This window comes from Triplophysa dalaica, chromosome 9 (genome assembly GCF_015846415.1).
Source record: "Triplophysa dalaica isolate WHDGS20190420 chromosome 9, ASM1584641v1, whole genome shotgun sequence".
Taxonomy (NCBI): Eukaryota; Metazoa; Chordata; class Actinopteri; order Cypriniformes; family Nemacheilidae; genus Triplophysa; species Triplophysa dalaica.
This window is the reverse complement of record NC_079550.1, coordinates 1,139,528-1,211,616: the sequence shown is the minus strand read 5'-3', so window position 1 is coordinate 1,211,616 and position 72,089 is coordinate 1,139,528. Positions and strand designations below refer to the sequence as shown.

General features: G+C 43.0%; 2 protein-coding genes across 4 annotated transcripts; both read left to right on the top strand.

The window, feature by feature from the left end:
* The first annotated feature begins 36,524 nt into the window (after positions 1 to 36,524).
* On the top strand, positions 36,525 to 44,009 carry igsf10 (immunoglobulin superfamily, member 10). The gene is made up of 3 exons (XM_056757368.1): positions 36,525 to 37,327; positions 37,431 to 38,331; positions 41,515 to 44,009. The coding sequence occupies exons 1-3, from the start codon at positions 36,742 to 36,744 to the stop codon at positions 43,424 to 43,426; spliced, it is 3,399 nt and encodes a 1,132-aa protein (XP_056613346.1). The 5' UTR covers positions 36,525 to 36,741; the 3' UTR covers positions 43,427 to 44,009.
* A 4,894-nt stretch (positions 44,010 to 48,903) lies between these two features.
* Positions 48,904 to 69,662, top strand: p2ry12 (purinergic receptor P2Y12). 3 transcript variants are annotated; one of them, XM_056756696.1, is made up of 4 exons: positions 48,904 to 49,002; positions 49,754 to 50,792; positions 68,158 to 68,198; positions 68,364 to 68,583. In XM_056756696.1, the coding sequence occupies exons 2-4, from the start codon at positions 49,767 to 49,769 to the stop codon at positions 68,446 to 68,448; spliced, it is 1,152 nt and encodes a 383-aa protein (XP_056612674.1). In that variant the 5' UTR covers positions 48,904 to 49,002; positions 49,754 to 49,766; the 3' UTR covers positions 68,449 to 68,583. The 3 variants fall into 3 exon arrangements, with proteins under 3 accessions (XP_056612674.1, XP_056612673.1, XP_056612676.1); XM_056756695.1 differs by lacking the exons at positions 68,158 to 68,198; positions 68,364 to 68,583 and adding an exon at positions 58,320 to 59,800; XM_056756698.1 differs by lacking the exons at positions 48,904 to 49,002; positions 49,754 to 50,792 and adding an exon at positions 67,729 to 67,869 and having other exon boundaries at positions 68,364 to 69,662.
* The last annotated feature ends 2,427 nt before the right edge of the window (positions 69,663 to 72,089 follow it).

Genomic DNA, 72,089 nt, shown 5'->3' with positions numbered 1-72,089 from the left:
TTTTTTCTCGATTGGAGTTTTGGGTTCCTCGCCACCGTTTGCATATTGTTTTGCACTATTTGCCTAGCCGGGGGGGCTGCTACCTGTGGTTCTCTCTCCTATGTGTGCTTTCACTGTGCGTGTGTGCGAGTGTGTTTGCGTGTCTGCGTCTATGTCAATGTGTGTAAGTATGTATGCATCGTTTGGCTCTCAGCAGAGGCGGTCGCATTTTTTCACTCTCCTTCCTTGCCCTTATTTTCCCTGCTTTTTCTCGTCTCGTCTCATCTATTGAGAGACTCTCTTTGCACTGCCATCCGTACTTGGAAAATTATGGATCTGATCAACTGGTCTCTCAGCGCAATTGACACCTTTTCTCGACGAGAAAACTGTGTTCGGGGGAACCTGTCTGACCTGACGGAATGTTCGCAGCTGGCTACACGATGGACGGGTGGGAGAGATGGAGGACATGAAGATATTTCTTCATGTCCTCCTTTCCGTGGAGGACATGAAGATATTTATCTATTGGAACCATAATAACAGGTCTTGTGCTGTTTGGATTAGGCTTTGCTCTGGGTTATTGAAAAATTCATAAAACGGGAACAGCTGTCCAAAGCCTCATAAGGCTGCCCGTATCGATTGAAGCTGTGGGAAGAGCGGTCAGCATTGAGACATTTAATCGAAATATGGTTGTTATCAGGGAGATCTTTACAGCTTTGGGAAGGAAAATTGACAGTATCGGAGATCAGAACTAACATTGACAATGAGGGTTGCCGTGACATATTGTAATACAGTTTCTCGAAAAAAACAAATAACAATCTTTTCTTTTCGGCTCCCCGGTTCCAGCAACAGCCTTGGACAAGAGCAGCTGGTAAATTAACCCTGTGAGAGCACTGCAGCGAGACGCTCTTGCGTCCCTCCCCCCCCTCTAAAGACTCAGAACTATCACACACACACACACACACACACACAGACTTTGGCCCTTATCCCTCCCACTCCTCCGTAGCTTTGAACCGCCAGCCTGACAAGCGGGTCTTTCAGCGGCGCCGTAATGGCACTGGACCGGATGGCTGCTTGACGGGCTGGATTATCTTACCCTGTTGCAAGTCTTGTCTATGGTGTATTATGTGAATCTGTTTTTCTCTCCACTTCCCTCGTGTTATGCTGTATTTTCTTCTTAAATCCATGTCGTTACACTGTACTTGTTATATGTGTAATGACAATAAATTGAATCCAAATCCAAATCTATCCAAATATTGTGTGTGTGGAGCATTTGTATGTCTGTCTTTTGTTGTTTTCAACTTGTTCTTGTTTTACAGGTATATGCCTTTAGTTGTTTTTCTTGTATTCAATGTGTCTCATGTACAGCTGCTTTGTAACAATGAAAATTGTAAAAAGCGCTATATAAATAAAGTTGAGATGAGATACTGTATTGGTTTTAAAATCCTTATGTAAAAAATGTTAGGCTTTGCATGACCTGGCTCCGCAGAACTTGCCTGACCTGTTATTGCCATACACACCATGTCGAAATGTGCGCTTTTTTCAGTATGGTCTTTAGTGGTTCCCAAGACATGGCTTTGCACCATGGGTGATAGAGCATTCTCATATGCTCCTAAGCTCTGGAACTCTCTACCGGCAGACATAAGGGAGGCAAATTCTCTTGCGATTTTTAAATCTCTTCTTAAAACATTTTATTTTTGGATTGCTATTACTTGATTTTATTATGTGTTTTAGTTGCTGTTGTGTTGATTTACCTGATGTGATGTCTACTGTGAAGCACTTTGACAAAGCAACTTTTAATTGCACTATACAAAATTAATGTATTATTATTATTAACAGCTCTCGAGGCGTCAAATCAAGTTTTACCACTGCCCCCATCCTTCATCATCCCAATCCAGAACTACCTTTCACCGTAGAAGTAGATGCTTCAAACACAGGCATTGGAGCCATTCTATCACAACAATATGGCTCTCTACCCAAACTCTACCCTTGTACCTACTACTCTTATAAACTCTATCCTGCCGGACAAAACTATGATATCGGAAATTGGGAGCTACCAGCCATGAAGTGGTGTAACTGGTTAGAAGGGGCTTAACATCCTTTTGTTATTCTAACGCACCACAAGAACCTTGAAGACCTACGATCTGCCAAAAGACTGAACACCAGAAGGACAGTCAGATAGCACTTTTTGATTTTACTGGTGTTCTTTTTGCCAGGACAATAGGTAAAAAACCAGATACATTAAGACGTCAACACAACTGCTATTCACTCAATAAATCCAAGGAAAATCTCCTTCCTGAATCTCTCGTTACGGCCCCCGTTCAATGGGACATCACGACAGAACTCAGACAAGCCAGTTCACTGGATCCCAACCGAATGCCCTCCTGACAGAAATTTCATCCCTCAGAATCTTTGCAAGATGGTTATACAACTAGGGCTGCAACGATTCCTTGAGTACCTCGGGTTACTCAATTACAAAAAATACTTGAGTAACATTGCTGTGCCTCGAAGCCACTTTAAAATTTCAAAGCCCACGTCATGTTTTTGCAATAATTTTTTTATTTTACGGATTGCGTTTATATTACGCACAAAGCGGAAGGATAGGCAGAGTTTTCATTTGAATTCACAAGCGCGGGCTGCAAAATGGAAGCGAGCGGTAACAATGGCGAAGAATCAAACAGGAAAAAAACGACCGAAATTGTCCCAGGTTTGGGATAATTTCAAGTTGAAAATTAAAGAGAACACAGTGGTGTGTCCATTGTAGGATCGAGCTAGCATTCCACAACAGCATGTCGTCCATGCTGCAACATCTCAAAAGAAAACATATGATTCCACACTGCTCAGAGACCAGAGCTCTACAACCTCTACGAGTCGTCTCAGGCCGAAGCTCTCTTGTTGAGGTCGGCTCGACCGGCCGCCAACGACGAGCCGAGCTCGGCCGCCGCAGCAGGCCTTTGGCGAGTCTAGGCAGCGCTCCGGGTCCGATGGAAACCATGGTTATCCCTGCCGAGCACCTCAAGCAGCCCGCGGAATCCCAGCCCGATGTGCAGTACAACATTTCGACTGCAGCCGGCCGCCCAGGCAAGGCAGGCCGACAACCTTCAAGAGCCTTAGCTCAAAAAAGAGCATGAGGCTGCCTCCGCTGGGAAAAGAAGCGCTGGGTTCCGGACCAAATTTCTTTGGCGCCCCGCTGCCGGCGCTAGCGCGAGCCTGACTAATCTAGACCCACATGCGGCCGCCATTAGATTCACTTTCCCTGCCACCGCTTACTCCTACATCTCATTCCTCAACACAGCAAAAAGCCTTCAGGCCAGCTCTATCAGAGGTTACTTGAGCGGAATCCAGTTCTTCCACAAATTAATCTTCAACTCTCCATCAACAGCCATAACCAGCTCCCAAACATCCTTGATCATCAAAAGCACACAGACAGCCCAACCCACCCGTCCAGACAGCAGGCGAGGCATAACCCTGGAAATTCTTACCAAATGTATCTCCACCCTCAGCAAAGGATATCACTCAACGCACGTCACCCGCACACTCGACGCCACGTTCACCTCTGCATTCTTCGGTTTTTTAAGATGCTCGGAAATCTCCACCATATCCAAATTCAACCCCGCAATTCACCCAACCGTGTCTGATCCACTAGTACTGGATTTGGAGACGATGTCATACTTGATCAAGCAAAGCAAGCCGGACCAAACCATGAGAGGCCATTTCAACTACATCTTCAACCTCCAGTCACCGATTCAACCGTACCAAACTCTCTTAGCCTACCTTCACTTCAGGAAATCTCGGACCACAGCTGTATATTCCCCAGCAGGACACCCAACCATCGCAGCAATCACCTCAGCAATCACCAGCGCTTCAACGTGAAGACATGTTGCTCCAGACCGCATCCGCAAGGGCTAACACTTGCATCTTGCGCTAGGCAGTGACAGACTCCATAGCTGAAGTCAGCATCGCCACAATAATAACTTTGAAGAGGCGATTCCACCTCGATGAAGAAATCACCATCACGAAGCCAGCATCGCCGCAGCGACCGCCCCCGCAGGGGCCCGTGCTTTCTCCCATGCTCTGCCGCAGCAGTCACAATCACTATCCAATCCCTTCCAATCACCTCCCTGAAGCCAATATCGCCGTTGCAACCACCCCCGCAGGGGCCCGTGCTTCCTACTGTGCTCTGCTGGAGTAGACACTTCTCAACATGAAGCCAGCATCAATATAGCAGCCGCCTCTACAGAGGCTCATGCTGCCAACTCAAACGTACAAGCCAACTTTGCAGCAGCAACTGCCTCTACAGAGGCAAGTACTTCCAGCAATCATGCCAGCAGAGGCCTGTACGTCCATCACGCACTCTACTACAGCGGAAGTCTCCTTCAGTCGCCTCCCTCCAGCCACAGTTTTACCATCGGGTAGAACTAAGAAGCCCAGCATGTTTCAGATGGTTCCGACATCCCCATCATCACAACCTCCAAACGCATTAGTCCACACCGCTTCTGAAAATTGACATCCCACCAACCTACCAGGCACCCTCATTTCACCTTCTAAGCCTCAACAGTCCCCGGAAGAGTCTCCAGCCCAGTTTCCATCTCATTAACCACATTCCTGAAGAGCCCTCATCCTCTCGTCTCCACCCACTTCAGGCATCCGCCATGAAGCCAGTATTGCAACAGCGACCGCCCCCGCAGGGGACCGAGCTTCCACCTCACGATCATCAGCGCAGCCATATCTCGTCATGAAGCCAGTATCGCAGCAGCGAACGCCCCCGCAGGGTCCCAAGCTTCCAACTTGTGATCTGCAGTGCAGTCCCCTCTTGTAAGGAAGCAAGTTTCGCAGCAGCGACCACCCCCGCCCGTACGTCCAACTCGTGCACTGCAGTATAGACTCTCGTCATGAAGCCAGTATCCAACCAGTGCTCTGCAGCACAGACACCACTCATCATGAAACCAGTATCGCAGCAGCGAACGCACCGCAGGGGCCCGAGCTTCCAACCAGCGCTCTGAATCAGCAGACACCATAAGCTATGAAACAAGTATCACAACAGCTATCACCCCCGCAGGGGCCAGAGCTTCCAACAGTGCTCTACAGCTGCTGACACCACTCATCACAGAGTTAGTATAGCAGCATTGACCGCTCCCCGTAGGGGCCCGTGCCTCCAACTCGTGCCCGGCAGCAGCAGAAACCACTCGCCCTGAAGCCAGCATCGCAGCGGCGACAGCCCAGAGGGGCCATCATCCTTTCGTATTAACCACTTGGGATGGCACCTCAGTACGCCTAGCAGGGCATTTTTGGGGGGGTTATGCGTACTCCGGCAGCTATTCAGCTTTATCTGCATTTGGGGGATGTGTTCTGGGCTCGAGACGGTTCCGAGCCCGGCGCATTTGCCCTAGCCAGGGTAGAGTGCTTCGGGTTCGGATAGACCCGGTGAGCTCAGAGCCCACTCCTAGCACAGCACGCCAAATACGCATAACCTTCATATCCATGCTTTACCAATTCATCCTACAACCTAGCTGCTTATCTGCGAGGGTGAACTCGTGAAATACCTTTTTGCAAACTTTTCTTCTGTAATTAGTTGTTTGGGAAATTGGAGATGTATGAAGAAATGTCTGGTAACAACTTCTTCTGTTTCTGTGGATACAGTCGAAACAAAATTAAATAACCTAAAGTAACTGCTATCTAATAGTTCAGGACTTATGATGTCTTCTTTTTGACATTTCTGAAGTACAGTAAGTTAGAGTTAACATTTTAAGTCTATGCACCTTTTGTTTAGGAAAAAGTGTATTTTTGTATACAAAAGTACAAAAAATATTAAATAATAAAATCCTCCTGTGACCCAGGAATAGACTTTTGACCACTGTAGTAGACATTATATTTGAGTGAATTTCTCTGACACCACACAAACAGTGTGGTGGACACAAACAGTTTTACAGAACAAGTGGAGGCCCTGTAAAGAGCACATTACTTTCGAAGAGACTAAATGTTTGAAGTTTTTTACCATGACCAAAAATTACCTTAGTCTTCAAAAATGACTCAATTAATTTAAAGATTAAATGAAGCACTTTCTCAGAAATATAACAAATATGATTTCCTGTTTCAAAACAGACACACTGTAGAGGACTTCCAGGTACCATTTGCATAAACAAAGACGTTATGTTAAGACAGTGTCTTAAGTGATAGTATGACCAATTAGCTGTTAATCAAGGGGCAATCAGTTTAACTTTATAGTATTAATTTAGACCAATCTCTGGTTATATCTAATTGACTAAAAAAAGGAATAAACATACTTTTGATAACTAACTAGTCTTGTCTTAGCCGTTTATGCAGGAAGTAAATCATGTTTATCAGGCAGTTTGGGAGGACATAATAAGTGGATAGGGAAAGAAATGATATATCAATATTCCTATGAAATATTACATATTACTATGAATACGTTGTAAATTATTACTCCCTTTATTACACTGCATTTTTCATTACTGTTGACCCAATAATATGCAAATTAAATACAGTTTATAGATGCATTGTATTGAATGTGTCTGCCCATCTATTGCCGTTTTGCCCACATATTGCATAAATTATAGTATATAAATTCCTTCCATTATTAGATTCGATTTAGATTAGATTCAACTTTATTGTCATTACACATATACAGGTACAGTGTAACGAAATGTAGTTTAGGTCTAACCAGAAGTGCAATTAGCAAGTGCAGATATACAGTGTGAATAAATACAGAATACAATATTAGGAAAATAATTTACGTTGGGCATGTACTATGAAAATATGACAATCGGTATGTACTATGAACAATATATACAGAAGGCTATATACTGTGAACATTAATGTACAGGAGGTTATGAACAGATAACAATATAGACTATACAATAGTGCAAGTGACTTGAGTGTGCATTAGTTACAGACATTAGCTATCAAAGTTACAGTGCAGTAGATGAGTTAATGTGGTTATTAAAGGTACGGTGCAATACATGAGTAGATGCAGATATACAGTTACAGTGCAGTAGATGAGTTAATGCAGTTATTAAAGTTACAGTGCAGTAGATGAGTTAATGTGGTTATTAAAGGTACGGTGCAATACATGAGTAGATGCAGATATACAGTCACAGTGCAGTAGATGAGTTAATGCAGTTATTGAAGTTATAGTGCAATAGATGAGTAGATGCAGTTAGTTATGCGATAGATGCAATAATGCAATAGATGAGTTACAGTGCAGTAGGTGAGTTAGTGCAGTTATTAAAGTTACAGTGCAGTAGATGAGTTAATGCAGTTATTAAGGTTACAGTGAAGTAGATGAGTTAATGCAGTTATGAAAGTTACAGTGCAGTAGATGAGTTAATGCAGTTATGAAAGTAGTCCATTAGTGCAAATGAGCATTCAGTGTAATGTTCCTGGTGTGCAAGTGAGCAGTATAGAGTGCAAATGATGCGTGTAAACAGTCCGGTAGAGCAGATACATGAAGTACTGGTGTGTACAGTTCCGTCATGCATGGCAGCCCTGTAGTGCAATGTAAACATTGTAATAGCAGCATTAAGTTAAAGTTATGAGGGTAGTGAAATCAGTGGGGAGCAGAGTTCAATAATGAAACAGCTCTGGGAAAAAAGCTGTTTCCTAGTCTGCTGGTTCTTGCCCGGAGGCACCTGAAGCGCCTACCGGAAGGCAGGAGAGTAAACAGTCTATGAGCGGGGTGAGAGGAGTCCTTGAGAATGCTGCGAGCTCGACGCAGACAGCGTTTCTTCTGGATGTCCTCAATGGAAGGGATTGTAGTTCCTGTGATGCGCTGGGCTGTTTTCACCACCCGCTGCAGTGCCTTGCGCTCAGCAACAGAACAGTTCCCGTACCAGACTGTGACACAGTTGGTCAGGATGCTCTCTATCGTGCAGCGATAGAAGTTCACCAGGATAGTTGAAGACAGTTGGTTCTTCTTCAGTGTCCTCAGAAAGAAGAGACGCTGGTGAGCCTTCTTGACCAGGCATGAGGTGTTGGTGGTCCAGGACAGGTCCTCCGAAATGTGGGTCCCCAGGAACTTAAAACTGGAAACACGTTCAACAGCCGTCCCGTTAATGTGGATGGGGTCGTGTGTGCCTCCTTTCGCCTTCCTGAAGTCCACGATGATCTCCTTTGTCTTTGAAGTGTTAAGGAGCAGGTTGTTGTTTGAGCACCATGTGTCCAGTGCCGTACCTCCTCCCTGTAAGCAGTCTCATCGTTGTTGCTGATGAGACCAATCACTGTTGTATCGTCTGCAAACTTGATGAGGGAGTTAGATCCATTCACAGGCCTGCAGTCGAGTGTGAAAAGGGAGTAGAGAAAGGGGCTCAGTACGCAGCCCTGTGGTACACCAGTGTTGAGGGTGGTTGTGGTGGAGCAGATGTTGCCTAGCCTAACAAGCTGAGGCCTGTTCGTCAGGAAATCCATAATCCAGTTGCAGGTTGTATTGTTAATGCCTAGGTTTCGCAGTTTGATGATTAGCTTGGAAGGGATTACGGTATTGAATGCAGAGCTGAAGTCTACAAACAGCATGCGTGCATAAGTGTCCTTATTGTCCAGGTGTGTGAGCACGGAGTGCAGCGCCATGGACACTGCATCATCTGTGCTCCTATTGCTACGGTAGGCAAATTGGTATGGGTCCAGTGTGGATGGTAAAGAGTCTTTAAGGTGTGACAGGACCAGCCGCTCAAAGCACTTCATAACAATGGGTGTGAGTGCTACAGGGCGGTAGTCGTTCAGGCATGTCGGGCTGGAATGTTTTGGAATGGGCACAATGGAGGTGGATTTGAAACATGCTGGAACAACTGCTTGGGCGAGGGACAGGTTGAAGATGTCCGTGAAGACCCCAGCGAGCTGCTCCGCACATGCCCGGAGTACGCGACCAGGGATGCCGTCAGGGCCAGCAGCCTTGCGCGCATTTATCCGGATTAGTGCAGTGAAAACATCTGTGGAATTTACTGTGATGATTGGGTGGTCGGAGGAAGGTGTGAGCCTGGTGGCGGGTTCCTTATTGTCTCTCTCAAAGCGTGCATAAAAGTCATTAAGCTCGTTCAGAAAGGCAGCATCTGTGGCTATGGGGATGGAGTGGTTGGGTTTAAAGTCACTAATGGCCTGGATGCCCTGCCACATGCGTCGAGGGTCAGAATTGGTAAAATGCTCCTCTAGCTTCAACTTGTAGCAGTGCTTGGCCTTTTTGATGCCCCTCTTCAGATTTGCCCTGGAAGTACTATAGGCCTGTGCATCACCTGATCTGAAGGCGGTGTTGCGTGCTTTCAACAGGAGGCGCACTTCCTTGTTCATCCATGGCTTCTGATTAGGGTATATGGTGATCTGCTTTTGAGTTGTGACACTATCAATGGTGGTATTGATGTAGTCCAATACAGAGGAGGTGTAGGTGTCAATGTCCGTGTGAGAGCCACTGGTGGCCTGAGAAGCAAACATAGTGTGTAGAAACCTTTCCTGGAGTGTGAAGTCTGCCCCCGCAGGCCACACCTTGATGGTCTTCATTGATGGCTTCACACGATTAATGAGAGGTGAATACTTGGGGGTGAGCAACAAAGAAAGGTGATCAGATTGACCAAGGTGGGGGAGGGGGGTTGCGGTGTAAGCTTCAGCCATGTTTGTATAGACATGGTCTAAAGTTTTGTTTCCTCTTGTGTGGCAGGAAACATGCTGATGAAATTTAGGGAGCACTGTCTTTAAGTTTGAGTGATTAAAATCTCCCGTAACAATAAATGCAGCCTCCGGGTGAGCAGTCTGTTGTTTACTGATGGCTGCATGAAGTTCTTTCATAGCAAGCTTGGCATCAGCATCCGGTGGAATATAAGCTGCCGTTATAATGGTGGAAGTTAATTCCCGTGGCAGATAAAACGGTCTACATTTTACCATGAGAAACTCAAGGTTAGCCGAACAGTGTCTCCCGACAATAACAGAGTTCGTGCACCAAGCTTTATTGACATAAATGCACAGTCCACCTCCTCTTGTCTTACCGGATTCCTCTGCCGTTCTATCCGCGCGGTGTGTGTTGTAGCCCGCTAACTCAATAGCGTTGTCCGGTATGCCGCTGTGTAGCCATGTTTCCGTGAAGATTATGACATTGCAGTTCAAAAGTCTTTTGTTGTTGATGATGCGGAGTCGAATCTCATCCATTTTGTTCACTAATGATCGTACATTAGCAAGGAAAATGCTGGGTAAAGAGAGCCGGTGTGGTGTTAGCGTTAGCTTAGCTCTTAGCCCTCCGCGTTTTCCCCGCCTCTGTTTACGATCTCGACGCCGCCGGCGAGCACTTCCGCCGGGCCGTGTGGGGTACGTAGCATCGGAGGTTTTGACGATCTCAGGGACGAGTTGAATGTTGCTGATATAACATCCGGGAATGCGCAAACCGATATCCAAAAGCTCATGCCGGGTGTACGTTGTGAATGCACAACTGTTCTTAACGAACAGGCCCGAGATGAGCAAGAAAAACACTATATAATTGCTAAAACTGGAGAGACGCTGAGCCTCGCGATGTTCACGCGCCGCCATCTTGGTCTTTTCCAAGATGGCCTTTCACAACATGGATCACGATTACTGTTATACAATATTGTGACAGGTGATCATAGCTTTCCTGTAGTTTAGTGGCTAGAGCATGGCGCTAGCAAAACCAAGGTCATTGGTTTGATTCTAGGCAATACACAAACATTATTTGTAATAAGTAGAAACAACTGACAATGGGTTATTGTAGGGGACATTCCACACTATGTGTCCACCATATATGGTATTATTTTTCTGTAGTATATTGGAGAAATACGCAGTTCCCTTTCTGTCGGTCTCTCAACGTTGTGTTGGACCGACAGATGGGGTTCGCCCTTGAGAACCTATCACTTTGACTTGTTTTGAAACAGGCCAATGAAATTGGCGAATGAAATTGCATATATCCGGGTAAGCCGGACGCTTACTTTTATGTCTCGATTCTGTCCCCAGCTGCGATGGTATATCAATTGCCTAGAGTTGTCAGCTGTGCTACTTCCACTAAAGAGGCAACAACCTCTCGTGCAGGACAAGCAGGTGCTGGTCCGGTCGGACAGCACAACTGCCGTAGTTTAGATAAATAATCCGGGTGGCATACGTTTACGGCAGCTAACACGACCCGTCCGACGCCTCCTACTGTGGAGTCAACAGGTGATCCGCTCCCTGAGAGCCACATACATCCCAGGCGACCTGAACCAGACAGCCGCCGCGCTCTCTCATCAGTCGACGCCTGGGGGAGAGTGGCGAGTCCACCCCCGTGCAGTCCAGCTAATTTGGGTGCAGTTCGAGCAGGCTCAGTTAGACCTGTTTGCCTCCCTTGACACCACCCATTGCCCGCCTTGGCACTCCATCAGAGGCCTCCTTCGGTACGGAGACCTTGGCGCACAGCTGGCCGCGCGACACGAGGAAGTACACCTTCCCCCAAGTGAACCTCATTGCACAGACCTTGTGCAAGGTCAGGGAAGAGAAGGATCAAGTGCTACTAGTTGCGCCACACTGGCCCAACCAGACTTGATTCTCAGAGCTAATGCTTCTGAAGACATCTCCCCCCTGGCCGATTCCCCTGACGAAGGACCTGCTTTCTCAGGGGAAGTGCACGCTGTGGCATCCCAGGCCAAACATCTGGATCCTCCATGTCTGGCCCCTGGACGGGACGAGGAGATCCTGAGTGGCCTACCCCCAGCGGTGGTTGAGACCCTTACTCAGGCTAGGGCCCCGGCCACTAGGCAGCTATACGCCTTTTAAGCTCTCTTCTCGTCCTGGTGCTCTTCTCGCAGAGTTGATCGATCAGGAATGTGTTGTCCTTTCTTGAGACTAACCTCCCCCCTCCCACACTGTAAGTGTATGTAGCCGCGATTGCTGCTCATCACGACTCTGATCATCAGGTTCCTAGGGGGCGCGAGAAGGCGTAATTCGCCTCGCCCACGCTCCATACCCTCTTGGGACCTTGATGTTGTCCTGGTGGGCCTTAAGAGGCCCCCCTTTGAGCCCCTCAGAGACGCCGCTCTTCCTCAGCTAACGATGAAGACCATTCTCCTGATAGCGCTCGCTTCCATCAAGAGGCTAGGGGACCTACAGGCATTCTCCGATTCTCAAGATTGCCTAGAATTTGGGCCCGGCGAATCTTACGTGATCCTGAGACCCAGGCCTGGCTACGTGCCCAAAGTTCCCACTACTCCCTTTCGGGACCGCAGGCACTCCCCACTGGGGAGGAAGACCCAACCCCATCCTTGTTGTGTCCAGCACGCGCACTGGGCCTCTACTTGAACCGCACGTAGAGCTTCAGGAATTCTGATCAGCTCTTTGTCTGTTTTGGAGGTCAGCAGAAGGGGAGTGCTGTCTCCAAACAGAGAGGAGCGCACTGTATTGTGTCCGCCGTCACGACGGTGTACCAATCTCAGAATCGTCTGTGCCCGCTATCAGTGAGAGCTCACTCCACCCGGGGTATAGCGTCTTCGTGGGCACTGGCACAGGGCACTTCTCTCAGGGCGCCTCTCTCTACGCCCAACACCTTCACAAGGCTTCTCTAACTGGACCTAGTGCTACCATACGTTTTAACTCCCCCACTCGGGCAGTTCCGTCTGAAGTATCCTTATGATTGGTTCCCACGATCTGGTGCGCCAGTCTCTGTTTGGAGACAGCGGTTTGGTGGCAGCGCGGAACTCCTGCATAAGCGCTAGGTCGGTCTTACACTGTTGGGACTCTCTCAACGCCGTAGCCTGGGCCACGGCGTGAAGAGAGGGGCAGCTCTACCAATAGCAGTCCAAGCTACCGGCATCATAGACACCAGAAAACCCTCATGCTTTGGACAGTAGTCTAGATCGAGCTCCCAGGTGGCAGCCAACTGAGGGTTGGACCACAGCGGCACATTCCCTCTTGGGGACATCGACATTTCCTCTAGCTGACCTACCATCAGGGGACGAACGGGTGACTGAACTAGTTTGAGTTGTAGGTGCCGAGAAGGGGGCGTTTCCAGGTCTTACAGAGTTCCTCATGCACTTCCGGTATACACGGCACTGATGGGCTTGGAGCCGCGTGCAAAACCCAGGGTACCGCGTATCAAGCCGCGAGCATTGGGGGAGGGGCAGTGCATCCACCGCAACTCCATGCTCACGGTGGCCCGGGAAAGCATGGCCAGCATTTTTCACGTCCGATTTTTCCTGATCTCGACCCCCCGAAGGACGGAGCTTCAAAGAATTATCAGGGTAAAAAAAGGACCGTCTTTTTGGGGAAAGATCAAACTATATTAGCACTGGCAATAACCCTCATATCACCCTCGGTGCTCGCCGGAGCGGATGGCAGGTCCGTAGCCACTGCTGTCATGAAACGGGGAGCGACTGACAGGAAGGGAACTGAGGTTACATCCATAACCAAGATGTTTTTTAATTGTAGCTATATACATTTCTTTTGGGAATGGCTGTTTTATGTGTTACCTGGTTTTAACAGTTTGTATTGTTTTTTACAGAACCATCTAGATGTTCGTTTTTTTTTCCCAATGTTTTTCCCAGTACTTGAATTTGACATATTCTGTTTTCCCCAAAATTACAGTTTGAGTTTGTTCTGTAGTATTTTCTGTATGTTCTTTTCATATATTTCTCTTTTGTTATTTGTTTGGGGCTGTAGCCACCATTAATGGGTAAATTGCTCCCTTGGCCGCTAGAGGGTGGTGTACTGCAGTGACAATAAACATTATGGCTTGATTGTGATGACTTAGGTGATAGGTGTGCTGTTATTTGAGGATTTGTGCTGTGATTTGAGGATTGGTTTGCACTGACACGTGCCAAGGGTGGTCGTTTCATCGAGTTACCAATCTCGTCTATCTGGCTCTGTTCGCTGGCTACAGTATATTCATTATTTTGTTTTTTTGTTGTTTATTTATTTCATGTATAGAATTTTATGTTATGTGTATTGCCACCTGAGACAGGTGTCGGTTTTGTTTAATATATTGAAGTTGTGTACCTACCCAAAGTCCTAGTGTTCATTCCAGTGACAACCTTGAGTGGGCGTATTGCCTGGATTGATATATAGGGTGAATGTGGACCTTAACACACACACACGCTCATAAAGCCAACAAAATAACAATTGACAAATCTGATTTAAAGCACTTAGGCCCGGTTTCATATATAAGGCTTTAGCTTCAGGCAGTATTTAAGTCGCTTTTATAAAAAATGCCTTTGAAAGAACATTTCTGGTGTGCATCTTGTGTCAAAACAGTGGCACTGATATATTTTAGGTTTAGTTTTTGTTTTCAGTAAATTTTAGTAAGCCTTGTCTGTGAAACCAGGCAATAAAGTTTCAAATAAAATCAGAGTGGTGCCAAAAATGTAACATGCAGCAATGATCCCTTTCTGTCGGTCTCTCGACGTTGTGTTGAGAACGACAGATGGGGTTCGCCCTTGAGAACCAATCAACTCTGACTACTATAGAAAAGGGAATTTGCATGCCGGTCTCCGCCCCCGGATGTCCGGTATAATAGGAAGCCGGCGTGCAGCATTCATTTACCTTTTGTTCTTCAGATCCTTCGCTCATGACTACGAACAAAATAATTCAATGAATTCTTCTACATTGCCGGATCTACGACGTAGAGCAGCGGATCGTCCCTACCTGCAGCGACCTTCCCCTGGGCGTCTGGGCGGATCCGGAGGTGTTAGAGATTTTTTCTAAAAAAGGTCCTTTTCAGGACTGCGCAATCTCCAGCACGGCATGTCCCGCTGTACTCTTGGGTCCAGCACCCTCATCGAGGAGGGGGATGGACACGATCACTGCATTAGGTGTCTGGGCGTCCAGCACGCTGAACCAGCGTTCGTTGACACATCTTGCCCACATTGCGGGCAGATTGTCGTTCAGAAGTTGCGGTCACGGGTCGCTGTCTCCCCAAGGGAAACCAGCCACCATTTCGCCTGCTACTCGGGCCGTGACATCGGTGGCTACGGGCCGTGGTCCGTCTGTATTAGCAGCGTTCATGATGTGGGGATCTCTGCGAGTGTAAACCTGCCAGCCAAGTGCTCATGGAGCTGATCGCACCCCGATTCGCTCTTCTGAACGTTCCCCAACCGGCGGTGGCATACTGATGCTCACGCAGAGGCGCATCCAGAAATCTATCAGATGTCAGGATTGGTTTTGTGGCAAACGACCTGTTCTCCCTTTCGGTCTATCCCTGACCCCACAGTCTTCAAGAAGATCGTGGAAGCCACCCTATCTCCCTGAGGGGAGGAAGGGGTGCGTGTACTAAAACTATCTCAACGACTGGCTTGTCTTGGGACATTCGTGAGATCTGTTGTGTACAGAAAGGCACCTGGTGCTCCGGCACCTAGATCGATTGGGATTACAGGTCAACCGAGAGAAGAGCAAGCTCTCTCCAGTGAAGAGCATCATCCTTCTCGGTACTGAAATAAACTCTGTCAATCATTTTATGTAAAGCACTTTGAATTGCCCTTGTGTATGAAATGTGCTATATAAATAAATTTGCCTTGCCTTGCCTTGTCACCCTGACGGTGCAGCTGTCCGCAGCACGCGCCCAGTCGTTGTAGAACTGCCTGGAAAACTTCAAGCAGCCAGCGGTCCCCCTGAAACAATTTCAGAGGTTCCTAGGACACATGGCGTCCTCGGTGGGGGTAATACCCCTCGGGTTGATGCATATGAGACCGCTTCAACACTGGCTACAGAGTCGAGTTCCGAGGACAGCGTGGAACACCGGCAGCAGGCGCATGGTGATGACGCCCTTCTGCCGACACACCCTAACCCCTTGGTCTTCCATGACTTTTCTCCGAGCGGGGGTTCCCCTCGGGCAGGTTACGAGGCACGTCGTGGTGCTGACGGATGCCTCACTGCAGGGGTGGGGTGCAGTGTGCGTAGCGGGATGCTGGACGGGCCCCCGTCTGCGCTGGCATATCAATTGCCTAGAGTTGTGTGCTGTGCTGCTTGCGCTGAGAAGGCTATGGCCTCTCTTGCAGGGCCAGCACGACAGCCGTAGCGTACATCCTTCTCCAGGATGGCGTACGCTCACAGCAGCTAACACGACTTGCCCGACGCCTCCTCCTGTGGAGTCAACAGGTGATCCGCTCCCTGCGGGCCACACACATCCCGGGCAAACTGAACCAGACAGCCAATACGCTTTCTCGTCAGTATATGCCTCGCGGAAAGTGGCGCAGTCCAGCTCATTTGGCTGCGGTTCGGACAGGCACATGTAGACCTGTTTGGCTCTCACGACATCACCCATTGCCCGCTTTGGTACTCCCTGTCCGAGGCCCCCCAGAATCCGCCTCATCTCCGCTCCATACCCTCTTGGGACCCTAACGTGGGTCCAAGAGCCCCTCGGAGGTTCCGATCTTCCTCACCTGACGAGTAAGACGGCCCTCCTGTCGGCGCTCGCTTCCTTCAAGAGAGTAGGGGACCTCCAAGCATTCTCTGTGTCTCCGGATTGCCTTAAATTTGGCCCTGGCAAACTCTCAAGTTATCATGAGACCCAGGCCCGGATACGTGCCCAAAGTTCCCACTTCTCCCTTCCGGGACCAAGTGGTGGACTTGCAGGCGCTCCCCATCGGGGAGGAAGACCCAACCCCATCCGTGTTGTGTCCTGGACTGCACGCAGAGCTTCAGTAGCTCTCATCAGCTCCTTGTCTGTGTTGGAGGACAGCAGAAGGGGAAGGCTGTCTCCAAGCAGAGGCTGGTGCACTGAGTCGTGGATGCCGTTACGATGGCATTCCGATCTCAGATTCTCCCATGCCCACTGGCAGTGAAGGCTTACTCCATACGGGGTTTAGCCACCTCCGTGGCACTGGCCAGATGCGCCTCTCTAGCAGACATCTGTAGAGCTGCGGGTTGGGCTACGCCCAAACACCTTCGCAAGGGTTTACAACCTGCACATAAACCCGGTGTCAGCCCACGTCCTGCGTGGCGACATGTAGGACTGGCATCAGGGGGGGCGTATGCCTGCGAACGCACCTTCCCACCCTCCAAGAGGTTGGGTCAGTGTTCTATCTACCTTTTTTCTTACCCAAACACATGGCTAAGAAACTGGTACCACACCAACCTTCCTTCTTACCCAAACACTGGTTAAGAGCAGGCATTCCATCCATCACTAAGCAAGCACCCCCTGGAGATTGGCTGGGCAGAGCAGCCTTCCCCCTTAGGCCGGGACACCATATGACCTATCACAGATAGCTCTAATCGGACCTTGTGCTACCGGAGGTGTCTGTAACAACCCCTCCATGGGCTGTTCCGTCTGATGTATCCTCATGAGATTGGTTCCCACTCCTGGTAACCCATGATCTTTCCCAGGTGGACCTCCACCTCGCGGTTATCTACTCAGTCCGCACGTTCCATGCGTTCTCCTCCAAGGACGAGACCATACCTATATCCACCATTTTCCTCCCCACGGGTAGGAGGTGGCCTCTGCTGCGCATCCCTAATTAAGGAAGATGCGCTTACCCGGTGTAAACCCAAGCCGGACGGCCTCTCGCCAGTAGAGAGCTAAGGCCTCCGACCGTGAAAGCCGGTCAGGGCTGTACTCATCTTTCCCCAAGAAAGCTCTGGAACCCCCCGACCACCACACTGGAAGTTGAGCTGACATGCCAAGGCCTGTTACCGTCGCTTCGCTAGAGATTGTGATGCGATACAGCGTTGTGGGTTTTCCATAGGCAACCCCATCTGTCGTTCTCGACACAACGTCGAGAGACCAACAGAAAGGGAACGTCTTGGTTACGTATGTAACCTCAGTTCCCTGATGGAGGGAACGAGACGTTGTGTCTCTTATGCCACAAACACGTATCGTATTCTGCTGCAGTCGTGAGAGGCTCTCAGGCTCTTCAGAACAAGAGGTAAATGAATGCTGCACGCCGGCTTCCTTTTATACCGGACATCCGGGGGCGGAGACCGGCCTGCAAATGTTATTCGCCAAATTTCATTGGCCTCTTCTATAGTAGTCAGAGTTGATTGGTTCTCAAACGCGAACCTCATCTGTCGTTCTCGACACAACGTCTCGTTCACTCCATCAGGGAACTGAGGTTACATACATAACCAAGACGTTTTCATTGGACTTCTTGGCAAATTGGTAATTCCATAACTGTGTGGAGAAACACAAGTTGAAATTACAAAATAAATAAAATGGATGGAAATAAGACGTTGCTTCAGTACAACATAATGATGAATTTTTTTACAGTGAAGCCTAAATCCCCCACCCCTAGAAAATCATGCAGAATGCCTGCCAGACTGGGAACACAGATTATGAAACAAGACACATGAAAGAACAGATGACAGTATTTATTTCATGGTTCACATATGACTTGATGTTTTCAAGGGCCATGAAATACTGAGAATAACATCATGATTAAATTCTATGTCATATGCATCACAATACATGTTTTAAGAGTTGACACAGGAAGTTGTGTTAGTATTAAACCTCTGTTAAGCACTCCGTTATAAACAAATCAAAATCATTTCAAAATCTAAAAGACATATGATGAATAAACACTGGAGGGCAACTTGAACAATACATGAATAAACATAATGAGAAACAGTCAACAAAAAATATAAGCAGAGTCTGATGATAATACTGACATCTGCTGGTGAATTTGTGGATGTGACAATGACCAAAAACTACACAAGAGCTTTCCAAATTTAATAGTGTTGCATTTTGCAGTAAATGTATAAAGCATATTGCTCTGGCAAAAGGCACATGATCCGGAAAAATGCAATGACTGTAAAAAAAAGTCCTTGGGGGGAGTTTTCACCCACTCTACCCTAATCTCTCTCTTATCATCGTCATCATGGCAAACATGTTCTCTATCATTCCAATGTACAGCATAATACATCAGCAAGAATTGTGGCAGAACGTTGCTTTTGTTGTCAGATTCACCATTACAAGACCACAAGACAACCACACTGCTGTGATGATGTGATAATTGTGAAACGTTTCGTGCAATGTACACTTAAATAACACCAATTAAATTAATTACAATGATTTATTCTAATTATCTTGGGTTTATTGTGCACTTCATAGAGGAAAAAAGTCCAGAAGACTGAGGATTAGAAAGGGTCTTTGTGCCTGTCTGTTGTATGAACAAACACTGGAGGAGGCGCACATCGGGAGCGCGGTGAGAGCGCAATTTCTCCGTTAACATCATGTGAAAAGCATCATCTAAAAAACGCTTTTAGATTAACCTAAAGTCAATCTCACTTCATAAAATCAACTTTCTTAAGTGTAAAGGGACAACTTTAAGGATAAGACTCCTATGGAATACCCAGGAAAACTTTACACATAGAGTTTGATCGTTGTTTTCAACCGTGTTTTGGGTAAGTGTGTTAATATTCATATTAAACCTATTAAAATAATTTCGAACTCTAGATACATAGACTGGACTGGATATGTTTCATGAATCTATTAATTTTATTATTTGGTATTATTGTTTTATCAATTCGTTGAAATACACGTAGAAGTTGGTTTTGATTTTCTTCTGTTTATGCTATTTGCTATAATAGACGTGTGTTTTTAGTCTGCGAAATGCTATTTTCTCCTTGTGGATTTGTTTGCCTTGTTGCTTGTCAATTTTTTTTCTCTAGACCATATCTTGTCTTTAAAAAGTTATACTATAACATGCCCCAATAGCGGTTCATATGGGATTCATTGAACAATTGGACATTTTCATAAACTAAACGCTTTTTAGGCTAAAACATTTGAATAAAAAGCTTTTTTTAAGCTTCTTGGTAACAAACAAGTCATTGCTTTGGCAAACTAAAGATAAACACTATTTAGGCTACAATTTTAACTTAACACGTGACTCGACTTCTGGAACACGTAAAATACATTTAATGGTTATAAACTGCCAATATGGTTTCTTGTTTACTCGTTTATTCAACATCCACAGAAACATATGATGACGTGTTATTTACTGTAAATTGAAACAACTGGACCAGATCTTGGAAACAAAACATTTGTGTAAATAGACTTTGAACTCAAATCCTTGGTGTAGGACAGTCAGCCTTGCTCTAGCCATGAAACTAAATGTGCCAGTTTAACATTCCTATCATGCCAATATATCTATATATTTTTTGCTGTAGAGAATGCCAAGTGGCCTCTAACAAGAATGATTTGAATTTTTTTTCTTTTTGCAGACAAATCGTGATCAATATCAAGTTGAGCTTTCCGAAAAAGAAAACGTCCTGCCAATGCAAAATGTGTGACTCAAAACCAAAGTCAAGTCTGTTGTGGAGATTCATTCCAATTCTGTGTGTTTGGGCCAGTATAACACAGAGAAGCATCGGCTGCCCCAACTCATGTGCATGTTACGCTCCAACAGAGGTGCACTGCACATTCAGATACCTGAGTGAAATACCCAGAGACATTCACCCAGCTGTTGAGAGAATTAACCTGGGGTAAATCTGACCATCCTCTCTAACCTTGTCACTTTAATAGGTTTGTTTAGGACAAAATCTTGTATTCCCTGTTCTTTGTTTCAGGTACAACAGTATAACAGCTCTTAAAGTAAATGACCTATTGGGGCTAAAACATCTGGATCTATTAATGCTGCACAGTAATGTCATCAAGATTATTGAAGACAACTCATTCTACAAACTCACATCCCTTCAGGTAATATACAGTACCATTGCAATGAGAGAAACATTATATTTATTTAATAATAAGTATTTTCACTGTGCAAAAAAAATGTAATGTAAAAAATATGAAGGGAAATTTCCCCCAAAATAAAGATTATGCAGTTATTTATTTACTCTCATGTGGTTAAAAACCTGTACATGACTCTTTCTTCTGAGTAACACAAGAGAAATGTCTGAGTGGGTCCTTTCAAGTGAACTCAACACTGAACTCAAGTGAAATGACACTTTTGGGGAGAACACCTCTATGTGACTGTCTGAAGAATGTATGCAACTAGTACAGCAACTACAGTTGAAGTAAAGACATATGTGACCCTGGACGACAAAACCAGTCTTAAGGGTCCATTTTTCGACATTGAAATTTTACATCATCTGAAAGGTTAAGAAATAAGCTTTGTAATGATATGTGGTTTGTTAGGATAGGACACTATATGGCGGAACAGCAACTGTTTACAAAGTTGGAATCTGAGGGTGCCATAAAAAGCAAAATATTGAGAGAATCTTCTTTGAAGTTGTTAATTTGAGGCACTGTAGCAGGCCATTCACTCACAAAAAGAAATTTTTTATACATTTACGGTAGGAAATGTTTAAAATATCTTCATGGAACATGATCTTCATTTCATATCCTAATGATTTTTAGCAAAAAAAAACTTTCATTTTTCCCCCGCAATGTATTTTTGGCGATTACTAAAAATGTTCCTGTGCTACTTAAGACTGGTTTTGTTGTTCAGGGTCACATATGAGCTCTGACAAGTACTTAAGTAAAAAGCCATAACTACTATCTGTTTAACTATGATGCTCCTAACTGGCCCTCACATCATATTAAAGCAATATTTATCATAAATGTGATCCTGGACCAAAAAAACTGTCACCAAACTTGCACGGGTATATTTGAAGTAATAGCAGAAAATTCATTGTATTGGTAAAAAAACAAGTTGAGTGAAGATCATGTTCCACGGATATATTTTGTAAATTTACTACCGTAAATATAGAAAAAAAAAAAATTGTGAGTGGATGCAGCAAAACTGCGAATAAAAGTGGCCAGAAACACTTGCAGATAAAATTTCATTCGCAGATGTCTGCTCTTTGGGAATTACCCTCTCAAAGTTTGCTGTCTATGTAAAAATTTCTGCTTTCGGATAAAACTACTCTCCACAACATCATTACGGCGCTAAGCCTGTCAGGGCTCGGTTTTGATCTCCTTTGCCCTCTGTGACGGGGTAAGAGAATATGACAGACATAACTGGTGAGGAAGAGCAACCCCAGTGAGGAAATTGATTATAAAACATGAAATAATGTGTCCAAAACTGTGATATCCGGGGTGCTTGTGATGTGCTGTCGTCCGATCCGTGCTCGTGCAATCAGGTCTCCTGTGTTTCCCTCGCTGGCCTCTCTCGCACTCTCTCGTGTGGGAGTAGAAATGACCCAGCGTTAGGCGTTGTATGATCCAGGACCCAGAGTGCTAGGAGCACGCAGCTTTTGTGCCCGTTCTGGGATCAGCGTCACCTGGAAAACGTTTTCCAGGTGACGCTGATCCCAGAACGGCACCTCGTCACACCTCTCTCACTTTTTCCCTTGTTTCTATTTCTATGTTTCTCGGCACGCTCAGTTGACGCAGTTTGGCAATCAGCTGATCGGCTCGATTCTACGCGCCTGTTCTTAGTTTCCTTCATCAAATTCAAGACTCTGCTCCTGGCCTACAAGACCACCACTTGTTTGGCACCCCCTTATCTTCATTCACCTATGCAGACGTATGTATCGCCAGATCCTTACCCTCTGCAAACGAACGACGTCTTGTGATGCCATCCCAAAAAGGTAAAAAATCGTTGTCATGAAACTTCTCTGGATCGGTTCCACATTTGTGGAATGATCTGCCTGCTGCTACAAGATCAGCAGATTCTGTCGCCATCTTTAAGAATCGGCTGAAACACATCTCTTCCATCAGCACCTGACCGATCATTTCTGATTTCTATATCTTTTCTACAATATCAAAAAAAAAGGGAAAAACGCATGCTTATGTAAACTAAACTTGGCTCTGGACACTGTAGTAGGCATGGTGAAAGATGTTTTTATGGCTCTTATGCTTTTTGTTGTCCTTATGTTTGACCCAATTGCTTCCATTGTTTACCCAACTACATTGTTTACCCAAAGCGTCTAAAATGATTAAATGGCATAATTTTCTCCACTTTATATTTCTCTCTTGTTCTTTCTTTCGTTCGTTGCTGTTACGTTCGTTGGATCAGTGTTGTCATCTTTTGATTACCTAAATTAATCTACCTTTCTTCTTGGATTACGAGTTTGATTTTCCCCTTGGACTATGTTTGCACCTCGATCGGCCCTCGCCTGTCACTATACGCACCTCGATCGGCTTAGCATCTCCCAGTGGATTCCCTGATCCTGGCTCTGCCATTTGTTGCGTTTTCCCTTGTTGGTAACTTTATTGGACTTATTAAAACCTTTTTGAAAATCGTCTGCATTTGGGTCCGAATCTTATGTGTGTGACAAAGCATCATCTTAAAACAAACCTCTTAGAAGCGGCCTGCTACAGCATCTCTGTAGTGGAGTGCCCACAGAAAACTGGTGATTAAGGTATTGATCACTACGGTACTCTGGTCAGGGAGTTTGAGACATCGGATTGAGTTTAGCCGTTTATTGCACTATTGACCATATATACATTCGAGATAGGTAGACAAGTATGTATATAGGTAGTTTCTGAAATAAATAAAATAACAGAAGTAAATATCTTAATAGGATAAATGAGATCCCAACTTAAATGACATATTCAATAAACAACATGTGCATTATTTAAAAAAACAATCTTAACCAAGTGTTGTCCATTCTACTCATAAGTTACATAGCGCAATGCAATATAACATTTGAAATCTGACTTGTATGTCAATATAGAACATTCACACAGACAGTAATAATGCTAATTACTGACAAGTATCAGACCACCAAGAACATTAAATAACTACACATGTGTTTAGCATGAGCCACGATGTTAGCGGGCTAATATGCTACAGGTGCGAGTGTTAACATAAACGGTATCTCGTAACAAACATCATTATTAAGACAGTTTCCAATCACTCTAAAAAAACTGTGCCATTGTTAGCAAACATAAATGTAAACTTACTGTATTATCAACTTTATTAGCGCATTAAAACGGAACGAGCGCTAGCCTGCTGACGGACATCTGCATCTGAGTCTGCTTAACTAAGAATATGCCGCTGCGCTAAATACGCTTGCATTAGAAACACTGTGTGACGTAAAGTACGTACCTCGTAACCGCAAGCGTCACACTGATAAAGAACACAATATACTTAAAGGGGTAGACGGGAATTCACAATAATCTCCGATGGTCAATTTTACACCCTCAGATTCAATATTTTCAAATCGTTATATCGATGACAAATATTGTCCTATCCTAACGTGTATATATATGGAAAGCGTATTAATTCAGCTTTCAGATGATGTATAAATCTAAATTTCAAACCATTGACCCATAAGACTGGCTCTGTCGTCCAGGGTCACATATTAGCATTAATACAACAAAAGTTACATTTAAAATTCTATTAGCTGAGAAATGTATCCAGACTGAACAGCCATCAGGTAGAACACAAGCAAAGAAAAGGCTAAGCTGACAAAAAAAGAACTATTCGCTATAACCTAGGCCACAATAGACTGTAGGGTGATTTCACCCTTTTTTGTTTGGAAATAACTCTATGCAATTATTACAAAGCTTTAAAAAAATTACTGTAAAATATATTAAAACTATATTAAACCCAGTCTCACTTGGAAACATAACTGCAACCATTCCAGAACATGTTTGAACAGTTCAGGGCAACAGGGAAAAAGTGCTCAATGTTTTTGTGGGGTGTATTGAGAAGGGACAGGAGATGGAAAACAGGGCACTGATCATCACCTTTGTCGAAACCGAACCACCTACAAGTAAATGTTACAAAATCAAAGGAAATGGCAATTGACCTCTGGGGAAAAAACTCAACCTAACCCTATCTGTATTTGGGAGTCCAATGTTGAGATTGTGGACTCTTACAAATACCTGAGGGTCCACAATGATAATAAATTCAATTTACCAAAAAACATAGAAGCTGATCACAGAAACGGCCAAACTGGACTCGAGACCGAAGTCTCGACATGTTTAATTAGTCTGTTATTGGCAGTTCACTATTTTATGCTGTGGTTTGCTGGGGAACTGGTGTGAAAGGGGATGATGTTAACTGGTTGAATAAACTCGCATTCAAGATGTGAGAACAGTACCTCGTTCATTGGTCACTGCTCTGCTCTGTAAACAGTAAATACTTCTTACATTTGACTGGCCACCCCAATTATTTTGACATTAAAAAGAGCTGTTAGACCAATGAGAGTTAGAGCTAGTTAAAGTTAGGCTTTTATTACACACCACAGGGACAAAAATATGATTATGGCCCTTCATGTGTCACCATTCCCCATCTGCCCTTACAGTCACTTCAGGAGGTTCACCCGAATAGATGATGAAGATGGCAGGGATAGTAAAAGTATGCGTGTTTGGCTTGCTGTCCGGGGAGCGGGTTCCGAGCTCGCCAGTTCCATCCGAACCCAGAACGCTCCCGCCCCCCCCGATAGGGGCGAGTGGGCCGAGCTCGGAAACGGCCGAACCCAGAACTCACCCCCCGGAGTCCTGCTATCGACAAGAGCTCTAGTAGAGGAGCCGGGGAGGTGGTGGGATGTGTAATCCTTTAGAGATGGCTTCAGGTAAGAATCGTTGTCTATTTATGTGCTGGTTTGCTTGAGCTGATAGGGTAGAGTCTATGATTGCTCGGCACGCCTTTTTTAAACGAGACCGAGCCACCTCTTCCTCATCCTGGGGTTCGCGGTTTGATCCTGCTGAGGCACGGGAGACGGATACGTCCGCTTCACTCATGCCTTCGCCGAACCAAGACGTCCTCGCGTCAACTTCTGAAGCGTGCCCCCGCACTGGCGGAGGACGAGGCTTTCCTTGTTTCTGCAGGGTTAGAGAGCACCGCCTCGGGGCGTTCCTCTCGCAACATTAGGGAGATTGAGGATTTACTTGGGCGGTAACCAAAGCAGTCAACAGGCTCAAACTCGACAGGCCCAGGGACAAGTGGCCCCCAAGGGTTCAAAGCTTGGATATCCACGGCGAACTATCTGGTTCGTGGCAGAAACCTCTATCCTCCTGTGTTTTTGTGCCGCCTGGGACATTGTCATCCCACCATGAAAAAAAAGCCTTCTCTTCCCACCATGCCTTGCAGAGTCACATCTTCGCTGGTGGGAAAGGCTTTTCGGGCACCAGGTCAGGCTGGTGCTACCCTGCACACCATGGCAGTTCATTAGGCGTACCAGGCTGACCTACTGGGTGATTTCAGCACTGGCGGGGTTATTGACGAAGCAGCATTTTCAGATCTTCGCTGTGCCAATGATTTGTCTCTCTGTGCAACATAGCAAACGGCCCGCGCCATCCCCCGTTCTATGGCTGCTTTGGTCACCGCGGAGAGGCTTCTGTGGTTGAACCTCACTGGCATCAGGGACAGAGCCTTCCTCTTTGATGCCTCAATCTCTCCTTTCAGACTGTGTGGCGATGCGGTTAATACCGTAGTCAACAGGTTCCGGGAGACGAGACGCCACAAGTAGGCATTCGTTAAATATCTCCCCCACCGTGCCCAAGCGTCTGCCCACCCACTCCGGACCAGTTCCCCAGTCCCGGCCAGACACGCAATCTCGGGTGGGTCCGGTCTACCTGAGGCGTGAGGTCCTCAGGGAGAGTGTGGCAAATCCCACCCCCCTTCCAATAAGAAGAGATCCTGTGACATGTGCCAGGGACTGTGGGGGTTTGCCCATCTGGGGAGGGGTGCTTAAAATTCCATGAGAAATTTGAGGCTCCTCTTCGGTACCCTCAGAAGGTTGCTTTGCAATCTCCACAGCTACCAGCGTTTTTGGGATTAGCAGTCGTCTCCTGCCACACTTCAGGACGCCGAATGTCTGGCACCCCCCCTCGGTATGTCGTCCCAGTTCATCTCAAAGCTCTCGGGTTGAGACTCAACGTCAAAAAGAGCATTCTTTCCCCTATGCAGATTACAACGTATCTAAGGATCATATGGGACTCGATCAAAAGGCAGGCACAACTGTCTCCTGGACGTTTCGAATCCATCCAAAACACCCCGAGGAGCATCAGGTTAGGCCAGAAAGTGACAAATCATTATTTTCAAAGACTTCTAGGTCTGGGGGTTCCACAGTGATACCTCTGGGCTTCCTGCGTATGAGACCATTTCAGTTGTGACTCAGAGCCAGGGGGTTTCATCCAAGGGCCAACCCCCAAGGGCGTATAAGGGTGACGCACCAGGGGCTTCGCATCCTTTCTATGTGGTTCAACCCTCGGTTTCTGACTTTAGGTACCACTCTCTGTCCATGTTGTCGTCGTAAGATGCTAACGACAGACGCATGCCTCACAGGTTGGGGTGCGGTATTAGATGGCCATTCAGCCCAATGGATCTGGAGGGGTCATCTTCTCGATTGACACATCAATTGCCTCAAAACGATGGCAGTATTTCGGGCCCTGAAATACTTCCTCCAGCAGTTACGAGGCTACCATGTCCTAGTGCGGATGGACAACTCTTCAGTAGTCTCGTACATAAATCATCAGGGCGGGCTGCGGTCGCGCCACCTGAACAAATTGGCCAAGCAGATTCTGCCCTGGGCAGATGGCAAATTCCTGTCCCTCAGAGCGATTCAAATCACGGGGCATATGAATGTGGGAGCAGACTTGCTGTACCTCTTTGCTACGTAGGAGACAGCACCATGCCCCCTTTTCTTCCCTCTTACTCATCCAGCGCCCCTAGGTCTGGACGTGATGTCCCATATGTTGCCCAGACTGCATCTTTATGCATTTCCTCCGACAGCTCTGCTCCAGGGAGTCCGGGCGAAGGTCTGTCAACAGGGGTCTCGCCTCTTGTTGATAGCTCCCCGTTGGCCAACCAGAATCTGGTTCTCGGACCTAGTATCCCTCATAGATGACTCGCCATGGGTGATCCCAGTCAGGAGAGATCTTTTGTCTCAGGCACAGGGGACAGTGTTTCATCCTCGTCTAGAACCTCCATGCCTGGCCCGTGAAGGGCACCAGCTGAGAGGTACTGGGCATCCGCCTAACGTAGTAGAGACTATTCTAAGTGCTAGGGCTCCCTCCACTAGAAAGAGCTACGCCCTTAGATGGAGCGTTTTTGAATGATGGTGCATTGCATAGACCCAATTCTCTGCCAGATCGTTGCAGTGTTGGAGTTTCTGCAGGAGAAACTGTCCTCAGTGACAAACCCTGGTACTCTGAGGGATTATGTGGCCGCCATTTTGCCCACGCCCTGTTTGACGATGTTTCTGTGTGAAAAAACCCTATAGTCGCCCGCTTTGTATTGGCTGATGCCTCCTTCTAGATAGACAGTCTCTCCATTGGACTTAGTGACGGTGCTCGAGGGTCTAGTTATCGCCCCCTTCGAACCTATGGAGTCAGTGCCTGTCAGGTTTCTGACGTTTAAAATGTTTTTTCTAATTGCAATCACCTCTCTTAAAAGAGTCGGAGATTTGCAGACGCTCAACCTCGCCGTCCTGTTTAAATTTTGCCCTTGGGCTGGTCAAACCTATTTTGCATCATCGCCCTAGTTATCTGCCTAAAGTTCCATTCTCCACTGTGCATCCGGTTGTTCTTAAGGCATTCTGCCCTCCGTCGTTCACGACGTCGGTGCAGGAACGATTACACCTACTGTGTCCAATAGGTGATCTTTACACTTACGTCCACCGCACTAGCCAGTGGCGTAAATCGGAGCAACTTTTTATATGCCATGGGGGCCGCAACAAAGGGGCGGCTGCCATCAAGCAAACAATGTCCCATTGGATGAGGGATGCTATTGCTCTGGTCTATGAGGCGCGCGGTCAAGCTTCACCTCTAGGAGTCAAAGCTCATTCCACAAGGGGCTTTCATCTTCTAAGACCTTGGCAAGAGGTGTCCCCTTTCAGCAAGTGTGTGATGAGGCAGGATTTTATAGTCTGGATGTCCATGGTACTCCAGTTTCACGTGTCTACATCCCATTGTCATATCTAAGGCAACCTCTCGGATTGTGCCCACACGCAACACAACCTTTGGGGGCCAGACACTTCCAGTGTGTCAGCTTTGGTATTCTGCCCATAGAGTTTGAAATGCAGCATCAAGTATTGCTTTTGATAGGGAATGTCTCGGGTTACTTGGCTGTAACCCTGTTCCCTGAAAAAGCGGGAAATGGCGCACTGTAGCTGTGCCCTGACGTCCTTACAGACAAAGTTGGAACCTGATGACGCGTCTGCACATACTTATAACCTGCAGGTGCTGGTGTAATAAGCCATGTCACTTGCCGAGGTTGTTGAAAGCCAAAATAGTTTTTGGCTATTTGACACATGTGCTTCACAACCGGTCGAACAAAGACTGTTCTCCCAAAGCGTTTGAAATGCAGCATCTCGTTCCCGCTTTTTCAGGGAAAAGGGTTACAGCCAAGTAACACGAGACGTTCTGTATTTTATGGTCATTTTACCTGGACATATTGGTTCCTGAGTTGCTTGACTCGGTCAGAGTTCCTCTCAAAAGGCGCAGTGTACAACTGCTTCATCCTGACCTGATGTTTTTTCACGACTCTTGAAATAGTCGTTATGCTGATACTGTGAAGATTTGCAAATGTGATGTTGTCTGCTAACACACTGTTTTGAATTTCTGTGAATTTGAGGGCATTGTCACTAATGACAATGTCAACGATTGCAGTTGCCTGTACATCAGTGAGCATCTTGCCTCTCCCACCATTGGGAGGTAACCGTTGGGTCCGATATTAAGCAGAAATGCATAAACAATAACACACAAGTAGGTTTGGAAAAGATGCTCTCGCTGAATAAAACTCTAGATGCCTCTGTTGAGCGTTGAAGATTTGACTGTACTCTCAGACCAGCCTCTCTCATTGAAAGACCATGATTTACTACATGGTCAATTATAGTTGCCCTGATCTCATCTGAGAGTACATCTCTTGATCTTCCTCTTATTCTTCTTCCACCACACATACGTATTCCTCATCCTCTTTTAACCACTTCTCTATGACTCGCTTGGTACATGTTTATGTTACAATTCAAATGATTCCTGGTTTCTCCTCTTTTTAATAGATGGTTATGAAATGACATAAAGGATTGACACGTTTGTTGTTCTTAAGCTACAACTGGAATCATCTGTGGTTGGTCCAGCTGTTTTAATAGCATTTAATTTTTTTAGACAAAATACATTTCAATTAAATATCATAGTAGAAATACAGAAAATTGCTGTCTTATTCAATTTTGTATTATGTTATTGTTTTGAACTCAAGTTCAACAATTTTGAAACAAAAAATGTGGATGTGAGCAAATTAATCTGTAGGTACACAGAGTTTTGGCAATTGTTGTCTCTAAGTGAGAAAAGAGTTCATTAAATTTGAAAGAAGTGGTCAATGAAGGCATTTTGTGCCAAATAAATGATTAATGATCCACTGTTTAGCTCACACATGGAACAACATTTAAATCTACCCATCAAATTTTAGAAATAAGTTTACAGTTTATTTTAAGTTTAATCTTCCAACCAAGATTTGGTGCTTCTAGACCATTGCATTTCACTTATAATTTCCCACTTATTTTAGGGGTACATAATGGTTACGGTTGGTGTTTGGTGTGGGTTTAGGTTTTCTTTATAAAAATGTTGTCCTGAGGACATCAACCACTTGGCAAAACCAGCTCGAGCATGTACATATGGGTATGTGTCTGGAGTGTGTATGTGTCCGGCTTTTGTGTGTGTTTTGTGCATGAGTGTTTGTGTTCGGTGAGTATGTGGCTGTGTTTCGTGCATGTGTGCTGTGTGAGCATATGTGTTTGCGTGTGTGTCCTTTGGCGTCATGTGAGTGCGTGCTGTATATTTTGTGTCTTGTGTGTGAATGGTAGTGAATTATTCACGTTTTTTATAAATTTAATGTTTTCCTTATAGTTGACATGTTTCAGGTGCACCTGCTTTGTAACAATGAAACTTGTAAAAACCGCTATATAAATCAAATTTGAGTTGGGTTAAGTTGAGTAACTCGAGACCTTTTGTGTCCCTACAATGGTAGTCAATGGGGTTAAGTGTTTTTTGGTTACTTAGTTACCAAACGTTATCAAAATATCTTTCGCATTCTCCTAAGGAAAAAATCCCACAGGTTTAGAATGACATGAGAGTGAAACTTTGTATTTGTCAATGTATGGTAACTCATACTTGAAATGTGTCCTCTGCATTTAACCCATCCATGGTATATAATAAACACACACACTGTAAGTGGGTAGGATAATATCATTTTAATTTGGGGGCAAATTTTATTTTTGTCTTTGGGAGTTAGTCAGAAAATGACTAGAAGACCAACCAAGTATACTTAAGGGATATTTCAGACATGTTTTACAGGCAGAGTCATATTACCATTTATCCTGGCTCATCCAAGCATTAGAATAAGAGTGAATAGAGCGCAAGATATGAAAGAACTGCTTGACACGTCTCCATGGGGTTAATAAAGGCCTTCAGAAGCTTCAAAGCATCAAAATCTCACTCTCTAGTCACTCCTATTCTAATGCTTGGATAAGCAAGGATAAATGGTATTATACCTCCAAATGTATTCGTCTGAAAGAATAAAGTAATATACACCTAGGCATGGGCGGCATTGAACAGTCGAATTCGGGGGGGTACCTTTGAGTAACCTTGGAGTACCTGCATCATCAAACTATTCACAGAAATTTTAAACAAGCAGATTTAAGTAACAACTAAACAACAAAACAGCCATACCTTAGTGAAGTGCTAAACGGCGTCCACCGGGCGCTGCATCAAATCGGCCAGGCCATTGTATTGATCAACTCATTTTGGTGCTTGCTATGTACATAATTTAATGATCTCTCTCTCTTCTTAAATAGGCGATCAATTAGTTGGTTGTCAGTGGCCCTTAAATCCATCAACTGCAAAAAAATTCCCAGATTTTCCGACCATCCATTTCGTCGTGACAACGAAGAGCAATACCGGAGCGACAGAAAAAGAGCAAAGTCTCGCATATTTTTTTCAAATATTCTCTGTTCTCGTTTACTCTTTTTGCGTGTTCACTGCTTATTTGCGTCGCTACGCTTCCCGTTTTAAGTGTCTGTAAGTGACTTTTCATTTTCAAACCTGCAGAAATGTGCACGCTGCTCTTCTGATGTTCACTTTTTTTTTCCGTGGCTTTTTTCCAGTTGGCAAGTCCAGTGACTTGAAATGTGTCTATTTTTGTTCTCGTTGCCACCAAATGCGCGACATTGGAAACAAAAAGCCCGATCAATGGCGGGACTAAATTCCAGCCATTCATAAATCCCATACCATTCTTTTCTGAACTTTCTACCTTCAGTCACTGGAAAGGAAATAACTGGTTGATACTGCCCGATTTCAATAAAGTTGGTAGACATTTTTGGTCCGTGAACTGGATCTCGCTCAGGACGCGCGCTGTCTGTCGAGGCCTGGCTAACGGCTGCAATTTGAAACTGACCTGACGGCTCACATTGGAGAATGATTCTCATTTTCAAATCTGCTCTGTTGTCTGCTTGTCTGCTCGGTTACATGTCCTTCATCGGCAGCACTATCTGTTTTTGATTATCCAACGTATTGGGACGCTAAGCCATTTTGACAGATTTTGTCGGATAGTAGTAGTACGTAGGCTATTACTACGTAATGCGTAACAGTACGTAATGCGTAGCATGTTGCTCTTTTTTCGTTTTGCTGCCCCCTATAAATGCGGAAATACAAATATAATCACATAGGAAACAATTTTCACATCTGCAACTCTTTGTCTCCAATAATTAAATTACAACATGGAGGGGCATCTGCCCCCCTTGCCCCCCCCCCAATGTCGCCCATGCACCTAGGATACCTTGAGGGTGAGTAAACATGGTGTAATTTTGTTTCATATCTGAAATATCCCTTTAATAGAATAGCTGATTAATGGCTACAATTTTAAAATGCACTAACTGTTACCTCACATTTTTATATGTGTGTGCTTGATTTTGTTATAAGTTTCCTTAGAATTCATATTTTGATTGATATACTATGATATAATTGAATTCATTACAATGTCAATTGCAGCATTATTAACAGTCTCTTTGGCTTTTCTGTCTAATTAAAGCTCTTTATTTATATTAACATGTCTAGGTTCTGAAAATGGGTTATAACCAAGTTGAGAAGCTTGACAAGTATACATTTAGAGGCCTGGACCATCTTGTACGGCTCCATATGGACCATAATCACATTACATTCATCCATCCAGAGAGTTTTTATGGATTAAAAATGCTACAGTTGGTCAACCTTGAGGGAAATATGCTCCAGCAGCTTCATCCGGACACTTTTATATCATTGCGCTACAGCCATATCTACAAATTCTCAACTCTCAAGACAATTTACCTATCAGACAATTCTTTAACCACATTGTCTGGAGCTGTTCTTGCTGGTTGTTACAAGATAGAGAATCTTTTTCTAAGTGGAAACCCCTGGTCATGTGACTGTCAGATGAGTTGGCTTGCCGACTGGATAAAGAAAAACCCTGGTAAGAGTCTGGTCTATGATGACCAATTGTTGTTTTAAAATAATACAATAACATATGATCAAAAATGTAAATCATCCAAGAATCATCATTCTTATAGATGACAAACAGAGGATAAGAGTTTTTGTTATTATTTACAGGTGTTCTGAAATGCAAAAGAGACAGGACGATTGTTAAAGAACACCTGTGTCCTGTCTGTGAGTTCCCACTTTCTTCGAGAGGCAAGAGTATTGTGCATTTACGTGATGATGACTATACATGCACAAGGCCATGGATTCATCCTCACCTGAAACAAAAAAATGTTACTTTTGGAGAAGATTACTATATTTCAGTCTCTCCCACAGATTTTGTTGCACCCATTGGCATGGTGGAAATGAATATCACTGATCAGTTCCACAATGTGGCCAGTATAGGATGTGTTGTACAGAGACCTTTGGGAATGGACAACTTGACTGTCAAATATGGAGTAAATGGAAAAGATGTAAGTGCACTGAGTGCAAATGTCTCAACGTCATTGGTCTGCAGCATTGATAATGATCGTTTAAGCCAGATTTGGAACATCTTGGCTATCTATAGCGAGTCACATATGAAACTTGAACGAGGATTATCACTTTCTCTGCAATCAGATACAGTTTACACATACAAGCAAACAACTCCCACTGCAGATGATGTTTTTACAGAAATTGAGGCAAAAATCAAAGCTACTCCTGCATGGTTAATGCAAGGTATGATAAGCTTACAGCTGGACCGCATGGCAACAACTTTCCAGTCCCTTAATATTAAGTATTTCTCCCATGTTCAAGTAGATGTTAAAAGCAGCAAGGATAGTAGAGATCAATATAGCTGGACAATGATCAGAAGGGACAATCAGACCAAGACAGAACATTCTGTCCTTGCTGGTAGGCTGGTTGAACTAAACTGCCAAATCTTTGGGGATCCAAAACCAACAACAGAATGGAGTCTACCAGATGGAAGTAAGATACATGCACCATACCACAGTGAGGATCAAAGGATTGTGGCCACTAATTCAGGAAAACTTACTTTAAGATCAGTGGAAAGTTCAGACACAGGTGTCTATCACTGCATTGCCACAAACTTCCTGGATGCAGATATCCTTGCCTTCAGGGTCACTGTATTGTCTCCATATAGTAAAGAAGAAGAGGTTAATGGAGTTCAAATCTCACAAACTGTTGGTCAGAAAGTATTTCTTGATTGCACCTCATCAAGCAGTCCACAGGCTTCGGTTCAGTGGATACTTCCTGATCAAACCGTTTTAGACAAATCTTTTGGAAACAGAAAGCTGCACAGAAATGGTAGTTTGGAAATACGTGGACTGACGTTGCAAGATGCGGGGTTGTACAGATGCTTAGCTGCCAATTATCTAGGAGCAGATTTGATTGCCTTTCAAATAATGGTTTTTGATGATTTGTCAACAAGCACAAAGCAGAGTGAGATACAAACTGTAGTACATACTGTAGGTGATAGCCAGAAACATAGCAGCAGATATTACCCTCACATCGTAAGTGAGGATTCAATGAGTATTATCTCAGACAGACCATACACCCGATTTCATAAGGCTCCAACTGTCAGAAGAGGCAACAGAAGAACTCGAGTTTTAGCAAGACAGGTCTTTAATAAAGCCAACAAAATAGCAGATACTCGAAATTTTGCCACTTTTATCATGGATTCTGAAATTAAAAGAGGAAATGAGGATGAGACACTTACAAATGTGCCAGAAGATAGTGACAATATCTCTGGGGATGGTGTCTCTGAGGATGAATTTGCTGTCATGACTACCCCAAAACTTGGACTTAAGACAGTTAGTAACATTAATGCCACTGGTTTTACAATTCCAAAGACCAATGACATAACTGTCAACAGTTTCATGAAAGAAGAGGCAAACAATGTTAATGTTATCTTAAAAACAAAAGACAAATCAAAGTTATTTACAGCCACATCATACCCATACTCTCACTCTCAGACGCATACCACACCAATAGTGAGCAGTTACATTCCCATGTATGATGGAGCTCCACAGAAAGATGTGTTAGCCCCAAATACCACTAACTCAGATTATGTGTTAAACCACAGTAATGGTAACCCATACAAACATGAGAGAGAAATTAACAGACACTCAGGGGAGCCTCTTATTGTAGATACTGTAAACGAAGATACAGATACAATTGAGCCCCTGCTCTCTGGAGACTCAGAAGAGGTTGCAGCTGGGGCAACACCATCATACCACTTTCAGATCCCAAATGTAACCCATCAGCAATCTGAAAGTCAGACTATATTTACAACTGTCACCACAACTGATAGAGAGCAGGACAAGATCACATTTCACACCACTCAAAGAATCACGTCTGCTCATCTCCTTCCTGGGTCTACAATCATCTCAAAACACGAAATCCAAATCGTTCCTCCTAAAAAATCCCAACCAGGAAAGAGACGTAACTTTCCTGGCAAACGTAGGATCATTCGTCCCAGCAAAATTTCAGACATTAAGTCTTTACTAGATAAATTTAAACATCTGTCTGTTAACAAAGGGGACAATCTCACTTCACCAGACACTGTGGAACAAATCTCAGATTGTGATGATGAGGGGAGATTTAAAGCTGGAGTGTCGGCAGAAAAATGCAAAACTACAGTGGATCAAAGCTTGGTCAGTCCTACCACTAGTTATCGCATACCAATAGAAAAAAGTGTCTTAACAATACCGGGTACAAATTGGTCAACCTCGCCCAAGACCAATGCTGTAACTGAATCACAGAAGTTAGCAACTAATCTTCATTCCATACTTAAAGAGCCACAATATTATAAAAATGATGTTTATGCAGAGGAGATCGAACTAACCAAAGATGCTTATGTTCCTCTATCAATGCCAATCCCAACTACAAAGTCTTCTAAAATCACACAAGAGAATGTCAAAGAATTGTCGACTGTACAAGAGCACATGAAGGCATCCGTAGCAAAACCTGAGGTGAAGAAAAGGGTGTCAACTGCGGTATCTTCTGAAGATTTGCAGCTTCCACGTATAATTGGCTCCCCACCAATGACAATAGAAAAAAACATTCTGGAAACATCAACTGATGACGCATCGGGCTCTTCTTCCTATCTTGAACCAGATACATCTTATAGAGTCATATCTCTTTCAGCTACAAGGTTTCCTGCTTTCCATGAGCTGCCCATTCCAACAGAATCTACACCAGCTTCAAACACTTTGGCAGCCCCACCAACAATTAAAACTGAGGTAAAGCAAAATTTTGATCGGGGTAGGCTCTCAGATTCTCACACAAGATTGTGGGGAAATCAGAAGCCTGGCTTCAAAAGGAGAGGGCAGGTCAAAACCCTAACAACACCCCAAGCCTCGGTTACTGAAATCTCAGACAAATCTTCTACCAAATCCACCAGTATAGCATCACACAGTCAGAACAAAAGTGTGGGAGTAGGACCTCTGCCTACACCCTTTAAAGTAGGAAAGACACCTCTGCCAGCTATTAATGCTGACTCTGAGGCTTGGAGAAACTCAATTATGTCTTTTTCTAATTTACCAGAATTCACCACTTTGACAACTGAACCAGCATCAACTTACAGAAGACATACAGCGATTGGATTACACACTACACCACAATCGCAAACGCAGAGGAACACCAATGCAATCCCAGTGAACATTAATATGAGGCTTAAAGCAGAAAGGGGTTTGAGATACACAACAAAAAGACCCTATATGAGTGTTCAGCCAACCGTATATGATAAAACATACAAGGACTGTTTTGAGTGTCATACCTCATCTGGTGTACCTCTGGGAAAATCAGACGAGAGAAGAATAAGTTCAGTCACAATGTTTGATCAAACTGAAAAACAATTCTACACCCTCACCCCTTCTTCACAAAATATTGATACAGGCAATTCAAATTCCTATGACCGCTCTTCCAGGTATGACTTATCTAATACTATAAATAGGTCATCTGTTGAGGATATTATTTACAAGCCAATGATTATTGGTGGAAAAGCTGCCAGTTTCACTGTTCTTTTAAACTCTGATGCCTTGCTTCCCTGCAATGTGACTGGCAATCCTGAACCCACAATCAGCTGGAGACGATTTGCATCTACCACAGGTATATTTGTTCATACCAAACATGCGTAAGTAAACTTCTATGTTCAACTTCTTGAGAAGAATTGATAATTTTACAGTCTCTTTTCTTTCCTTTATATCACCAGGTAAGATGTTGAAAATCAGGAGCAAAATGGGTAAATTTGAAGTCTTGAAGAATGGAACATTGTCAATCCAAAGAGCAAACATTAAAGACCATGGGCATTACATATGTTTTGCAGAGAATGAGCATGGCTCTGATAAGCTTGTGGTTACATTGTCAGTTCTGGAATATCCCACCCGTATATTGGAACCAAAGGTGAGGGAAGTTAATGTTCTCTCTGGGAAAACTGTAGAATTGGAATGCAATACAGAGGGCAGACCAGTGCCAATTGTGTCATGGATTCTACCAAACCACACAGAAGTTAGGAGTCGAAACACTATGCATGGAAGAGTAGCAGTAAGCTCAAAGGGGATACTAACTATCCAAAATGTGTCAACTTTTGATTGTGGAAATTACAAGTGTTTTGCAAGTAATACGGGAAATACTGACACCGTCACTGTTCGTCTGCAAGTGGTGGAGGAACCCCCGCTAATACTGGAAGAGAAACAACAGCTGGTTAAAGCTGATGTTGGGCAGAATCTGTTTTTGCCCTGTTCAAGTCATGGTGACCCCCAACCTACCACACTCTGGGTCCTACATGATGGCACAATCATAAGGCCTTTTAGATCCTCACACCCAAAGATATCTGTTTTTTTTAACGGTACACTTCACCTGAGGAATGTAGCAATAACTGAAAGTGGAAAATATGAATGTGTTGCAACCAGCAGCACATCATCAGAGCGGCGTGTGGTCATGCTATCTGTGAAGAGGACTGAAACTGCCCCTCAGATCATTCAAACATCATCACTAAAAACTGAACTGCTATACGGTGGTCGTCTTCAATTGAACTGCTCTGCAATTGGGAACCCAAAACCCCATATCATTTGGAGGCTTCCTTCCAAGACTCTTGTGGACCACTCAGATAGGTAGGTTATTACCTGTTATTTTGCAAATCAATTTTATTTTTCAAGGTTAGGTGTGTCGTTATGACGTTTTCAACTTCAAATGTCAGGTTCAACCAATGGCAAAAGCTGCTTGGAAACAATTGTTATTTAGTTATTTAATTAATTGCAACACAGAAATGATACACAACCCAATAACAACACTAAATTGTTGACAGAAGTAAAATACTTATTATTACTGAACCAACAGAAGGGGTTTGACTTGAGAACCTTTCATCTTGAGAACCATAGTCATCTTATGACGACTTTTAAAAGTCGAATGAAATTGGCAAATCAAATTCGCATGCTGGACTCCGCCCCGGAAATGCGGTATAGAAGGGAGACGGTCTGCTGCATTCATTCACCTTTTGTGCTGAGGAGCCTGGGAGCATCTCTCGACTGCTGCAGCAGGCGGCAAGCATTGTGGCAAGAAGCACACAATGACTTGTTCACTCCATCAGGGAACAGAGGTTACATACGTCGTGAGGGGAGAACTCATGGGAGGAATGCAGGGACTGAAGGGAGTACCGTGAGGTGGTGGTCCACCTAGGAAAGGTCATGGGTTACCAAGCTGTAAACTAATAATGAGGATACATCCGTCGGAACCAACCTGCTGAGGGGTTACTACGTCTGGAGCACTAGGTTTGTTAGAGCTATGCGCTAGATAACTAAGCTGATACTCAACCTAAGGGGCAGGGCTGCTCTGCCCATCCCGCCTGCAGGATGTTAGTCACGTTAGCTTAGTAATGGATAAAATGCCTTTTGATTCACCCAGTGGGGGAAGAAGGGAGGTGGAAATAACACACTGACCCACCTAAGTAGAGGCGCAGTACGCATACTGGACACAACACGGAAGGGGTTGGGTCTTCCTCCCTGGTGGGGAGCGCCTGCAATTCAAGACCAATGGGTTAGGGTGAATCGGCACAGAGGCGTATTGGTCATACGCCTGCTGCGGTGTGCCATGCTCTCCAGGGAACTCGACTCTGTAGCCAGTCTTGGAGCAGTCTTATGTGCATCAACCCGAGGGGTATCACCCTTGCAGAGGATACCATGTGTCCCAGGAGCCTCTGAAATTGTTTCAGGGGCACTGCTGACTGCCTGAATTGTTCCAGGCAGTTCAACACTGACTGAGCGCGAACTGTAGTCAGTCGCGCTGTCATGGAGACAGAGTTGAGTTCCATACCGAGAAAGAGATGCACTGCACAGGGGAGAGCTTGCTCTTTTCTCGGTTGACCTGTAGTCAGAAGATCCAGTCGTCAAGATAGTTTAGTACCCCCACACCTCTCTCCTTGAGGGGAGTGAGGGCGGCTGCCACGATCTTCATGAAGACTCATGGGGACAGGGACAGACCAAAAGGGAGGACTCTGTACTGATATGCCTGACCCTTGAAAGCCAACCGTAGGAATGGGCGATAATGAGGGAAAATCGAGACATGGAAGTAAGTTTCACTCAGGTCTATTGCCATGAACCAATCTTGTCATCTGATAGACGCCAGGATGTGCTTTTGCGTGAGCATCCTGAATGGCAGCTTGAGTAGGTACCTGAACATCTTGTCTAGAGGGAGGACCACAATCTCTTCCTTTGCCAGAGGGGTGGCGACCTCGGCCCGAAGCACGTGAGCATCCTTGCCTCTGACTGAGGTTGAGAGGATGCCCTGAAACATTTGCGTCACTCATCTGTGCAAGGTTGGGCTAGATGTGTCTCTCCTGGACCATAAGAGTGGACATTGTCCGACCAAGAGCCCGCGCGGTCACCTTGGTTGCCTCTGAGCGAGGTCGTGGGGATGCGGAGTTCATGCATACGCACTGGGTTGGTCTTACATTCATGGAGCTCTCTCAACGCTCTGGCCTGATGGACCTGCAGGATGGCCATAGCGTGGAGAAAGGGGGCAGCTTGGCCCACAGCAGTGTAAGCTCTAGACACCAGAGATGCCAAAAACCTATATGCTTTGGACGGGAATCTAGGTTGAGCCCCCCCAGGTGGCAGCCGGGGGGGGACTTTGAGTTATCCACTGCTGGAAGGGACAGTCTGCTGCACCATGTCGTAAGGTTCCAGCAGTAAATCAGCTTAGAGTTTGAATTCTCAAGGTCGATCATGTGTGAAGGCTCCGGAGAACAAAAGGTGAATGAATGCAGCAACTAATAAGAATTGCATCCTGTGCATTTGGTCCAATTTCGTTACAGAATACTATAGAAATTTCTTGGTCTGTTGGTGTTTTTTATATGTTGTTTGTTATATGATGTTTTGTAAGTAGTCATCTCTATGGTAGTGAAAAATGAAAAATTGAGAGTGTACACATGCTTCAGTTTACTTGACACAGAATTGTGAAATGTCTCTCATATAAAGTTTGTACTGTAATTAAACAGTATGTTTAGAGTAAGTAGTATAAAGCCAAGTAGATGATTCTAGGATGAGCACCAATCAATATTAACCTGAAATTCTGATTGGTGTGTCAACAGTTTACTTATGGATACATCTGCACTATTTGAGTTTAAATCTTGACACTTCAGTTCATTATATTATGTGTTTTCGGAATAAGAACATGGTTCAACCATTGCAAAATGAGGCTGTTTTATGTGGGGTTTTGTTTTGAGAATGTGTTTATAGTTGTGAGAAAATGGTGAATTGTTTCAGGAATTGTGTGTTAGCAAGCAAGAAAAAAATGTAATAATAGCTTTTACCAATAATAATAAAAATGAATAATATAAGGGAAGCAAGTATAGGCACACTGGTTCTAGATAAACAATGACTTTCAAAACTGCTCCGTCACAAACAAATTTTTAAACAACAACATATCTTTGTGCAACTTCAATAAATGTTGCAAAAACAAGCCATGACATGGGGTGCTCTGTTTTTAATTTAAACAATCCCTCAGAATGTTTTCCAGTCCTTTAGGCATGAAAAGTAGGCTTTGAGTTGTTGCTGGATATTTTAACAAACATCACTAAAAGAGGACGATTTCAGGAATTGTTTCCCAACAATTGAGTAAGTTTAGGCAGAATTTACTTTTAGGCATTGAAACCTACAAATATAAAAAAAACATAAATATTTACAGTGATTTGCTGGTCTTTGAATAGCATGTTTAAAAAAACAGATGACAGACATATTGGAAGTATTTACTGCAACAGTTGCCGTGCATTGTTATAAAGTGTCATATTTTCATTTCAGAATGGGAAGCCGCATAAAGGTCCAGGGGAACGGCACTCTCGTCATTGAATCAGTTAATGAGATGGATTCCGGGGACTTCATGTGCTTTGCACGCAGCAAAGCGGGGGATGATGTAAAGCTGATGAGGGTTTCTGTGATTATGAAGCCAGCTCGGATTGAATCAAACGTCTTTAGTAAGAAACAAGTGCCTTACGGCCATGACCTAAAAGTGGACTGTGTGGCAGCTGGTTTCCCCATCCCAGAGATATCTTGGGGGCTGCCCGATGGTACCTTGGTTAATAGTGCCGTGCAATCGGATGGAGCTGGAGAAGTTCGGTCCAAGTGGTACACCGTGTTTAATAATGGTACGCTGTACTTCAATAAAGTAGAAATGGGTGAGGAGGGCAATTATACCTGTTATGCAGAAAACAAACTGGGTAAGGACAAGATCCATATTCACATTAATGTGGTAACTGCGGTCCCTCGAATTCAACCCCCAAACCGTACCTATGCTAAGGTGAGGCCAGGTGGAAATATCCGCTTTGACTGTAAGGCTACAGGGGAGCCCAAGCCAAAGGTCCTGTGGATGCTGCCATCCAAAGATATAATTGCTGCATCTAATGAGCGATGCTTAGTGCACGCAAATGGGTCTCTTGATATACGCAATGTTAAACTGGCCGACGCTGGAGAGTATGTCTGCACGGCTCGTAACGCAGCAGGTGAGGAAAATCAAGTATATAAGCTGGACATTGATGGAAATCCACCTATCATCAATGGCTTTAAACAGAACAGAACTGTGGTGAAAGATATAGCAGTCAAGTACTCTAGAAAACTAATAGACTGCAAGGTTGAGGGACATCCTCCCCCAAAGATCACATGGATCATGCCGGACAATATATTTCTCACAGCACCATACTACGGAAGCCGGATTAACGTTCACAGCAACGGTACGCTAGAGATTCGTAACGTTCGGCCATCAGATAGAGCAGAGTTCATCTGTATGGCACAGAATGATGGAGGTGAGGCGGTCATGTTGCTTCAACTGGAGGTCACAGGTATGCTCAAGAGACCCATTTTTAAAAATCCTTTTAATGAGCGATTGGTGACTCAGATGGGAAGAACCGCCGTGCTGAACTGTTCTGCTGATGGGCAACCCATGCCAGAAATCACATGGATGCTACCCAATAAAACTAGGCTTGGTGAAGAACGTGATAACGGCTCAAGGTATCACCTGAGTAAGGACGGCACTCTCGTCATTCACCACTCCAGGAGAGAAGACGCAGGGAAATATCGTTGCTCTGCCAAAAACCAGGCGGGCTACATAGAGAAGCTGATCGTGTTTGAGGTGTTTCAAAAGCCTTACATTCTAACACGCCCTAGAGGGATGATTCGCTGTTCTTCTGGAGAGCCTCTCTACCTGCATTGCCTGACAGATGGACGTAAAGCCAGGATTTCCTGGATCATGCCAGGAGGTTACGCTCTTTCCCGTCCGCAAGTAAGCGGACGCTACCATTTAATGGAAAATGGAACACTTGTTATACGAAGGACAACCATTAATGATGGCGGCAACTATGTGTGTCAAGCGAAGAATGAAGCTGGTGTGGCACTTCTGACCGTGCCTGTTATAATCATGGCATTTGCACCCCGGATCATTACTGGACCTCCACCAGCTGTGAGAGGACTGACTGGAGTTCCTGTTTATCTTCCATGTTTTGCCAAAGGAGTTCCAAAGCCAGATATCATCTGGGAGCTTCCAGATCACTCCGTTCTTACCACCACAGGAAATAGAACGCCTGAAATCAGTCATCTGCTCCATCCACAAGGGACACTTGTCATTCAAAATCCCACAAGAGCGGATTCTGGAAATTACAAGTGTTCTGCTGTAAACATTCTAGGCAGAGATACCAAAATTACAGACATGACAGTCATATAAGTAGAGTTCATTGGGTGATGACAGTATGCTCTTCTGCAAGGTCTCCCTGATAGTACACAACATTTGGCAGACGTCTATTTGAAGTCTGCATTTTACATCGGGAAGACATCTGCAAAACACAGTTTGCTGATCTGCAATAGGTCCCGGAAAAGTCTGCTGTCAGATGTTTATGATTTAGAATGGATGTTAACCTGCTCTTTCGAAGATGTGTTTTTACGTCCCAGATATTTTCCAGCTCTGTACTAGCTTAGTTAAATAGAGTGAGGCTACTTTGATCTGTCATGTACAGAAGTCTGGATAATAATGCTGTTTGAGGGGAAAACAAAACAACATTGAGGACTTGAGTCTTTGAAATGACTTTTAATGTCTTCAGTTTTTCTGACAAGTTTATTTTCACATTGAACTACTGTATTAAAAATATATGTATTTTAATTTAGCATTAACAGCATCACAGAGAGTTTCACATACTCTGTGCTCATATGTAATGAGTGAATATTCTTGAGTTTTTCTCACAATAGAAAACATTTAATGTTAAAAAAAATTTAGTAGAAGAAACTGTCCAATTTCAACTAAACAATGTTTCATGTAATATATTTTAAAATATATACAGTATATACTGACAAATGAATTCATAATCAGTTAATTTACACAGATTTACTGAAAATTAAGATGAGTTGTGATGTTCTGTTTATTTTATATATTTGTGGAAAGATTCTGCAATGTAAACTGTGATATAAAGCAAAAAAGCAATGTGCTCATTTGATGTGTGTGTTGCCTACTGTCCACGACATTTCCCTGAATAAATCCATATGACACTGATACTTTAAACTGATCGTATTGAGGATTTTTAAATGCAGATTTTTTTCTCAGCCATGATAGTCAACAAAAATTTTTTTTTTTTTCGGATTGGTGGGTTTATAAAGCTTCTTGTGTGCTCTCCACAATATTGTGGATTCAGTACAATTTCAAGTGTAAAACACACTTTGTTTCCATTTTATGTGGATTTCACACAGACGTTATAACTAGTAACATATTAACCTGAAACCTTTCTATATTAAAAGAGCATTATTTAGATGATTTATCAGCTGTTTTCTTCATGGGATCTAAATAATGTTCTCACAAGGTCCAACTGTTGGTGTTTTGGCCCAAACGTTGCTTGACACTAAAGTAAGGCTCTGGTGGTTTTACTTTCGCAACATTTTTTGCCTTCCAACATTTCAACCTTTGCATGGATCGACACTTTACACCACAGCATCTCAGTCCTTTCTGGAATTTCACGATGCCGTTTTAGAATCCACACTTCTGTTTTTCACACACAAGGGACAGATTCATCTTCATCCTGTCCATCCATTCGAGTGAACTTCTTAGAATGGCCTATATAAAGATTATACACCTGAATTCAGTGTCTGAGACAGAGCTACAGAAATCTGCTTGGTGCTGTCACACAGCATGAGACAACAAATGTTTGAGCAGTACAAGATCTTTAAACCCTAAAAAGATTCTCTAGTGCCACATCGAAATGAAATGATAAGAAAACAAGCAGGAGCAACATATGCTGCCTTAAAAAGAAACTTGCCTGTCTAGAGGTTATTGTGGTTTCAGCAAAGGCTGTTCCGACATACATTTTGTTTTTAGTTAATCTTTCCATTAAATAATTTGCTACTATTGCGTTTGAAAGTCCATAGCAGGTCTATATAAAATATGGGTTCTCTCTGGCAAAGAACCTCATCTTATCACCTGATTATTTGAAGGTAAGGGTCAATGACTGAACCAAAATCGGTAAGTCTGACATTTAACCAAAAATATCATCACATGTAAGTCTACACTCCAGGAACCAGAGTCCAGACATTCACACAGAATAACAACAAATAAGCCGTTGTATTGTGCTTAATATGAAATATTCCCATCTCTTATGTTATTGCGCTTTCAGTTGTATTTCAACTTAGTCTCAGGTGTCTCTCCTAAAATTGCTTCATTGTTCATTGATCTCTAGAAGAAGAAAAAAACAACGAGATATGAAAGAGATTATATCTTTGATTTTACTTTCTTATGGGTTATCACAGAGGTCTCACCATGTAGCTTAATGGACCTTTTTCACAAGACTGTGATGACGTGTTCAGCGTTCATTAGCCTCATAAATCCTTAAAAGTTTTTTATATTTTCATTTTTTAAATGTATAGAAAAATGGCCATGTAACCTGTCATATCACATATAACACAGGATGCTTGTAGCCTGTGAAAAGTGTGTATTTACAGTTGTAACAATTTACACTTCCATACGAAGCTTCCTGAAACCAGCACCAGTATAACTTTTGATGCACCAAAAGACTAAAGATTCCTTTGTAAAGATTTGTCAATTTAATCGCATGAACTTTATTTTGTTTTGCTGCCTGATGTGTAAAATGATTGTAGATTTGGGTCAATTTGAAAAGAAACGCTTGAGTTCATGGTGAGATCTAAGTTATAGACTTGACAGCAGACTTGACTTGAGCTATTCTACAGCAAGTGAGGTAAAATACTACGTGCACATCCAAACGAAAATAATTATCAAGTTTTGCTTAATTCAAATGATGATTTTCAGACGTCTGACGCTTTCATCCAAAACGACTCGCAGTGCATTTAAGTAACAGAATGCATGTCGTTATTCACAGGCATGGGTCAACACTCTCAGTGTCAGTGTCTTTAAATTCCTTCAGATGTGTGGCACACTGGAGTGTGTATCAGCTTCTTCTGAAACTGGGATAAATAACGCAAACGGATGTTGCTTCCTGTCACTCTAATATTCAACAAAAAAAATCCTAATATTGAAGCATGTTTGGGACCTTATAGCTGCCCTCATGAACACATATAGAATTGAAACAGAAGGGAGATTTATTTAGCCTCAAACACACCAAACCCTAGTGTATGGTCTGGAACACCTAGTCTAGCAATGATCAGATCTTATCCCTACAGACCCGGCCAGCACTCAAACAAATGTGTTCAACAAAGAAAAACACAGATGGAAAATCAATCTTTTCATAGAGCGAACGAGCTGCCAACATTTCTGCAGCCGGAGAAACTTTAGACTGAACAAACATAGAGCTCTCTTTGTGCCAGTAAACTTTCACTCATAAGAGGCATTTCACAAGACTCCGGAAGAATCTTAACCAGTTAAACCCTTCAGTCCACCTAAATCACATCTTCCCAAAATCTTTGTTTATGTCAACCCTGCTGTGAGATGATGAAAAAGTTTGATTTGACCTGAGGTAAATAAAACTGAAAGTGTCATTAAGTCAGCGCATTCAGGCCTTCTTTCAGTGTCTCGAGGTCTGTGGAAAACACAACGAGCATTCTTTCTTTTCCTGTCTGGGCAGATTTTCCAGCCTTCTCATGAGTCTGCAGTATTTTCATATGTTAATACTACCTCATGAGTATTGTGGTAGTTGAGTGCTGATGAGATACAAGGATCAGAGAGAATACAGTGGAACCTTCTTTTATAACAATCTAACCTTGATCCCGAAAATGTTTTTGTGGTGTCTGGACAATCATTTTATATAACATTTTTGGCCTATATCTCGTGTGCTGTTCGTTTTAAATTTTTGAATATTCAAACCTTGAAATCATCCTCTAGGAATGTACTTGCAAACACCTTAGTAGCCACATAGCAACACCCTAGCAACCAAGAGGATTGGTTACAATCACCTGTGATTCTTTGGTTTTCCTGCACTAGATGAATAAAATAGCAATAAAACATGATCCTAAATTATTGTCCAGCTAAGTTATTGCTGTATTGTTTTGGATTTTAGTTTTATTCAGTTTAATTTGTGTTTTAAATTAGCTTTTATTGTTAGTGTTGTTAGTTAAAGTTGTTGCAATTTTGGTATATGCTTTTGTCATTTTATAATTATTTATTTTATGTTGCTATATAAGATTAATTCATTTTTATTTTAGTTAAAACAAAAAAAAATATATTATAATTTTAGCGCTTCAGTTTATTTTTGAGGCAACATTTCGATTTTTCACTTAAGGTCAATATTCTATTTGATTTCAATGAACAAAACGTTTTCCAAGATTTAATTTTAGTAAACTAAAATAACCTTTTGTCCAGTCTCTAAAACTTTAATGAACCACTGATGTACTATGAAATTGCTATAAAAAAGGTATGAAACAACACTGGTGCACACAACAATCGCACAAAGCAATAGAGAGAAGGGGAATTGTTACTATTAATAAAAGTTGACCTTTTTATGGTAAACATATTTTTTATCCCCGTTATGTTGTGAGTGAGATGTAAATCTCTGCAATGGTTTTAGGAAGTATGGCAGAAATGAGGAAAGATGTTGCCCAACAACACAAGACCCAGCCGGTGCTTTGTCAACAGTTTACTGATTTGGATTTTTCTCTAATACTGTTTAGGTCTCTTGAATGCCAAGTCTTCTGTTCGTTTATTTAGTAAATGAGAAAAACATTCAACAGAAAACCTGCTACATCACCAGAGCCGTATTTGCATGTATTGCATGCATTCATTTGCAAAGCATGTAAGTGTTCATGCTGTAATCAAGTCAAAATCACCTTTGGGCTGGGCTGTCACGTGGTAAGTGACGTCTACTGACAGGTCTGACGGGATGATTGACAGCCGCTCACCTTACACTGAAGTGATGAGAATAACAGTTGACACTAATTACAATGTCATCGAAACGTACTTATGCCCCTGAAGCAGAGAAATGCAAAAAGAAGAAACCCGACCAGGATAAAGATAAGGCATTTGATGTTGCCGGAGAGGTACACATAATGCCAACTTTTGAACAAGTTAGTTTGCTACTTTTGGGAAGCTGGAAAGCTCAGGTAGCCTCAGATAAATGTGAGCTACCTCAGCTAACGGGCTATGATTGTTTGTATGTATGTAAATAAAGTCAGCTTTTTACAGAGTTTTCTTTACAAAAAGGCTCAAATAAATGTGTCTCAAGCATAGACCTGTGCTACTATTTTTATAAATCAAGCCAATTATAATCAGACTGATTTCGGTGAGTATTTTTGGTCAGCTGATATGTACTTTCACTGTCTGCTGAATTATGGTTGAAAGAGGATCAGAATTTATCAGTGCATTTGCTCTGATACAGTTTTAAGATCATGTCATTCAATATGACACTGGCAATATCCTTATAAACTACAAGCAGGTTAAACACTTCACTTTACACTTTCAACACCTAAAAGTCACGATTCTCGAGAAATTTCAAAAAATTATTCTGAGTCATATCATTATGGCAATTTTATTTCAAAGTCATTCAATACACTCTGGGCTGTTTCAATCCCTTGTTGGGCAAATATGGACAACACAACACCAATCATTGGGTTAAATCAACCTAGTCTGTGTAAATTTATGTGTTGTTGTTTTAACTTAGATCAGCATAAAGACTGTGGACAGAATGTAAGGTGTTAAGATTTCAGTTAAGTAGTGTTGACTCCATGAGTCTGTATGGCAGGATGCAAAAAGCAGAAGGAACATTTCCTTTTAGAAAAGTCACAAGAGTGAACTAGCCCATCAGAAGGTATATTCTGAAAAACTAAATACATTCTATCCGGGAGTCGTAGTATATGGTAAGTTTAGTGCAATGTTTTGCGTATTATCTGTCTTAACACACAGTTGTAGTATTAATAGCTGATGCTGTCATTAATCAAGTTTAACATATTCTGTCTTAGTTAAAAATATCAGTAACGATCAACAATAAGATTAATTTTTCAATGAATTAGCTAACCTGAACTAACAATCTTAATGTTACGTCATGTATCTTTCAGCATTTACTAACACATAATTTGTCACTGTTAACATGAGTTAATGCACCATGATTAACATGAATGACATTAACATGAAACAAGGATAAATGCATACAAAATATGTCATCTGGAGCGACAGAAATAACCTGTAAAATAACGGGTTTTATTACTGAAATGTTTTCAGTTTTCCTTTTAAATTTACGTTCTTTTTGGGCATTTTACATTTTGTTCACCGCATTTCAAAAAGACAATAATAATCTAAAAAAATCTGTTAAATTGATTTTTTTTACATTTTATATGGAAAATCTGTATACAAAAAAATACGAAAAGATACTGTTAAATTACTGTTTTCTTTTTAAAGTTATCGTTAACCTAGTTTATCTTGGATTTGTATTCTATTGACGTGTACTATTTTTGTGAAAAATAATGACTAAGAATAAAAAAAAAAGAATGCAGTGCTTTGTGCACACTTTTGTACCGTACATACTGTACATGGCGGAATCGACATGAGGAGAAGAATAGGATTTACAACACAGCGTGTATTTCATGTCTCTGATGTTTATATTGTAAACAGAACTGGGTTATCCATGGAGTTGACAACAGCACTGGCCGAGGTCACGGACACTAATTCCAACCTGAGCGGTCGAAATCACACATCGGATCCCTGTTCCCGTGAAAGTGCTCTAAAGACGACAGTGTTTCCCATTCTCTACTCCATTCTCTTCATCCTGGGCCTGTCGCTGAATGGCCTGGCAGCATGGGTTTTCCTCAGAATCCCCAGCAAATCTCACTTCATCATCTACTTGAAGAACATCGTTGTGGCCGATATCATAATGACGCTCACCTTCCCCTTTAAGATCTTCGCCGACTCAAACATTGCATCGGTCGGAATGCGTGTCTTTGTCTGTCGCGTGTCATCCGTGCTCTTCTACCTCACCATGTACATCAGCATTTTGTTCTTTGGCCTAATCAGTGTGGATCGCTGCAGAAAGACCATGTGGCCTTTTGTTGGCACCAACGCTAGACGCCTGCTGCACAGAAAGCTCCTCGCAGGCGCCATATGGACGACCCTCGTGACTATTTGCCTGCCAAACGTCATTCTGACTAGTCTTCCAAACAAGTCGGCTCGCTTCAAGTGCAGTGATCTGAAGACACAGATGGGACTGCGGTGGCATGAGGTGGTCAACCATATTTGCCAGGTGATCTTCTGGGGAAACCTTGTGACCGTGATAATATGTTACGCGCTCATCTCGAAAGAGCTCTACAAGTCTTATGCCCGAACACGAGCTGGACACGCGACACAGACTGGACAGCATAAGAAAGTCAGCATACAGGCAAATGTCTTCCTTGTGTTGGCGGTCTTCTTCGTTTGCTTTGTACCCTTTCATTTTGCCCGAGTACCGTACACCATCAGCCAGACACAAGGAACGCTCTTTAACTGCGTGCAGAAGTTGTTGTTCTTTCAGTTGAAGGAGAGCACGCTGTGGCTTTCCTCCCTCAATTCTGTGCTGGATCCACTCATCTACTTCTTCCTCTGCAAGTCATTCAGGAGCTCTCTGTTGAACATCGTCTGTCTGTCGCGTGGATGCTGCAGAGATCTCGACACAGACACGGTCAGTACACAGATGTGATGGAGGAACTTTTTTCCCTGTGCTTTTATGAACACTCTCGTAGAACATGAGGCCATGACAGAGGGCTTTCCTCGACTAGCAAGAATTACATTATTATCTGCAAATGCATATTTCACAGGGTTTGACAGCATCATTAAAATTAATGCAGCCTCTGTACATTTTTTATGTAACACCAAAAAATGTTCTACCAATAAAAATATCAATGATGTTATAAATAATTGAATTTCATTTGAAATCATTAACATATCACACTGAATGAAGCTTCACTTTGATGCATTCAAGAACTGATAAATGCATTGCAAGGATCTAAAACAAAATGACAATTTTGCCAATTCAAAGATAAACTATCATGAAAGACTGAAATATGTGAAACCTTTTATATATTGCTGTAGATTTAAAATGTTATTTATTTTTGTAGGTTTTTAGAGAAATGTTGTAATATTAAAACGTTGGGTCTTTGGTGTATCAGAATTTCAATGATTTTACTAACTGACTGAACAAATCTCAAGAACATCTAAGGTTTTTTATGCAGGATATACTGTAGCCCTATAACAGCAGCCTATTTATGCATACACATATAATCACAAAATAATAATAATCAGACAAGCCATATTTTTCAAAAAACTATTTATTACTTTTCTATAGCTCAGTGGTTAGAGCATGGTTCTAACAATGCCAGTGTCAGATTCAGAAACAAATTTTTACAGTATATTGTATTGCAAGTCGCTTTGGATAAAAGCGTCTGCCAAATGCATACATGTAAATCTAATAGCAAGTCCACCCCCCCCCTTCCACAACAATATCACCTGACCCTCATGCTCAAGCACACATTTCAGAAAGTTCAGCCCAGGAGAGAAAGCGGATCAGTTAAGTGTTTCTTAAAATATCGTTTAAATGTTGCATGACAAATACCCTGAAATTCTCAAAGAAATTATTTTGAATTACACTTGAACGTATCGTTTATTGTAATAATCATGTCATGGTTCTTCAGGGAAGACATGGCAGGAGAACCCAATTGCAGGCACACTCAGACGTAGGGGGTAACAAGGGTTTTTATTAGACAGAACAAGACTATACAAAAAGGCAAAACAAAACCCACAATGGGGAAAACAATACTGAAATAACTTTAACAGAACTCAAAGACACGGACTCAATAAACTAAGAAAACAAACACTTGGAACGAACACTAACTAACACTTACTAGACAAGGGAAACAGGAACAAGGCCAGACGAGACGAGACGAGACGAGACGAGACGAGACGAGACGAGACGAGACGAGACGAGACGAGACGAGACGAGACCATGAATATCTTTAAACACAAACGAGGGAAACCATACAGCTTACAATGAACGAGCACAGGACAATGAACACGAGGGTGTTTTAAAGGGAACAAACACAGCATCATAACGAGGAACAGGTGCTGGGGATTAGCAAAAAGGAGAGGCTGACGAGGAACGAGATGTAGGGAACAATGACAAGACACGAGAAAGAACCATGTCTTTCCCACATAAAACCATCAGGCAATGCCATGGCTCCACTCGAGACAGGAATAAAAAATGACATGATAGTGGAACCATGACAAATCATTTAATTTTTATGAAAATGGTAAAAAAACTATGTTAAAAACTTTTTTTGGCCACTGACAAAAATTATCAAAAATTATTTAGCTACACTCTAAAAAAAGGCTGGGTTAAAACAAACCCAGCATTGGGGTTATTTTAACCCAGCCATTTGGGTTAAATCTTTGACCCAACATGCTGGGTTGTTTTATTTACCATGAACTATTACATTGCTAGTTTAAAACAAACTCAAAATGTTTGAAAATAATAATAATAAAATCAAAGAATTACTTGAGGCACTAGTAAGAATCAAAAGTTGAAGTTTTATTAAGGATCGAAATGCAAGACAAAAGGAATTCATACAAACTTGAACAAATCAATGAACAATAAAACGGCATATAAAACACTTCGATGCAATTTATGTTTACACATATTAAAAAATAAATTACATAAGTTTAGATTTTAACATATACATAAAGTAGCAAAAGAAAATATAAATAGTTTGACAACTTTCCACTTCGAAACTCATAACTATTTACAAAATACAATTAACAAAGTTGCACGAGTAAAATGCTTTAGGGCAATTCCAGCATTATGGATGTGACAAAAACACTAAGAGAAGTTTTCTATTTTAAAGAAAGGAAATAAACAAGCGTTATGGATGTGAAAAAAGGACACCATATTCGGGAGGCAACAAACTTTGTTGGATTTCTGTTAACTAATATGTACAAACCTGAAGCAATAATATCTTAAATTGAAGAGAGACCTCACACAGGTAATTGAACCATCAAATGTAGATGAGGTGCAGTTAGTACAGTTAAACCTTTGGTAAAAACTTTGTTCATGGTATTGGTTGACATTTGCAAGGAATGTATTAGTCCAAGAACTTTCCTCTTCATATAAACTACTTTTTTTTTAAAAAGCTTTAGTTCTTTCGGTTCCAGTACTGCTTAACCTGACATATCCACGGTCAGTCTTACAGAAGAGGATTCTTTTCCTGGAAGTTTGTAGACAACAGTGTGGCGTGCACTTTTGGAAGTGGATGTCCAGCTGGAGGGTTTCTTTATCAATTTGTTCATCTATTAAGAGAAAAAGAGAGAAGAAAAGAGACCAGAGAAGAATGTAAAGAAACTGGCCTACCCAGAGCACAGTGGATTATAATAAACATATAAAGAAGTACATTAACATTTTACCTAAATAAAGTTTACCTTTAAGCTTGTTATCAGGACATCGAAGTTCCAGTCTTCTTTCTCCTGAATAGAAAGATGGGAGAAGAGTGGGATCTAGTACAGAAAGTGAAATACAGTCTTAAAAGATATATTATAAACGTAAACACAACTCTTAACTAATTCGACACACTCAGGAATACGTAGAAGAATAAAAAGACAAACAATTGTTCGTCTCATATACCCAAAATTAATTATATCGAACGGATAACCACTAACTTTATTAGAGCCAGCGGCTATTCCCGAAGCACTGGCCAAGGTAGAGCTGCTCTCAGCGCTGACCCATGACTGTGACAGCCTGAAGCTCACACCTCCGATAGCGTCTTAACAAAATCTCAAAGAGGCGTTATGTTTTTATAAAAATCACGTATTCTTGTCTAAAATGCTCTTAAAACTAAGTTCCGTCACCGAACATTAGTGGTATTTATAAAAAATATGAGCTGGATGTTTGCTTTTTGACACGACGCTCTCTCGTGTCGACCTTAAACTAATATCAATTTGCGTAAGTTACTGAACTAAATGACTCACACATCCTTTTTGGTCAATATTTCCCTTTGAAATGTCTGACTAAAAAGGAAGTTTAAATGCTTAAAAAGCTGTAAATTGCTGTTTAAATGCTCAGCTGCGTTGAGCCTGTTGGGTCATTTTGTTGGGTTATTTTCTCAATGTTGGGTCGTTTTTTTGAGTTACCAGTCGGGTACAATTGAGTGACAGTTGAGAGAGTAAACCCCTCCCACTCCTCCACGCCTCAGACAAACTCTGCCTTCGCGGGCATTTTATCCACCTCAGGAACAAGCGAAGACAGCTGTTATTCTGAGAAAAAAAAGGTATGTTTCAGAGTTTTTAATATATAAAACTCTAACTGTACATCAAAAAAATGTATGCAAAATTAGCCTGTTCGCATTGGGTTTAAAAAGTAACGTTACAATCTAGCTTCATTAGCTTTGGATAGCTAGTCTGTAACGTTATGCCCACGTAGTTATAATTTACAGCTTTTTGATTAAAAACATCCTTTTTGGTCAACATTTCTGAAATTTCTGACTTGTGTGAGTCATTTAGTTCGGTAACTTAAACATCTCAATATTAGTTTAATGTCGACATGAGAGCGTCGTTCCAAAAAACTTACAGCTAATTTTTTTAAATAAATATCACTCATGTTCGGTTTAAGAGTCTTTTAGACGAGAATGTAGTTGTTTAGACCTCAAATGGCTGATTTATCTATAAACATAACTTCTCTTTGAGAATTTTTTAAGACGTTGTCGGAGGTGTGAGCTTCAGGCTGTCAGCAGTCGTGGTTGCTCTGATACCAGCTCTACCATGGCCAGTGCTTCGGGAATAACAGCTGGCTCTTATAAAGATAGTGGTTAACCGTGCGATATAATTCATTTTGGGTATATGAAACGAGCTTTTGTTGGTCTTTTTATTGGTCTTTTATCACATCCCTAGGTTTTTATTTAACACCGTGGCTAAATTAACAAAAAATAAGTCGTCAGCAACTTTAGATTCTGATTATCAGCCTAACAGTGATGAATTTATGAACTACTTCACAAGTAAAATCCAAAATATTAGAGAAAAAATTATAACAATGCAACCTGTAGTGAAATCCGCTGAACAAACTGACTACAGCACCCCTAAGGAGAAATTGCAATTATTTTCTACCGTAGATCACGATGAACTCTCTAAAATCATTAGATCATCAAAATCAACAACATGCATGCTAGACCTAAAAAACAACTGAAAGAGATGCTCCCAGAAATTATAGATCCTCTTCTTAGTATTATTAACTAATCTCTGACATTAGGACATGTGCCTAAAGCATTTAAGGTGGCTGTTATAAGGCCCCTTGTCAAAAAACCCAAACTCAACCCTAGAGAACTAGGGAATTACAGGCCTTTATCAAATTGACCTTTTATATCTAAGTAGTTTCAACTCAATTATGCTCCTTCCTCCAAAGGAATCACATTAATGAAGAATTCCAGTCTGGATTTCGAGCATGTCACAGTTCAGAGACTGCTTTGATCAGAGTAACAAATTATCTGCTTTTTGCGTCTGACTGTGGCTGTATTTTGTTATTGCTGCAGCTAGACCTTAGTGCTGCATTTGACACCATTGACCATAGCATACTCCTACATAGACTCGAAAATTACGTCGGCATTAACGGAATAGCATTGAAATGGTTTAAGTCTTATTTTATCCGACCGTCTTATTTATCCAACCGTTGTAGCAATTACCAAGGAGGTGTCCCGCAAATCGCAAGTCCAGTACGGTGTACACAGGGCTCATTCTTAGGGCCTACATACATGCTACCTCTAGGAGATATAATAAAGCAACTCGGAATTAGATTTCACTGTTATGCTGATGATACTCAACTTTATATTTCCTCGAAGCCTCATGAAACACAGCAGTTCCATTGAATGAAGAAATGCATAGTTGATTTAAAAAACTGGATGAGTAACAATTTTTTACTACTGAACTCTGACAAAACAGAAGTGTTACTTACTGGACCGAAAACTGCTATGCGTAACAACCAAGAATACTGCATAACTATTGACGGATGCTCCATGAAATCCTCGTCATCAGCTAAGAATCTTGGCGTTGTATTCGATAGTAATCTGTCATTTTAGAGCCATGTCGCCAACACCTGTAAAATTGCATTTTTCCATCTTAAGAATATATCTAAACTACGTCATATGATGTCACTGTCAGATGCAGAGAAATTAATTAATTTTTTCATGACATCAAGACTAGATTACTGTTATGACGGTTTAGGTGGTTGCCCTGCAGGCCCATTACAAAAACTCCAACTGGTTCAAGACGTGGCAGCTCGAGTTCTTACACGTACAAAAAAGTATGAGCATATAACCCCGGTTCTGTCAACCTTGCACTGGTTACCTATAAAGCATTGCATTAACTTTAAGATCTTGCTTATTACCTATAAAGCCCTACATGGTCTTGTGCCGCAGTATTTGAATGAACTTCTATTGCATTCCTGTCCTCCATGTGCATTACGCTTTCAGGCGTCCTGTCAGTTGGTAATACCTAGAATTTCAAAATCAAGTGCAGGTAGTAGATCCTTTTCTTATCTAGCGCCTAAACTTTGGAATATTCTTCCCTGCACTGTTCGGGAGGCAGACACACTCTGTCAGTTTAAATCTAGACTTAAGATGCATCTTTTCAATCTTGCATACACTACACTTCCATAATATTAATCCTCAGAGGATTTAGGCTGCATTATTTAGAACAACCGGAACCAGGAACACATCCAACATCAAATGATGTAGACTGGTTGGGCCTGGGTTCTCCTGAGTTTTTTTTTTTCTCTATTGGAGTTTTGACTGGCCTGTTGACGATGGGACATTAACGGAATGTTTTTGGTTTGGACTAGATCATCACATAAGTTTCAATTTACCTGAGGAAGACCCTAGCTGGACCCTGGTACAATTTAACTTTATCCTTCAGTTTTGTGGCTCACGCCTTACAGTTCGGGAAAGCAAGAATATTTACACTCCTGAATAGTTTTTCGAGAGGGGGCAACCAAGAACCAGCTCACCACATGACCGCCAAGCCAGCATCTCCAGCCGTCATGGGCGCCAAGCCAGCATCTACAGCAGTCATGGCCGCCAAGCCATCCGTTTGCATACTGTTTTGCACTATTTGCCTGTTCAGAAGCTAGACATAATTAATATTGCATATAAGAATTTATAGTCCATTTAATATTTGACCTGTGGTTCCCTCCTCTTTATCTCAAATGTGTGCTTTCACTGTGCGTGTGTGCGAGTGTGTTTGCGTGTGTGGGTCTATGTCAATGTGTGTAAGTATGTATGCATATAGTGTGTGTGGAGCATTTGTATGTCTGTCTTTTGTGTTTTTACCTTTTCTTGTTTTTACAGGTATATGACTTTAGTTGTTTTACTTGTAATCAATGTATCTCATGTACAGCTGCTTTGTAACAATGAAATTGTAAAAAGCACTATTTAAACAAAGTTGATTTGAGTAGTCCTCCACTCCAGTATCGATAGCCTAACCAAGAAAGACGTTCATATTAAAACAAACGCTTTTTTGCCCACTTGTTACTAGCTGTTTTCATGATTTCTTTGCCCAGCTATGTGCAGCTGAAGCAGCGGCTAGCGCTAATCAATGTCAAAAGGTTGACCAATCAAATGAGGATAGACAGGGATTATGAAATTCCAGCCAACTTTCAGACACACGGCAGGCTGTCGCTTAACAGAAACCATGCGTGAATATCAGCACGGAGATGGTTGACTGTGTAGTGAGATGTAAGAAGGAAAAAATAACATGGCCAATGGCTAACAGTAAAAATGTTAAAAGGTAAGATTCAGAGATGCAAACTACTTAACAGGCCTCAAGATTAATAATGGTCTTCATTTCAAATTCCTAATCTACCTTTTTTATGTAACGTCATAGTCACAGGCTTACAGCAGACATATTTTGCCTATTTTGCCAGGCAGCAGAGGTTCCAAAACAAGAGATACAGTCCAAGGTCAAAACACAATACTCCAATACAAGAATGCTCATAAATGCAGTGCAACACTGTGGCGAGTCACCCCTTGCGCAATCAGCGTCGCCAGGGAAACAGATGAGACACAGCTGCTGATCGTCAAGGCAACAATTAAAGGAGCATAAAAGCCAGCAGAACAGAAGACACGGTGAGCTTATACTCCCATGCAAGCCACAGCTAACATTGATGTCTTCTGTTCCCCAGGCTCGGATGATTGACGATCGGCAGCTCTCACGGGAACCCACTTTGAAGACACGTTTGCACGGTGGACGGATTAGCATTTGGGCACGGAGATCACGCGGAACTGGAAGAAGCATTCCCAGAACTAGCACTCCCACGCCTGGCATCCACTAACCACCGGACCTTGCACCGAGCACTCCATATTTCACTTCTAATAAATTACCCTGCCGGGGTTAAGAAAACTGCTTGTTGTGTGTGTGTCGTCTCTCCACCCGTCACATCTGGTGTAGAATCCTGGCATATATTTTTTTTTATGGAGAGTAACGACACCATTTTTTGGCAGGTATTTTTTTCTTCTCAGACCCTCTCTCTCCCTTCCTGCCACTGGCTGGTATAAAATGGAAGAGATCATCAGACGGCTCGCCGAAATCACGGTTCGTCAACAACAGATGACGCAAAGGCAGAACCGGGCAGATCTAGCCATGGATCAGATGCGGGAGACGATTGCGGCAAGGGTTTCTCTACCAGACCCACGGGTAACAGCACATTCCCTGCTGACAAAGCTGACGGACCAGGATGAGGTGGAAGCTTACCTCCATACTTTTGAGGTCATCGCCACCCGGGAGGCCTGGGAGAAGTCGGAGTGGGTGAGGATTCTTGCCCCTTTTCTAACCGGAGAAGCTCAGCGGGCTTACTACGCCCTCCCCACGACTGCTAACCAGGATTATGATGCCTTAAAAGCCGAGATCCTGGCCAGGATGGGGTTGTCATCTATCAGCGCAGCCCAGTTGTTTTCAAAATGGACGTACGATGAGAACACCCCTGTTCGGATACAAGCAGCTCAACTCTCACGTCTTGGAGAGCTCTGGCTTCTCACGGACGGACCCACGGTCGCCCAGGTAGCCGAACGGGTGGTGATGGACCGCCTCTTGAGGGCGCTACCACGCAGATACCGCACCAGTGTCAGCATGCGGGGACCCACTACGTTGAGGGAACTGATTGAGGCGGTGGAGCTGGCAGAGGCATCGGCAAACCGCGATGCTGGAGAGAGAGTGGTTCTGGGGCCCCGGCGGGTAAACCCGGCCTGGCGACCATCGGAGGGCACCTCCCGACCAGGTAACAGACCCGCGGCCCCCTCACTGGTGGATGAGCCCATGCCCACGGAGCCGGGATCTCCAGCACCACGCGCCTGGATGGCCGGTTGTGCTATCCATCAACTGGCCCAACCTGGAGCCCCTCAACGACTGGTCAGAGTAAACGGGCGAGCCGTTACAGCGACTCTGGACTCCGGCAGTGCCATCACCCTGGCGCGGCCCGACGTTGTGGCACCGTGTACGGGTGGTAAGTTAACAGTTCCAGTTACCTGCATCCACGGGGACACACGGGAATTCCCCGCTCGTCGTCGGATTGCACACCTGATTGCATTGCTGCCGGCGGCTAGTTTGTATCCTCTGACACTTGCTTCACATCACATTTGTTCCTGGTCTAAATATTAGTGTATTTTACTATAGTTACCTATCATTGTCGTTGCCGAATTATTTATAACTTTATTTTCTAAATCTATATTAATTGAAGCGTAACGCCGCTAGCATATTAGCGTGTTAGCTTGCCTTCTGTTTACAGTGTGGAATATCATCTCCCCCTATTTGTCTTTTGTGCAAACTGTTTCTCTTTTTAAGCTTATATACTAAGACTCATCAAGCAACCTTGGTAAGTTAGGATTGCACTTCATACCCGGTGAGTTATGGCTTCTATTCCTATTGTTGTTACTTGCACATCATGTCATATGTTTAGCTTAGCCTTCTCTGTCAGCGGCGAGGGTTTTACATGTGATAAATGCAGGGAAGTAGTTAGGCTGACGGTGAAGATCTTAGAATTAGAGTCTCGCATCCAATCTATATTTGAGGATAGTAAGAGTGTTAGGACTGTAGAAAACACTTCGGATGCGAGCAATGTTAGCGCACACAGCTCGGTTCCGGTTGAAAATCCCCTGCAGCTGGGAAACTTTGTGACGGTGAGACGGCATAGTCGCAGGACAAAACATCACTCAACCGTTCCGATTAAAGTCTCGAACAGGTTTGCCCCGCTCAGTGACGCACCGACTGAGAAACCTGCTGAAAGTGCCCTAGTGATCGGTGATTCTATTGTCTGGAACGTTAATATAGAGACACCAGCCACCATAGTCAAATGTTTACCGGGAGCCAGAGCGCCTGACATCAAGTCAAATTTAAATGTGCTGGCTAAGGCTAATCGTAAATACAGTAAGATTGTTATTCATGTCGGCACAAATGATGTTAGACTCCGTCAATCGGAGATCACTAAAGATAATATTAAAGAGGTGTGTGAGCTCGCAAAAACGATGTCAGACACTGTAATATTCTCTGGCCCCCTTACTGCTTACCGTGGTGATGAGATTTATAGCAGATTATCATCACTAAATGGCTGGTTGTATGAGTGGTGCCTGCAGAATAATATAGATTTTATAAATAACTGGAAGAGTTTTGAGGGCAGACCTGACCTGTTGAAACGAGATGGTCTCCATCCCTCCTGGGATGGGGTTTCCCTCCTCTCTAGAAATTTGGCACACAGTCTTAATAATGCTAAAGTCTGACTACCTATGGCCCAGGTCAGGAAGGAGACAGAATGGCTTAACCAACTGTCTGCTTGCCGTCTCGCGTTACAGAATACACAAAATATACAAAATGTAATAATCCCTTCTTACAAACAACATAAAATAGAGACTGTGTCTGTCCCCCGGATTAGCAAACATAAGATATTGCACAGACCTCTTGAAAGTAATTTAATAAACGTTAAACAAATCAAACATGAACAAAATACAGATAATCAACTGTTACGACTCTGATTACTTAATGTTAGATCTCTCTCAAATAAAGCACTTTTTGTTAACGATTTGATAACCGATCATAAAATAGACATGCTTTGTTTGACAGAAACATGGCTAAAGCCAGATGATTTTATTACTCTTAATGAATCCGTTCCCCATGATTATTACTATAAACACGAGCCTCGTCTAAAAGGTAGAGGGGGAGGTGTCGCTGCACTTTACAAGAATTCTTTTATTACCTCTCAGAAGTCTAATTTTAAATACAATTCCTTTGAAGTCATGGTACTTCACGTATCGACAGCTAATACTAAGGACAAAACATTTTTAAAATTTATTCTAGCTATTGTATATAGGCCTCCAGGGCACCACACAGATTTTATTAAAGATTTTGGTGGGTTCTTATCAGAACTAGTACTGGCCGCAGATAGAGTCCTTGTCGTCGGTGACTTTAATATCCATGTAGACAATGATACAGATGCCTTGGGACTGGCTTTCAAAGACATTCTTAACTCCATGGGCGTTAGTCAACATGTGTCAGGACCCACTCACCTTCGTAATCATACTTTAGATTTAATACTTTCTTATGGTATAAATGTGGACGATGTTAAAATCGTTCAGCAGAGTGAAGATATTTCGGATCATTATCTGATATTATGTTTGCTTCAATGGCCTACGGCTGCAAATCAAACTCCTTGTTACAAATATGGTAGAACGATTACTTCAACTACCAAAGATGCGTTTCTCGATAATCTGCCTGAATTGTCTAAAATATCTAGCATAGTAAAAACGTTGACGATTTTGACACTACTATTGAAAATTTTAACTCTACTTTCTCGGAAATATTATACACAGTTGCTCCTCTGCGTTTAAAGAAAATTAAAAATAGCAGCCCAACACCGTGGTATAATGAACACACTCAGACTCTAAAAAAAGCGTCCCGGAAAATGGAGCGCAACTTTAAGAAAACGAATTTAGAGGTATTTCGTATAGCATGGAAGGATAGTACTCGAAATTACAGGAATGCAATAAAAACGTCTAGATCCGCCTACTTTTCAACACTAATAGAGGAAAACCATCACAACCCTAGGTTCTTATTTAACACCGTGGCTAAATTAACAAAAAATAAGTCGTCATCGACGTCAGATTCTGATTATCAGCATAACAGTGATGAATTTATGAACTACTTCACGAGTAAAATCCAAGATATAAGAGAAAAAATTATAACAATGCAACCTGTAGTGAAATCCGCTGAACAAACTAACTACAGCACCCATAAGGAGAAATTGCAATTATTTTATACAGTAGATCACGATGAACTGTCTAAAATCATTAGATCATCTAAATCATCAACATGCATGCTAGACCCTATACCTACAAAACTACTGAAAGAAATGCTCCCAGAAATTATAGATCCTCTTCTTAGTATTATTAACTCATCTCTGACATTAGGACATGTGCCTAAAGCATTTAAGGTGGCTGTTATAAGGCCCCTTTTAAAAAAAACCAAACTCGACCCTAAAGAACTAGGGAATTACAGGCCTATATCGAATTTACCTTTTATATCTAAAGTTCTGGAAAAAGTAGTTTCAACTCAATTATGCTCCTTCCTCCAAAGGAATGACATTAATGATGAATTCCAGTCTGGATTTCGAGCATGTCACAGTACAGAGACTGCTTTGATCAGAGTTACAAATGATCTGCTTTTAGCGTCTGACCGTGGCTGTATTTCGTTATTGGTGCTGCTAGACCTCAGTGCTGCATTTGACACCATTGACCACAGCATACTTCTACATAGACTCGAAAATTACGTCAGCATTAACGGAATAGCATTGAAATGGTTTAAGTCTTATTTATCCGACCGTTTTCAATTTGTAGCAATAAACAATGAGGTGTCCCGCAAATCACAAGTCCAGTACGGTGTACCACAGGGCTCAGTCTTGGGACCCCTGCTCTTCGCATTATACATGCTACCTCTAGGAGATATAATAAAGCGACACGGAATTAGCTTTCACTGTTATGCTGATGATACTCAACTTTATATTTCCTCGATGCCTCATGAAACCCAGCAGTTTCATCGAATAAAGGATTGCATAGTTGACTTAAAAATGTGGATGAGTAACAATTTTTTACTACTAAACTCGGACAAAACAGAAGTGTTACTTACTGGACCGAAAACTGCTATGCGTAACAACCAAGAATACTGCTTAACGATTGACGGATGCTCCATAAAATCCTCGTCATCAGCTAAGAATATTGCCGGTGTATTCGACAGTACTCTCTCATTTGAAAGCCATGTCGCAAACACCTGTAAAATTGCATTTTTCCATTTTAAGAATATATCTAAATTACATCATATGCTGTCACTGTCAGATGCAGAGAAATTAATTCATGCATTCATGACATCAAGACTAGATTACTGTAATGCACTTCTAGGTGGTTGCCCTGCGGGCCTATTACAAAAACTGCAACTGGTTCAAAACGCGGCAGCTCGAGTTCTTACTCGTACAAAAAAGTATGAGCATATAACCCCGGTTCTGTCAACCTTGCACTGGTTACCTATAAAGCATCGCATTAACTTTAAGATCTTGCTTATTACCTATAAAGCCCTACATGGTCTAGCGCCGCAGTATTTGAATGAACTTCTATTGTATTACAGACCTCCACGTACATTACGCTCTAAGGGGTCCTGTCAGTTGGTAATACCTAGAATTTCAAAATCAAGTGCAGGTGGTAGATCCTTTTCTTATCTAGCGCCTAAACTTTGGAATATTCTTCCCTGCACGGTCCTGGAGGCAGACACACTCTGTCAGTTTAAATCTAGACTAAAGAGTAATCTTTTTAATCTTGCATACACTACACCTCCATAATATTAATCCTCAGAGGATTTAGGCTGCATTATTTAGATCAACCGGAACCAGGAACACATCCAACAACAAATGATGTACTTGTTGCATCAAAAAGTGCAGAACAGTACTCTACTCTCAGCCAGTCTTGTCTCTTTGTTCCAAGGTTACCGCAGGATGCAGTTCATGCCCAGACCTGATGGCAGAGCTGAGAATGGGAAGCAGTGACCTGACAAGTGCTAAGAGGATAGAGCTGGATAAAGGACGCGACAACTTTGTTTTTCCTACAACATTTCAAATGCTATTATATTTTTAATGATAATCTTTAATCCTTAATTTTTATATTTTTACTAAGCCTTGTTGTGCAAGCACTGTTGAGCTTGTGCAGAGGCAGCAGCTTTTGCCAGAGGGGAACTGGAATCCCCTGGTTGGGCCTGGGTTCCCCTGAGGTTTTTTTTCTCGATGGGAGTTTTGGGTTCCTCACCACCGTTTGCATATTGTTTTGCACTATCTGCCTGGCCGGGGGGGCTGCTTTAGAATTCATACTTGTATTAAATGTGTCTCATGTACAGCTGCTTTGTAACAATGAAAATTGTAAAAAGCGCTATATAATTAAAGTTGAGTTGAGTTGAGTCGTGTTACCGTGGCTGCTACCCAGGGGTCATGGCCCCTGGATGTAGGGATTGTGAACGACCTACCCGTGCCGGTCCTGCTGGGTCGGGATTGGCCTGGGTTTGAGGATCTACTGGCCACCTCTCTACAGTCGGCCGACGAGGGGGCCGCCCCCGGAGACACCGCCCTCGGAGGATCCAGGCACCACGTCGGGCCTGGCTGGCCACAGGGAGCGAACCCGAGGGTGACTGTCGACATCCTAACCTATTCTCAGACCTTTTTCAACAGATCAATGGAGGCGAATCGTTTGGAAAAGAACAGTGTGAGGACGAGCGATTGCGAAACTGCTGGGATCAGGTCCGCATCGTTGAGAATGAGGTTAGGATACCGGGGCCACATTCAATCCCATATTTCATTATAAAAAACGGTCTGTTATACTGTGTCAGTCAGAGGCGGGGGGAGATAAAGGAGCTCCTGGTGGTTCCAAAGGTAAAGACGGAATCCATTTTAGAGCTGGCCCATACTCGCCCCATGGCTGGACACCTTGGTGTGGAAAACACCATACAACGAATTCGGGATGGATTCCACTGGCCTGGACTAGATGGAGACGTCTGGAGGTTTTGTCGGAGCTGTCCCACCTGCCAGAAGACTTCGCCAAAACGACCTCCCCCCAGCCCTCTTGTCCCCTTACCTATCATTGAGGTGCCCTTCGAGCGCATAGGGATGGATCTGGTGGGACCGCTGCCTAAGTCTGCCCGGGGACATGAACACATTCTTGTGATTGTTGATTATGCAACCCGGTATCCAGAAGCAATTCCCCTGAGGAAGGCCACCTCTAAAGCCATAGCCAAAGAGCTCGTTCTCCTTTTCAGCCGGGTGGGAATCCCCTCGGAGATCCTGACTGACCAGGGAACCCCTTTCATGTCCCGGCTGATGACGGACCTCTGCCACTTGCTCCTGGTGAAACAGCTACGCACATCCATTTACCACCCTCAGACGGACGGCCTGGTTGAAAGGTTCAACCAGACACTGAAACGGATGTTGCGCCGGGTGGTGGCAGAGGATGGGCGTGACTGGGACCTGATGCTGCCGTACGTGCTATTCGGGATTCGAGAGGTACCACAGGCCTCCACTGGTTTCACGCCCTTCGAGCTCCTCTTCGGACGACAACCCAGGGGTCTTCTAGATGTCGCTAAGGAAGCGTGGGAACAACAGCCGGCCCCTCATCGCACCGTTATCTAGCACGTACGGCAGATGAAGGACCGCATTGACCGGGTGATGCCCCTGGTTAGGGAACATCTCGCAGACGCCCAGCGCGCCCAAAAACGGTTGTATGATCGGCCCGCCCAACCCAGAGAGTTCCTGCCCGGTGACCGAGTGATGGTACTCATCCCGACAGCGACATCCAAGTTTCTGGCCTCCTGGGCCGGCCCATATACCATCGTGGAAAGGGTAGGGCAGGTCAACTACCGGGTCCGTCAGCCGGGACGACGTAAAGAAGAAAAATTATATCACATTAATCTGCTGAAAAGGTGGATAGCCTCACCAACCCAGATGGCCGCCTTCGCAGACATGGAACTAGCCGTAATCCCGATGGGCGACCAACTGGCAGCGATCCAGAAGCAGGATATCCGAACCCTGGTCAGTCAGTTTAAGGACGTCTTCTTCGAGCGGCCTGGGCAGACCCGAATCATTAAACATGAGATCCGGCATGGGGCCCCAGCTACTTTCCAGAGGATGATGGATATCCTCTTACGGCCCCATCAGGCCTATGCGGCGGCCTATATTGACGACCTGGTCATCCACTCGGAGAGCTGGGAAGACCACCTCGATCACTTGCGGAGGGTGCTAACCGACCTACGGAAATCGGGACTGACAGCCAATCCACGTAAATGCCACCTAGGGCTCGACGAAGCTCAGTACCTGGGATATCAGGTTGGACGAGGACTAATCCAACCTCAGAGCAAGAAGGTGGAGGCAGTGAGGGATGCCACACAGCCACGGACCAAGACCCAGGTCCGAGCTTTTATGGGGCTGGCGGGTTATTACAGATGTTTCATCCCTAACTTTTCCTCTATAGCTAGTCCCCTGACCGATCTGACCAGGAAGGGGCAGCCAGAGAAGGTAACCTGGACCCAGGAGACGGAGAGGGCATTCCAAGCGTTGAAGACGGCACTGACGTCATCCCCGGTGTTATACGCCCCCGACTATGGCTGCCCCTTTACACTCCAGACCGATGCCTCAGACACGGGAATAGGTGCAGTGTTGTCACAGACTCGCGAGGGTGAGGATCGCGAGTCTGTAAATATTCTTGCTTTCCCCTACTGTAAGGCGCGAGCCACAAAACTGAAGGATAAAGTTAAATTGTACCAGGGTCCAGCTAGGGTCTTCCTCAGGTAAATTGAAACTTATGTGTTGATCTAGTCCAAACCAAAAACATTCCGTTAATGTCCCATCGTCAACAGGCCCAAATTGGCTTTGCCAAAGAAACTCGTTCACAAAGACCTCAATACTGCGACCAGCTTGATATATTGAGCACAGTTTGCTCCAGACATGACCGCGAATAAATGTTGACGTTTTCCTGTAGTTCGTTTCGGCTACATGATCTTTGTGGGACTATAGGGTCGTAAATAGAGCTTGCACTAAAACTAAGGGGGTTCAGATAGTCCCCACCGAAAAAATATCATTAGGGAGATCTCCTTCATCCTGGATAAATGAGCCAGCTATATAAAATCATTAACATAGTCCTTAATGGGTTGGTGGTTATGGGAAATGTAGTGTGCAAAGACAGTCCGTGTGATGAGGGGAGTGCCCTCTAGGGGATTTGAGAGGGCACTCCAGCTGGTGACTGTGACAATTTGTCTCTGTGGTCTTCTGTGGTAGATGTCACCATGTTAAAAGCTGCAAGTTCATACAGATCGTATAAAGTATCTGTGACTTTTTAAGGGTTTGGTTTGTTGTTGTTCATTTAGCACAGTGTTCCTCGCTGGAATTATACGCCTGTTTGATTATTTATAATAGTCATAATATTCATTAATAAAGGGATATTTAGACTGCACAGATAAAACATATATTTGAAATATTGTAACAGATGTCAAGGGGGAGGAGAATTTAGGTGTGTGTCAGGTTTTATTTACACCGGTGTATCCTCCCTCAGATGGCACTCATGCAAAATGCAAAATGAAAGTTAAATGCAAAAACTGAAAGCAAAAGCTGACGTGATCCGCAATATCTTCTGATTGTTTTTGAGGAACAAAGGAAGGGAAAACAGCATGTGAGTACATTTTAGAGCATTAACAGGCCATAACATGATCACTGTCTTATAAAGTGTCACCATTCTAGTTTTTAGTAAAAAATGCCCTTTACTTACTGATATATTCTGTTTAGAAGATGGCAGCCTGTGTTACAGTGTAAGATTGAGAGCATTTGTACAGTTTGTAAAGTATTTTGAAGAGCTACATCTATCTTTTATGTGCTGTAAATATGTACAGTTATTGAAACAATTTGGTTGTTGGAGAAATCTAATAATGATTATTTCAAGACAACTCTGCTTACCTTACAGAGCCTGACATCATCAACAGACAAGGATCATGGGATGTATCTGTAAGTTATGATTGTTGCACAGTGTTTACAAGGCCAAACAGTAGAGCTACTTCAAACATAATGATTAGGGGCCTTTAAAAACACATTTATGTTTTTTTTGTTTTCTTGGAAGTTTCAAAAACAACCTACAGACTCCAATAATCAAATATTTATTTTGTCCAACAGGCAGTGTCTCAGTGGCAGAAAGAAGGATTGTCCTTCTTGGCAAATCAGGAGATGGCAAAAGCAGCGCTGGGAATACAGTTCTTAGAGAAAACTTATTTACAACTAAAGCTTCAGCATCGAATGCTAGAGTTGACTATCAAAGAGGAGAGAGGAAGGTTTATGGAAAAAAGATCACAGTTATCGACACACCTGGTGTGTTTGATGCAGATCGTGATGAGAAGACGACAAACTCCGAGATTGTGAAGTCTCTGATTGAATGTGCTCCGGCGGTTGATGCCGTTATCATCGTTCTAAAGGTCGGAAGATATACGAAACATGAAAACGAGGTGGTGGAAAACATCCTGAACACACTGAAAGATAAACGAGTCTTGAAACACACAGTGATCTTATTTACCCATGGAGAACAACTGGAGGGCAAAACCATTAAAGAATTTATGAAGGGCTGTTCAGAGCTACAGGCGCTTGTTGATAAATGTGGAGGTCGCTGTCACGTCATCGACAACAAATACTGGAATAAACGTAAGCGGGGGAAAAAGAGCAACAGAGTTCAGGTGAAAAAACTGCTGGAAACCATCGATGAGTTGGTGAAAGAAAACGGCCGCTACACCAGTGAGATGCTTCAAAAACTGGAGGAACAGATTCAAGAGGAAGTAAAGAACATGACAGAAGATAATGTGCATCCAGAAGTGCAACAAGAAAAAGCGAAGACAATAATTCACAACAAAATTATGAATGGGCTTTTAGGAGGAGTAGTAGGTGCCGTGGGCAGCATTAGTTTTTTAATACCTTCTCTTGTGTCTGTTTTAAATCTATATCCAACTCTAACTGCATCGTTAGCAGTAGCGGGCCTACCCACTGCTCTCGCTGCTGGTGTTTTTGGAGTCTTAGGTGTTGTTGGTGGTGTTTTTGGAGCAATCACTGGATGGAATGCAACAGAAGAATCTGAATCTGGGTCTGATGCAAAAGGAAAGGCTTCAACGAATGCATGAGAGACTGGAGGGTTTATGATCAAGAAGGCAGGAAAAGTGTCTGGTCTTACTAGCAAAATGGCAAACTTACATTGGGTGAAACAAAACATTTAATTATTCAAGCGTCTTATATGACTAAACTATTTTTTTCTGAAATTATAAATAAATACATTATAAAATGAATGTGTATGACCAAACACATTAAAACAGCTGAAAAAATGTAATATATAACAATGAATGTAATGAATGAATTAATGTAATATATAACATGCAAATGCATATTTTTCATTGTACACCTGCTTATTTAATCTTAAAGGGTCTATATATAAGAGTTGTTGTGTATAAATCACTTTTTTATTGCCAGTTTGTGAACAGCTTGTATCGAAAACCCATTAGCGTGTGCACCCGAGAGCCCTTGTTGCATTGTATGACATATGAAAGTAATGCTTATTACAGTTGTGTTCAAAATTATTCAACCCCCACTGAAATTGATTGTTTTGGTCGGTTTGACATTGATTATGATCATTCAGTCATCCTGCTTACAATTAAATCAAAGAGGCACGTGTAGGTCAGACAAATATAACATAACATTTATAATGAAATAACCACAAATGTCTTTTCTGAGCTCACATCATTATCAGTTTTATTCTACCCCCAAGTGACATTCAATCTTAGTACTTAGTACAACATCCTTTTGCAGTTATAACAGCTTTTAAACGTGAAGCATAGCTTGACACAAGTGTCTTGCAGCGATCTACGGGTATCTTCGTCCATTCATCATGGGCAAAAGCCTCCAGTTCAGTCACATTCTTAGGCTTGCGCATTGCAACTGCTTTCTTTAAGTCCCACCAGAGGTTCTCAATCGGATTTAAGTCTGGTGACTGCGATGGCCACTTCAAAATGTTCCAGCCTTTAATCTGCAACCATGCTCTAGTGGACTTGGAGGTATGCTTGGGATCATTGTCCTGTTGAAAGGTCCAACGTCTTCCAAGCCTCAGGTTTGTGACGGACTGCATCACATTGTCATCCAATATCTCCTGGTACTGAAGAGAATTCATGGTACCTTGCACACGCTGAAGCTTCCCAGTACCTGCAAAAGCAAAACAGCCCCAAAGCATGATTGACCCCCCGCCATGCTTCACAGTAGGCAAGGTGTTCTTTTCTTCATAGGCCTTGTTCTTCCTCCTCCAAACATAGCGTTGATCCATGGGCCCAAACAGTTCTAATTTTGTTTCATCAGTCAACAGAACACTATCCCAAAACTTCTGTGGTTTATCCACATGACTTTTGGCATACTGCAGTCGACTCTTCTTATTCTTTGGGGACAGCAAGGGGGTGCGCCTGGGAGTTCTGGCATGGAGGCCTTCATTACGAAGGGTGCGCCGTATTGTCTGAGCAGAGACTTCAGTACCCACATCTGACAAATCTTTTCTCAGTTCCTCAGCAGTCACACGGGGACTTTTCTCCACTCTACGCTTCAGGTAGCGCACAGCAGTCGAAGTCAGCATCTTCTTTCTGCCACGACCAGGTAGCGTTTCAACAGTGCCCTTTGCCTTGAATTTGCGAATGATGCTTCCTATGGTGTCTCTTGGTATGTTTAACATCTTTGCAATATTCTTATTGCCATTGCCCTTCCTGTGAAGAGTAATCACCTGTTCTCTTGTCTTCCTGGACCATTCTCTTGACCTCACCATGTTTGTAACCACACCAGTAAATGTCTAGAAGGAGCTGAGTATCACACTCATTTTAAAGCTGCCTAATTGGTGCTTATTAGGCTTTATTGCTGCTCCCTGATATCCACAGGTGTTTTCAATACCTGATTGAAAACACTTCATTGAACCTCTGTTCTTCAGAGTGTAGTCTTTAAGGGGTTGAATAATTATGTCAATGAAGAATTCACAAAAGAAACATTTACTACTGTATTACAAATCTAATTGATGTCATTTTAGTTGCATATGGTTCTTTAAGAAGTCCTTGTAGGATTTCATTCTGAATACAATTTCAAATGTACACTAAATTCCCTAAAACCATTAACAGCATTGGGGGTTTAATAATTTTGAACACAACTGTATGTTCAGTATAATGAAAGAATCGCCATGTCGATATGTGATGCATAGAAAGGATTCATTCGAACAACAAGTCTCTCATTCAATTCTCACATAGCCAGAGCTATATAATAATTTTCATTTTTCTGAAAGTGTCTTTTTCTTCAATTAAAAATGTGAGAGTTCAAACCAGCTAAGATATTGTTTACATTTGTAACATATAAGCTCAAGTAAAAGACTCATGAAATACATGCATGGTCATAGTAAGAGCAAAAGCAAGTATAGGCTAATTCACATATTACATTTGAATAGGCACAAACGTCAAACCAGCATGATTTAGTCTTTTTAAAGAATGAAAACAAAATGAAATGTGAATGTATAGCTATGCATCGTATTCTGGAGACTGTGTGAAAACAAACACACAAGAGCACGCACGCACATGCACGTACACACACACACACACACACACACATGCATGATAAGATGTATAAGCTTTTGTGCTAATCGGGACCTCAATTTTTGTCCCCACAGTGACACAGGTCCCAATGAGTTGGTTTGCCTCCAGGTTTAGGTCCCCACTAACATATAAAAACCAAGTCCGCACACACACACACAGCTAATGCACTTCTGAAGCTCAACTTTCCGGTTTAGATTCTGTCTGATAACTGTTGTGTTTAGTTTCACTTTCATTGTGTCACGTGTTTTGCAGGAAT

Excerpts from the sequence above, each read along its gene's own strand:
- igsf10 (XM_056757368.1), top strand. The coding sequence starts at position 36,742 with ATGTCTTTTTCTAATTTACCAGAATTCACCACTTTGACAACTGAACCA. Across the intron at positions 37,328-37,430 it reads ACGATTTGCATCTACCACAG|GTAAGATGTTGAAAATCAGG; the intron begins GTATATTTGTTC and ends TTATATCACCAG. Across the intron at positions 38,332-41,514 it reads CTTGTGGACCACTCAGATAG|AATGGGAAGCCGCATAAAGG; the intron begins GTAGGTTATTAC and ends TTTTCATTTCAG.
- p2ry12 (XM_056756695.1), top strand. The coding sequence starts at position 49,767 with ATGGAGTTGACAACAGCACTGGCCGAGGTCACGGACACTAATTCCAAC. Across the intron at positions 50,793-58,319 it reads GAGATCTCGACACAGACACG|GCTCGGATGATTGACGATCG; the intron begins GTCAGTACACAG and ends TCTGTTCCCCAG.